The sequence below is a fragment of the Cryptomeria japonica genome, chromosome 7 (genome assembly GCF_030272615.1).
Source record: "Cryptomeria japonica chromosome 7, Sugi_1.0, whole genome shotgun sequence".
In the NCBI taxonomy this organism is placed as follows: domain Eukaryota; kingdom Viridiplantae; phylum Streptophyta; class Pinopsida; order Cupressales; family Cupressaceae; genus Cryptomeria; species Cryptomeria japonica.
Genome location: NC_081411.1, coordinates 350,159,505 through 350,231,593, shown reverse-complemented (window position 1 = coordinate 350,231,593; position 72,089 = coordinate 350,159,505). Strand labels below are relative to the sequence as shown.

The following is a 72,089-nucleotide window of genomic DNA, read 5'->3' as shown; positions in this document are numbered from 1 at the left end:
CTCTCAAGGGTGTGGATGATATGTAAGATTTTGAATTATGAATTGTATCTCATGGAATGTCTGAGGTCTAACTAAACTCACTGAGATGTATTCCAAATGCGATACTCAATATAAATTCACTGGCATTGATATATTTTTCCTTCAAGAGATTAAAATTGTAAACTTCATGTTTGTTGTTGCATGTCATATGATTTGGCTAGATGGCCTAGTTTTTGCTTCAATTCATGCTGCTAGTCAATGAGGTGTCATCATCATCATCATCTTGCCATGTTGGCATTCCTCTATTGTGGATCATAGGTTGTTCCTCCTCAATGGCTTGTGTGAGTCCTCATGTCAGTTGATAATCATTCTTTAGGGGTTATTAATTTTTATGCTTCTAATGATGCTATTGAAAGATCTCATATTTGGTTGTAGATAGTTGATTCTTGACCACCTGGCACTTGGGTTTTGTTTGTAAAGATTTTAATATGGTGGAGGTGGCCTATGATAAGTAAGGGTTATTACCTTTTCTATAGATAGATATCAAAATAGAGGCTTGGTTTTATATGCACAATAAATTGGGTCTTTTTGACCCCAATGCCAACTACCCTTGTCCTCAAGGTGTTCGACACACTTGGAGTGACTATAGGATTGGTTATGATAGATTTTTGTAATGGCTTGATCATGCCTTGATCTCATTTCAATCCTTCTTTTCTTTCGGGCAAAATCAAGATCTTCCTATTTTACCTCTTAGTGAGGTTACTTTGTCAGACCACTATCCCATTAAGTTTAGGATTTAATGGAAAGTGGGTTGGGTACAACAATAAAAAATGCAATTTTTTTGAAAACTTCTTTGTTGAATCACCCACCCATAGTGGCCCACATTTAGAGGGTTTGGAATCTTGAGGGATGGCTCACTTAGCTTTGTGTCTGGCTTACATGGTGGAATGATGTCATCGAATGTATGAATTGTTTCCTTCACATTTATGGCATACAACTATCAATGTACCATCAGCAATCCTATGGGGTGACCATCATAGATTTCTGTAATGCCACCGAGGCTCTGGTTGCCAACCCTTTCTACTCTAAGTTGGGGGTTTAGGTTTCATATCTCCATCAAAGGAAATAAATTATAAATAACTATGCTACACATGGAGCTCAAATTAAAGCCAAACTACACATGCTCAAAGTGGGCGATCATGTATCTATAGAGATATTCTTAGCTCTTAGGGAATGTGACTCCTCACCTATTATCAAACACATCAAGGATAGTCACATGATGCTCTCTGGGCCACCAAATATTATTCATTTTTTTGTGAGACATAAGGAGAAGATGCTCACAACACAAGGAAATTATCCTCAAAGAGACCAAGCCTTACAAGAATGTCTCTCTATTGTACCTTCATGACTTTCTAAATATCAAAGGTTTTTTATGATCAATTTATTACCATTGAGGACCTAAACGAGGCCATATTTTCCATGGTGTATGATAAAGTGATAGGTTGTCATGGCTTCCTTGCAAATTCTATAAGGCTCTATGGCCATGTGTTGGCCTCAACCTTTATCAATTTTACCTAGAATCTTTTCACTTAGGATCTCTTGGTTAGCTTATCAACAAGGGAAATATAAAATTCATGCCCAGGGAAGGAGATCGAAAGGATATTTACAACTTTCATCCCATTAATTTTCTCTATGTTTCTTACAAAATCATTTCTAAGGCCCTAGCTCTCATGATTCACTACCTCCTCTCACAAATTTTTCATCTTGAGAAAATTGGTTTTATTAAATCCAATTTTATCCTAGATAATATCATTTCTATTTGGGAAGGCATGGAGTGGCTGGCTTGTCGCACTAAGAAAAATGTCATTTTTGTTGAAATCAAATTTGCTAAGGTTTATGATCATATTTAATGGCCCTTTATCCTTGTGATGCTCAAGGCCCTAGGGTTTGGTCCCCATTTTATTCAATGTCTGCAAATGATTTATGGTGATAGTTCTACGTGCATCACCATCAAGGGGTGATAATATTCAACTTTTTGCCTATTTAGGTCCATATTCCAGGGTTACCTTTTGGCTCCCTTGTATGTTTTGGCTAGCTTCTCACTTTTTCCATTTCTACTAGGCACATTAGGGGAATTTACCTACTCGATTCATCTTCTCATATTTTCAATGGCCATTTCACCAATGAGTCTTCTAATCACCTTCATTGAAGATGAGAACAATGTTCAAGCGACCCTTCAATGCCTTGACACCAACTGTCTGGCTTCAAGTTTGGTGATTCAATGGCACAAGAGCCAATGTTATAGATAATCCTTTCTCCTAGCTCTTCCTTGGATTTTCTAATATGACTGGAAATGAATTCATCATGGAGAAATTTTTTATTTTCTAGGCAATCTTTTTTCTTTTTAGTGAGCATCAATGGAGCTCTATAATGTATTTTTTGACTATATTGAGAAGAATCTTTCATTTTGGATTACTAATCTAATTTGGTTGGTTGGTAAATTTCAGATTTTTATGAAAGTGTTGGCCACCACCCATGTCTATTATTCCTCTTGTTGGGCTCCTTCAAAGGCCTCATCCAACAAATTGGAAAAGCTCCTATGAGACCTTTTGTGGGCTTTTAGAGTTGATCACCATGATTTTCACCAGGTTGCCTAGGATTATTGTTGTCTTCCTAGGTAGTTCGAAGGTCTTGGTTTTATTTAAACCCACAAACAAGGTCTAGTCTTGTGAGCCAAATGGGATATTCATGTCATTTTGGACAACGAGGACTGTAAAATTCTAGTCAGACATTGTATTTCTTTAGGTTATCTAGCTCATAAGATAACTTGGAAGGGGATTCATTTTAAAACCCTTTTTGTTATGAAAGAAGCCATTCATATCCAAGGGAGCTTTATTTCTAAGAGGATTTGGCTAGCTTGAAAAGATGTTAAGCAGTGGCTCCACTGTGATGGGGTTGGTTTTAGAGATGGCCTCTCTTTCAACCAATATAATGTTTTAAGGTCACCTTTGATTCAGGGGCAAGGGCTCCCTCTCGCATGAGTTCCTAAAATTTGTGTCCTACATTTTCACAAGCATAGCATTTGCACTCTTTGGGATCTTTTTTTGTGAAGCAGTATGAATCTTCACTCCTAGGAATATTTACAATCCCAATTTCACCTTGGTCAAATAGATCAACAAACATTTGACATTGTCATGTCAACTCTCCCTTTGAATATGCTTCACAAGATTGGAATCCACTTAGTCAAGCTGTAGTGGAAGGATTGGTGTTGGTTTCCCAAAACCTCCTTTTGTAAATACAAACCTAGGTTGGTTTATAGTTGGCTTGTCCCTCATTTTCCTATGGTTACATTCTTGTATATTTGGTGGTATTTGCAATCTTTTCAATATGTGTGGAATCATAGATTTCATACTATTTGGTTAGTAATTGTTGATTTCAAGCTATCTCACTTTGCCTAGTGTATTATTTTGCATGGATTATCATTAGACTCTCACCTGTGGCATTTGGATGTTCCAAACCCTTTTTGCCCTTTTTGTGGGCATTTTGAGACTTTCTTCACATTTTTTTGGGTATTGTAGCAAAGGCCAATAGTTGTGGACATGGATTAATGATTTTTTATAGACCTTTCAACTTGAGCCTTCTTCTAGGCATATGATATTGTTTGTAGATTCTCCCCTTTCCCTTTTAATTCACATAAATATGACATTATTTTAGGGTTGGGATTATTTTCATGCTATAAAAAGATAGAAATGCTGCTATTTTTATCACAACTCTCTTAATATTTATGTTTCTATGTTGGCTAAAGCATGTATTTGTAATGATGTGTTGTTTTAGATCCAAATGCAAGCCAACAAGGTTATGTTTGAGGTGGGCCACTTATAGGATCTTCTGCATAATTGAGGAAACACTCCCTATATGGTTTCTCAAGTGTCATTAGACCCTTTTGTTTCCAATGCCTAGTCTTCATCCCATGATAGGTGGCATGCCTGGAGCTCCTCTATGCAACACTTTTACACTTTGTGTTCTCCGAGACCCCATCACAAGTCTAGTGGTGTTAGAAACGTTCAATGCAGGTGATTTGCCTCTCTACCACATGTTGGCTCTACTATTTGGTAGAAAATGAGAGTGGAACCATTGCCTAGTCGTGGCATAGGTTGGTCGGACACCAGCATTGATTCCAATTATTTGACACTCCTAATTTCGGTTGTCTAGAAACCAACATTGATGTTGTTGGTGAGGAAGGGTGGTCCCTTCTATATGAATCTCCTGACTTCGCTGATGTAGGGGGTTGTATAGATGATAATAACCCTTTGCCACCATCATAATCTATTTCCTTAGCTTCTTAGCAACTTTTTTTAAGTACTTCTATTTTTGAGTGTTGCCCATGGTTTTGTAATTAGCTAGTTATTATGGCTCTTCTTGAGTGACTCTCAAGGAGTGATCGTGTATCCTCATACCTTTTTTTGTGAATATTTTACCTTTAACTATATCAATAGAAGTTATAAATTGGAGGACATGTTCATTTTTTTTGTGTAGTGTTATAATTAAATTTTCCACTAATGGTTTGATTGGGAAGTGAATTCATGGTGTCCTAAGTTCTATGTTGTCAAATGGATTCATTTCCAGTTGATTGAGGTTGGGTATCCTATCTAGATCATAATTTTATGGTTCTAATATATACTTTGGTGATTGAGTTTCGATGTTGATATAACTCTCATTATGGTGTGTATAGATCCACATTTACTTTTGGGTAATGGAAGATGTTATTGGGTTGACTAGTTAGCATACTACATTGTTCATCTACTCATTTCATTTGATGTCAACTTTGGAGGATGTGTTATCATATGCATTTTATTGGAATCATTTGGAAAGGGCATGTTTTGATATTTCTGGGTCCCTTTTATCTCTTGGAGTGGATTACAATGGATGTTATAGGCCTAAGTGGATAAATTTATGTAATATTGTTTATATATTTATATGAATTATTCTATATAAATGAGTGTGAATTTATGAATGTAGCATCCTAAAATTGCGCCCTTTGCAATTTTGACTACATTTGGGGCCCTCACCTTAGTGTTCTTATCCTCATTCTTGATTGGGACCCATTTATGCACCTACCATGCAATGAACTTCATATTTTCACTTTGTTCCTTGCTAGGACTCCTTACCTTGGCCCAATTTGGGGTAGGACTAGGGTGTGGCACCTTGGTCCTTATTGGGAGCATGATGCTATGCTCTGGTCCTCGCTAATTGGGATCCAGTTAAAACCCTATGCCCTATCTCAAATATGAGTGGGGAAAACTTTCTCTATGTTGGCCTATGTTGAAAAATTAATATGTTTGATGACAAATAAGTAAATAAGGTGGTCTTCTCCTCTCATTTGAAATAAGGTGGATATACAAGAATAACATGGATAAGGAAAGGAGACTACATTCAAGCAATCAACTATTCAAGCATTGAAGAATTAATCATTGGGCATTTCTAGAGGTCTTAAATGTTTCATATTCTTCATCTATCCATTATGTAGTAACATTACATCATTCATTTTCAAGCATGTATGTGTGTTAGGGTTTTGTCATTTTCATGCAATTTCATATAACATATGTGATTACATTCAAGAAGCAAAGCATTATCATCATTCATTGCAGATATAAAGGTATACATTTCCATCATTTTATTTTAGGTATTTGTAATATTTCATTCAAGGTTGATTTATCAATCAGGGTTTGACTTAGGAAAACCCCTATTCCCTATTGGATATTGTTGCGGCTGGGATATGTTGTCATTAATGTCAATATATTCCTATATTCTAGTGTAGAAATGAGTTAGTATGGCTGGTTTATTTATTTGGTATGCAGAATCAACTAGAGATACTTCATTCAATGTTGGTTTCATGATGATACATGGTGATTTGATTGAGTTGTGGATTCCAGTATGAAGATTGGTTTTCAGTGTTCAGTGTTGCAGTATTCTGGTTTTTGATTTGTTGTGCTCAACAATGACTATACCTTGAGTTGTGGATTTGTAAGTGTTTTGGAAATTTGTGTGTATCTGCAATTTAAATGGTTCATGGTTTGGTGCTCCGTAAGTTATCTTTCTATTCCTAGTTGTTGTTGTTGAGTGTTCTTGAGTATCAGCTTGTTGATAGATGAAGATTTGATTAAGTGGTGTTGGTGCAAATATTGTAGATGATTCTAACATTCTTATTAGTGTTTCCTAATTGTGTCCTATTTGTTTTGGTGGTTTGCATTGATTATTGTGCGTGTTATTGAAGATCTTATGGGTTTGGTGATATTCTTCATGTTGTACGACATTTTCGATGGTGTAACATGTTGCAGTTGATTTTGGCAAGATTTCTAAAGGTGTTCTAGATTTGAGGAGTTGATTTGGGTCCATGATATGTTGTCATGATATTGTATTGGTCTGGTGGCCGCTTTATGTATGGTGATGTAATTTTGTAATTAGGCATTAAGGGTTGAGCCGACCTTGTAGTCAAGGTTGATGATTTGTAAAAATAGGTGTTATATTCATGTAATTTGTAGATAGTTGTTGTGTCTATATTATCAAAGAATGGTGTATGTGCAAACAACAAAATTTATCTTTTGGTGTGAATTATAGAGAAGAGTGCGTTGCGGGGAAGACAATTGTGCTTAACTAGAATCGTCATCAAGTATTACTAGATGCTAATCTTTCAGTTCATTTTAACTAAATTTTAGTTGAAATATTATTGTAAGGTAGTGAAACTTCCCTGAGGGTTGTAGCCTTTTGGGTCATAAACATGTCAAAGTTGCTAAGCTATAGAGTTTGAAAGGAAAGTATGAGATGCTAAAGATGGGAGATGATGAGAAGTTATCAAACTTTATGGCTAAGGTGAATGAACTTGTTATGAACATTAGATGTGCCGGTGGAACTCTTGAAAAAGATGAGATTGTTGCTAAAGTGTCAAGATCCTTGCCTCCTTCTTATAAATCTAAAGTTGCTTCTATTGATGAGATCCAGACTATGACTACTGTGACAAGAGATATGTTGGTTGGTAAACATATCAAAGTTGCTAAGTTGTAGAGATAAACATGAAGGAGACAAACATGTCAAATGTGATAAGCTGGAGAGTTTGAAAGGAAAGTATGAGATGCTGAAGATGGGAGATGATGAGAACATATCAACCTTTATGGATAAGGTGAATGAACTTGTTATGAACATCAGATGTGATGATGTAACTCTTAAAGAAGATGAGATTATTTCTAAAGTGTTGAGATCCTTTCCTCCTTATAAATCTATAGTTGTTGCTATTGATAGGATTCAGACTGTGAATATTGTGACAAGAGACATGTTGGTTGGTAAACTTGTTGAATTTGAGTTGAGTGAATATGGAGAATCACATGACAAATCTGAGACTGTATTTAAAGCCTCTATATTTGGGAAGTAGAAGTATGATTCAAGAGAGAGTTCATCTAGGGTTTGTAGATATGAAAGAGAAATGAGAGTTGGATGAGCTTGAAGCACTTATTGGTTTGAGATTACCTAAGGCAGCCAATAATTATGATGGAGAGTTACCTTTGAAATGTTTCTCTTGTAGTAAAATAGGATATTTTTCTTCTAGGTGTCCTGAAAGAATGTCATGGCATGATAAGCATGATAAATTTGATAAGAATGATAGATATGAGAGACATAATAAGTATGATAAGACCTATAAGCCTAAACAGAAGTACAAATATCAGAAGAAATGTTATTATGCTACTGATGAAGGTGTGACAGATGAAGAATTAGTGAATTTAGAAGATGAATTTGTATTTATTGCTATCAAGGAAGATGATCTCGTACCAGTGAATTTTGCAAGTTGCATTGTTGAGAAGAAAGCTTTGGCTGCTAAGATTGAAGAGAAAGATGAATGGGTAATTGAAAATGATTATTCACATCATATGAGAGTTGATAAAAGTAAATTTGTGAATATATAGAAGTATGATGGTGGTATAGTAAGATTTGGTGATGATAAAGCTTATGTGATTCGTGGTAAAAGTTCTATCTCTTTTTATGGTAAGCATAATACTGATGATGTAACTAAACCTTCCCACATGGTTAGAGAATTTCTCTCTAACTTAACCCTTAGCTAACCCAAGGGTCTCATCAATCACTCATAGCTTTGACCCTAGTTATCCTATTAACCCTTGCACAAGAGTTTATCCCTTGGGTAAAGGCTTTCTCCATTGGTTATCCACTAACCTAAACATAACCTTACTTCTAAGGTAACCTTCATGTCTCCTCGGGCATATAATGCCTCTTACATCTCCTGTCAATCCCTCTCAAGGTGACATTTGTCAACTTTAGATTGGACTGAATCCCTCACATGGATTGATAACTTTCAATCCTAGCCCTTGTTGATATTATTCAATATCAATCCCCTTGCCTCAGTGGCCGCTCCTCCTCATCATCATCAAAAGCAGGCAACAACTCTGCCAGATTAGATATGCAAGCCACTACATGTGCCACGAAGAAAGATGAGAACTCCTTCATCATCCCAACATTCACTACCCCAACCCCATAATCCTAGATTTGTCCTGCCAGAGTCATATACTCATCCATGACTACTTTGCTATCTAGGGTAGGCCCCCACTCCGACACATATTTTCATCGCCGAACATACAAAAAGGCTCCCTATGGCATCCCCTATTGTGTACCATACTTCAATGAACACGACTATGCAGGAATCTATCGATAATGAAGCGCATCCACCCAATGAGGTACTTAGACATATATACATAGGAAATCTCTAGCCCATCCTCCGCCCACACCTTGCAATCCATGTAGGGTCTCCAGATAACCGTATTGATGTCATCCAAAACCCTGGGCGAATGCTCTAGTTTTCTTAGCTTACACTAGACAAATACACCTATATAACCATATGCATGTAAATGACCAACTAGCCTATCTTAGTCTACAAGCGATCTTGACATTGGTATATGCTACTAGGCCCACACCTATAATAAAGTCACCCCAGTTGATAGACTAGTGTATCCCAGATATACTACCTGATGAGGCTCTTTGTATAGGTGGGACAACATACAAGATCCCCACACAAACTTGCATCCCTGCATCACCATCTCCTCTAGAACCAATCCCTTCAACCTACGGTCGAGACAAAGGAAACCACCGATGAAACCTTCTTATACTAATGACAACAAAGTGTAACCTAAATCCCAAAACTCTTGCCATGGGATCTCATAGCCTCTAATGTGATCATTCTGGAAAAAATCCCCAACCATGGAAATCCGCAAAATCTAATAAGAGTCCTCTGGTGTAACCGTCATATCACTAATCGCCAAATGAAAGGAGTTCATATCGCTCTGCTACCTCTCTACCATTGCTGTCAATAACCCCCAGTTAATGGTATACTAAGGCATGTCTAGTAAGGATGATAAACCACATCTCTCAATCAGCTTGTAAACCAACACATATTAATCATCAGTTCTTGATTCGATCAAATCTATCAAAAACAGATCAACTTAGAACATGAATCATATCAAAACCACATCAGAAACATATTAGCATAAATCAGTGAATCGTAATAGTACATCATATAAGGTTTCATTCCATCAATCAAAAAAACATATCAAACCAGCACATCATATCGACGAAATCAATGAGAGTACCATATCAAAGAAATCCATATCAGTGCATCGAAATCAAGATCATATCGCAATTAGGACCCATATCGAAATCAAGACCCATAATAAAAATCAGGAACCATATCAAAATCAAGACCCATAATGAAAATTAGGACCCATAACAAAAATTAGTACCCATATTGAAATCAAGACCCATAATGAAAATCAAGTCCCATATAAAAATCAGGACCCATATCGAAATCAGGACCCATATTGAAATCAAGACCCATAATGAAAAACATAACCCATATCGAAATCAAGACCCATAACAAATTCTGACCTAAAAAATGAAAAACGTGACAAAAATCAATGAAATTAATCAAAAACAAGAGGGATTTTGGCCACTTACTTTTGGGCCATATGCGGTGGGTCTTCAGTGTATCCTGATGCGCTCAAATCAGTGATAGGAGTATGGAATTGACATCGTAGTCAGAGCTACAAATGTCACAATCACAAGAAGAAAAGTGTGCAAATGTTTTTTCAAAATAACTTTTTACCTTTTAATAAGGTAAATCAAAGGGCTAATAAGTGGGGCATGTATTTTACTCCCAATTTTTCATTATTAACCTTATCCACATCATTTTTTGGGAGATGAATCAATAATGTGTATCCAACGTAGTCAATATTCTCATATCGCAATCAATTAAAAAACGATCATAAAATTGACCCTTGATTCCTTTCCCAATGGGGCATCATCAATATTGTTCATCAAATCTACATCTGGGGCATTATATTGAACATTTTGGCACACAACATCATATCAATAAAATTTTGGCAAGCATATCCAACGATTTTCTTTGAATCAACATGTGCACACACGTCACTTCAAAGAGGGGCAAAATGTAGACGTATAAATTTGACCACTTTCTTAAATAAATATTTAATATTTATTTTAACCCCATCCTCTTATTAATTAAATCTTACTTAATTAATTTCTTCATTTTCATTTATTTGATTAAATAAATTCTTCAGTTTAGTAAATTAAATTCACCTAAACCTTTTCTAGCCTTTAATTAAATAAATCACTTTACTAAATTAAATCCCCTTTCTTCCTTTTAATTAAATTTACATTTTATTAAATCCCCCACTTGTATTTATGCAAGTTGCATCTCTTTTGGTTAAAATTAGGCAATTTTATTTTAATTAAAATTCTAAATCCCCCCACTTGCATTTTCCTATATCTCCCACTTGCCTCCTAAACCTCTTCTAGAGCCTTCTAGATTCTTCTAATCCTATCTTAATTAGCCTAATTCATGTCTTAAACATTTGCACATTCCTTAAGAGAAGTCACTTCTCAAAAATGCCTCAAAGTATTTGAAATGCATTAAAGGCTTTATGTCCTCAAAAAGTTAACCTTCAAAGTCTTCCAAACCATTAATGGTTAACTCAACCTCAACCCATGCTTAGATACTTTCTCTCTAATTTAACCCTCATCTAACCCAAGGGTATCATCAAGTATTTATGACTTTGACCCTAGTTATCCTATTAACCCTTGCTCAAGTGTTTACCCCTTGGGTAAAAGCTTTATCCAATGGATAACCCTAACCTAACCTTAACCTTACCTCCTAAGGTAACCTTCATGTCTTCTCAGGCATTTAATGCCTCTTGTATCTCCTCTCAAGCAACCTCTTGTTGACAATTGTCACCATTTCATTGGTGAAAATTGTAAACATGGATTGGTAAATTTTCAATCCTATCCCTTGTTAAGATTATTCAATCTTAACCCTCCATTGCCCTATTTTCCCTATAAATAGAGCTCTCATTCTTCATTATAGAAAAAAAAAGATCCAAGTTTCATGCATCTACATTATAGTCTAATTTATTGAGCATTTTAGCCTCTCTTTGTTAAAATGTCATCATAAACATTTAGAAGCATTTCATTTCATATCATAGAATATTCATGCTAGCATATCATGTTAGCATACTTTGTTAATCTCTTTATCATATCATTATCTTCATCTTAGCTTAATTATCACAGCTTTTAACACATCATATAGATCTTAGAGTGCATTCATTCATATAGATCATAATGATGAGAAAAAAATACCCTAAATTGTACTGAGAGGGGGGTGAATCAGTACAGACAAAAAACTTTCTAAACAACTTATCAAGCTAAAACAACACTAACCAGTTGTCTTCATCACTGAACTTAACCATGGCAATACCGGTTAAACACAATAAGACTTCAGACAACATAGACCGGTAAGTCAGAACACTTCAAATACATTTAATACTTGATAACTACTTCACCCATAAACATGTGCATGTGTTATATCAGCAATACCATAACCATCAGCTCTACATGCATAATCATTGAAAAAAAGAATACTTAATCATCACTTGAAAAATGCACAACACATGACACACAAATTTTTCACATGGAAACCCAAATGGGAAAAACCAGGGTGGGGATGAATACCTAGAAGCCTATTTTGAACTCTTTTGAAGCTCGCTCTGTTAGGAGCCTAGTCCGGTTAAAGACTTTCCAATAAGGTTTTGCTAGGAATCGATCCTGTTAAAGATCACCCGGTTAAGGGATGGCTATATACCATGTTAAAGGTTGAAACCCTGTTAAAGGTTACCCCGCTGGAGGATTCAAAGAAGTCAATGATCTTGAGTCACTTGGTTAGAGGATTTAAAATAAGCCTGTTAAAGCAACCCGGTAAAGAGATTTTCCAACCGTTGAAATGGTTAGAAGACAACAGGTAAAACTCTGATATGATAACATAACTACATGCCAAGGCAGATCCTTTTCATTTCCTCTAATCTGCAATCACACTTTATAGTTTTCCTCTTACTGGTCTACCAAGTATCTTATCACTTGGATACACACACATAACATTTTCCAACACAAATAATAACAAACATCATCAACCTTATAGAACACAATTAGGTCGGTAGCATAAACCCTAAACCCTAATCATTTTCGGTTTACAATACAAGTTGTCCAATCTTGACCGTTCAAACACTTCGCATAGAGAAATACAATTTCAAATAGATCACAAGATAATCTGCATCGTCCAATCTTCACCACACATGGGATTACTAACCCATCATGCTCTCTTCTCATACCACTAAGAAGAATGATCATTCTTGAGGTAGACATTTAATGCAATCAATTTTCACATGCAAGATCCTCAAAGAAATCCTTCACATGTACAAAAATGATGTGGCATCTCAATCTCATCCTCATCTCTTAGCTAACTCATCACAGGATGTCATCGGTTGCATTGCACAAGCGAGATTGTCAAACCAGAAACCCTAGGGTTGAGACTACCAACCGGTAATCACACTTAGTAAAACCCCGACACCAGTTCACTACATATCTTCATACCAGTTCACTTGCACTTATTGACATCAATGACAACATACATTATCATCATATCAACATGTCATTTCATCATATGCCAACACTTAATATCACTCATTCTTGGAGTTGTCATTCCTAAGTCATTTGCTCAATGATTTTTGAGAAAAACATTGACTTTAGGGATCCTATAAGATAGAGAACAGTGGGACACCCCTTGGGAAGTTAAACTAGTTCAAATTAGTTTAAAAACTTGCATCTCATTGGCATGTAGGTCATCTGATCTTGAATTATTCATTTTGATCACCACCTTTTACAATCAAAACAAGATCCTCAAGTGAAAACCACACTATGGCACTTGTGGAAACAAAAAGAGTAAAAATAAACAACGTATCTAATGGGGAAAACCTCTTAGAGGTGCATGAGGATGGAAGGTTTGACATTCTCCCCTTTAGCAATAATCAAGAGAGATCGTCTATTCTCATAGAAGAAATAGAGGAAGTCAATCTGGGGGCACCAAAAAATCCACACATACTACATCTAGCAGAATCATTGACTTGAGCATAAGATCATGATTTTATAGAGTTCTTTTGCAAGAGACAAATCAATTTTGTGTGGTCCTATGCAAACATGTCAGGCCTTGATCTAGAACTTGTAATGCATCACTTAATAGTAGTAGAAGGAGTCAAACAAGTAAAACAAAATCTTAGAAAGATGCATCCTTATATCGCACTATTAGTAAAAGCTGAACTCAAAAATCTATTATATTTGGATTTCATAAGACCCATTGACTATGTAGAATGGATCTCCAACCTGTTACCAGTGGAAAAACCAACTATGGGCATTTGTATCTGTATAGATTTTAGAGATCTAAACAAAGCATTTCCTAAGGATGACTTCCCACTTCCAAATATTGATATGATTGTGGACCTCATAGTAGGACATGCAATGCTATCACTCATGGAAGGCTTTTTAGGATACAACCAGATAAATATTTCTCTAGAGGATCAACACAAAACAACTTTTGCATGCCCATGAGGTACATATTGTTGGAATGCAATGCCATTCAGTGTCAAGAATGTTGGCCTCACTTATCAAAGGGAAATAACTAGTATCTTTCACGATATGATGCATACACTGATGGAATACTATGTGGATGATTTACTAGCTAAATAATTAAACAGAGAGGGTCACCTCATTGTACTGGACAAAATCTTCAATAGACTGGAAAAATATAATGTACGCCCAAATCCAAACAAGTGTTGGGATCCAAGAACACTGAGAGGAGGGGTGAATTAGTGTTATACCGGTATGCATAGTTTTTATCCTTTTATACCATGAATATATAAACTGGTAAACAAATAAATATATAAGAAGAAGAAAATAAACCATCCACGTAAATGAACACCATAACACACAAAATTTATACATAGAAAACCTTAATGAGGAAAAACCATGGTGGCATTTGTGACCCACAATATCAGTTCACTGGCCATATGAAAAGATATTGCATATAATAGGGGGCTTGCACTTGAAAGAAGGCACACTGCCTAGAGCATACTACTCATCACTAAAGTGCGTCACTGACTACAAGCTATCTGCTAAAGTAAATTACTGAAAATGAACTCAAGAATACATCTGCTATGCCAAATAGTGTTTCAGTTTTGTCTCTGCTCTGTACCAGTTCATAAACTCTTAACTACCACCAGTATCTCTTCTCCTCCAAGAATTCTTTCCAAGCTATCTACAGATCATTGCATGATATAAAATTCGCATACAAAATGATCTTCATACATACATTTTGCATTATATAATTCTGTTATATTCTCCTATATCCACACATATCATCTATCACATCATATCAAAAATAACCTAGCAGACTGACCTATATACCTATTACAAATGATATACCTTATGTGATCTTACAATAAATTTATAAAGATATTCAATGTCGGCCTTGACAATATTTACAAAATGATTTATAAAGTAAATCCTCCTTGATGTCAACTTCCAAGGAAGTATTGATACCCGTGTCGGTGTCGGTGTAGCCCTGAATGCTCCAAAGTCAGTATCCATCAGTATATGCTTCCAAGTGTCGGTATATTACTTCCATATGATCTTATTGCCGTCAATGACAACAAAATGAATCTAATGAGTGTCAATTTCTAACAATATCCCCCTTTGGCATTGATGGCAACACTCGTGAAAAATGGATTCCCTGCCGGTATGCTCCCCCTAAGCAATACACTCTATCTGATCTCCTTCCCATGTGATTTATCTAGTATTCTCTGATATTTTTCACATATATGAATACTCCCCCTTTGAAATTAATTCCAAAGATCGGTGAAAGAATTGAAAGAATAAAAGAATACTATTAGTTTCACTAGAGCTTAGTCATCTTCAAGATTTTCGGGTATGCCTTTTGCAATAACTAAAGATATGTATCCCAGCCAGATTTGAAAGTATCACAAATAGATGCAAGTCCACTTAGTAAGTGGGCTGGTGTTTCCTTCTCTTGGATATCTGTCGGTGTGGGTTTATCTGTCATCGGTTACCCTTAATGTTAAGTTGTGCAACATTTAATAGACTATACTTTAGCCCTTCAACCCAGTAAACATATTCACAATTGGTTTTATCATTTAGGACAATAGATCCCTTACCTTTTACCACATAGGGAGCATCATTACCGAATCTCACCATTCCTCCATCATAGTCCTTCATGCTGAGGAATTTGTTCCTGTCACCAACCATGTGGTGAGTACAACCACTATCAATTACCTAGTCTCCACACCGGTTTGAACTAGAAATTAGTGTCATATCACTTTCCTCTGTGCTATATTCCTTTACCATTACAAATGCAATCCGTTCTCCATAAAATCCTGTTGATTCTTCATCAATAACTTCTTTTTCTGTAAGATAGCACTTCTTCTTGCTCTTCTCTTTGTATCTTCTAAAGTTATCATTCCTATCATTATCAAGACATTTGGATGCAATATGACCTATTTTATTGCATGAGAAACACTTCAGGGGTAGTTTTCCTCTATACTTCCCTTTTCCTCTTGGGAACCTTCTTGCTATTAGAGCTTCAAGCTCATCTTGTTCTTGTTCCTCATATAACAAGTTGTCATGTTCATGAGATTGACCGGTTCTTGTAGTAGAACTACTTTCGGTTTCTTTTCTTCTCATTGTTGGTGCAAGTGTCATGGAAGATTTGAAGGTAGCATCAATCTTTGGCATACTGTTATCGTAGTTTCTCTGTTCAAAGAAAGTAAACTTATCGATCAAGGAGTCAAGTGTAACATTAACTGTTCCCAAAGATATGAGATCCTGAGTTGTAGAAACCCTTATGACATATTATGGAAGAAAGTTTCTTAGGATTTTGTTGACCACATCATATTCCTCAAGTTTTCCTCCAGTATTTGTAATGAAATTTACCACATCCTTTATTATTTTGTCGTATTGTTCTATATTCTCTCCTTCTTTCATCCTCATATCATCAAATTTGCCTCTCCAACTCTCCACCTTAGCCTTTTGTACATGAGGATCTCCTCCATAAATGGTCTTCATCTTATTCCATATCTCATAGGTCATTTTTAGATCCTGAATCTCAACATACTTGTTATCAAATAGAGTACTAGCAATCACCTCCATAGTCATGATCTTATCTTGTTTCTCTTTGATCTGGTCTGCAGTGAGAACCCCTGTAGGTTCATTTTACTCTATGCTTACATGATTCTAGTATTGATCTCCTAGGTTTCTTAGGTAAAGCTTCATTCTACCACACCATAACGTGTAGTTATCCTTAGAGAACGTGGGGCCTTCCTTTCGTATCATCTTGGATCTTTCCTTAAGCTATTAAGCTCTTTTGAATCTATGAAACCAATTGTTAGTCCCAACTGGTGCTAAGAGGAGAGGGGTGAATTAGCACTATACCGGTTTTACAGGATTTAACCTTAATCAAAGTTTCTATTGAAACTTAACACTTATCAGTATAAGAAGCATTATTAAGAAACATGCACACACAAAAAGAACCACACATGACTACTGATATTTATCTCATGGAAACACTTATGGGAGAAAACCATGGTGTGAGTAAAAATTCACAAAATATGTACTCTTCTGGAGTTTGCCTAGTGAGCAGCCATCCCTAGTAGGAGATTACAAAGACACTGTTAGGTGCCACCCGATTAAGGGATTTTCTTTAAGGCCTGTTAAAACCTTTACCATGTTAGAGGTAGGCTTGTTAAAGGACTTAGGATCATCAATTAAGATGTCACCTGGTTAAGGGATTTTACAAAGGGACCTCTTAAAGTCCACCCGTTTAAGGGATTTTACTATTGTAGTTATTAGAAAACAATAGAGAGAATGATCTGCTATAATAGCTACTCTTCACTTAATCAGATCCAAATGAAGCTCTTCGGTTTGACCACCAGTTACACTTTCTCTGCACTCTACTGGTGCTTTGAATTCTTTATCTACTCTTCACACAATCTGAGCTCTACACACTCTATTGACCACTCTTCTATTCACTTAGCAGTTTTGCCCTCTTCTCACCTTGTTGGATCACCTCTCTTCAAAATTGCACTTTACAATTTTTATGATCAAACTAATTGGTTATCGCCAAAAACTTTAATAGATTTGAAATTCCAATCTTCCCGCACTTTCCCTATGTGCTCTCCATCATTCTTGCCAACAACTCATCCTTATCTGCACCCACAACTCATAATTTCACCAACCTCTAGGTCATGTTCTATCTTTTAATGTGAATCAGAAAATCCATACAAATCTCACCTTAACTAGTTGTTAACTGATGTAGACTTCACTAGCCATTTGTTTGAGGATATCTCACCATGACTGACTCACCTTTGGTCATTGCATCCAACTTACCGGTCACTAATCTAAAATTCTTGGTGGATAGCATTCTTCAACTTGTATCACCAGTTCATCAGTGTAACTCTTCATCTTTTGCCACTTGTCACTGATCACCTGTCTATCCAGAGTTTTCTGGTCATGCATAGACTACTAAACTGCAATCTGAGTCACCTCTTATGACCGCATTATTATTTCATCTGCCAGTTTTAAGAAACTGATCTCAACACCTATCGGGTGCTTGACTAACCAGTCAACTAATTTGTTTATCCTTCAACCGATTAGTCTTCTACCAACACACTGCTTAAGTGTGTCAATAATGCCTATTTGGGAAGCACTAAAATCTCCATACTATTTGCAGCCATGAGGAAACTATTGGGGTTTACCATACCTCCTTTCCTCTGAGCTTGGTCTTATTCACCAGTAAGTGTTTGCCATCAATGACAATACTAACTGATGAATCAGTTGTGTTGACACCATCAGTTATGCGAACAATTTCATCCCATGAAGAGATAGAACATGTTGGAAAATATGCAAACCAATCTCTTGCATCTTCTTTCAGAGATAGAACAAATCTCTTCATGAAAACATCTTCTCGACTTATCTCAAAATCTCCCATCAAGTCAGAAAACCCGTGCAGGTGTTGATGTGTTGATTCTAACTTTTTCCCATTGAAATTTGGTAAATGTTCCCTAACATTAATAGGAACAAGGTTTGGGAAACCTTGAATACCATTAAAATTTAATGGTTTATATCTTTCCATAGACACCATCCTGTTGTGACTCGACAAGGGTTACATACCTTGTGTATTCATATTTGATATCTCATAGGAATATGTAGGAAAATAATACATCTTCTTATAAATTTCCATCAACTCTACAATTGATCGTTCATTTTTGTATTTCTTGCTTTCATCACTATCTTAAAATATTACAATGCATAACTCAAACATACTTTGTTAAACTTAATATTCAATCTAATAAACTATATCTCATAAGTACGTAGATTAATTACTACCATTCCCTTTCTTAGTGCTTAATTCACTTAATAGGGAAACATTCTACAAATGAATTACATGAAAATACATCTGACCCATGAAAATAAAAATACTTGGAGGTATTGTAGTTGCTGAAAATCAGCTTCTTGGCTTGCATCAGTGATAGATCTGAAACTATCTTCACATCATCATTAGGTTTTTCTGGTAGAGTCGCCACCTCCTCATAGAGGACAAATATTTGAATGAATAGAATTTCTTCTCGAGTGAAATTTATTCAAAATCCAACAATGCTAATCTTCCTCTTTTGTCTCATGAATTCTTTCCTCAACTTATCAAGGTACTTTATCATAAGAGCTCCAACCTGGTTCATCCCTACTGCAACTTATATTGTTCTTATCATTTCTTCCTCAAACAATGCATATTGGTGCAGAGATCTCAGAGTCACCACTCACAACTTGTGCGGTATTATGAAATAATCATATAATATGGACAAATCTTGACATAAATTACATTGAAAGATGAATAACAATAGATTCTCAAGAAAAATTCATGAGAATTGACTCACATGACAAGGAGCTAGAATGTAATAATCTCATTACTCTTGTACCAGGTTCCCCAAAAGAGTCACCATTTTTGTTGGTTTCCTAGAATGGGGTTTATACTACAATAGGGCAGATACCAAATTGATCATTCCATTACCTATGCAGGAGCCAACTCGAATTATTGGTAATTTCCTAGGCTTGGACACACTAGCAAGGGTATATCAAACCCTTTAGTGCTTTGAGGTCTGGAAAACCCAGTAGGAGGAACCCCTTAACGCATTCACAGTCCCTGCATTATACTTGTGAATGACGTTAAAACAAAGCAGATAATCTCATTCAAAAGGAGCTCAACAAAGTGGGAGAATGCTACAGAATGGCTAGTTCTCAATGATCCTGAAGTGTCTTTGGAGCATGAGATATCTTTAGTAAATAGTGACATGCGCATAAATAAAAAATATTATGATATTTAGCAAATTAATACCAAGATGTCAGTGAATTTTGAGCACAAACATGACATAGAAGACATTTATTGGCCATGACTAGTGCCTTATCCATTGGGCAACTGAATTTATAAGTCATAACATGAAAATGTAATAGAGTTTTATCTAAATATGATGAGAACTAAGAAAATATTGCCTTGTAATATTTCTCATATGTATATTTAAACCCAAAATACTGACCTGAATCTTTGCATAAGCCATATCACTCTGTAATTCTACCCAAGAATTTTAATTGACCCCTTAGATCAAAGCATGAACAAAAAATACATACACCATAACAGTGTAATAAATGAGAAAACCCTTTATTCTACTCATTCAAAACATTCAACAAAACTACACTTGGAGAAAATGGATTTGAAACATATTTTCATTTATTTAATCTACTACTTTCTGTTACAAAATATTTTACATATAACTCCTCCAAGAACCTGCATAAAATATGACAACAAATTATTCTATTTTCTCTGTAAATGACTTTTACAACTTACTAATTTCACCTAGACTCACTATACAGGACCAAGGATTTGGAGCCAAAATTTGGACCAAATTTCTCGACAACATCTCATGGCCTTGGATTCCCTTTTATAGCAATAAAGGAGTAAAAAAGCTTTGTCCTAGAGGAGACACCTATCACAAGCCCACAAGACTACTTGAGATTCTATTACAAAAATATTCTTCACAATCTCCCAAAAGATTATCCACACTAGTGTTCACGATGAGGTAGAACCAAAATTTGTAACTGCGTTTTGGTAGAAACAATTTTTTTTGAGCCATAACACTATCACCCCTGACGCTTCTAGATGGACCATGAGATGGTCTTTTTGTTCTACAGAGCATTTCTCTCTAGGAAGGGAACTCAGATCCCGACAAGAAGTAAATTTGCTCCTAAACTAGAGGAGGAGCTTCAACCTTCATGCCCAGGATAAGAGAAAGCGGGAAAAGGGTTTCCTAGAGGAAAATAATAGGAGAAGAAGGGGTTGCAGCTTGAATGCCATTGCAGAGATGGCTAACTGCTACCTTCACCCCAATATTTTCCTACTCCTATCCCTTTCTGAAATGCTTCCTAAAACCTCCTACCAACTAGTAGTAGAGGAAAAATAGAGGATGTTTCGTGCAAGGCTTTTTCAGATGAAAAATGAATTTCAAGCCTTCACTGACTATCATCCCAACTTTCAAGGCTCCACTGACTATAAGCATACTCTCTCAAAAAAGAATTCCATCTTGTGCCATAGAGCTCACTATAACTCCTACCACAATACTACTCAAAAACCATCATTTTTGAAACCTTCTTAGAAGATAATGAGGTTTGTGCTATTTCTACCAACTGAAGACACCACCTAGCTATATTTATAGTCAAAACTACTTCACTAGGCAATGCTCATGCATGCAAAAAATTAGCATTTCAATGCTTTCTACTCATCCTACCATCAAATGGACTCAAGAATCATATCCATTGACAGATCCAAGACAATGTCAGATTGAAACTATCAATCTACTTACCCTTGACAAAGCTCACCTTACATGAATGATTTTATTCTGATCAAATTATTTTCTTGACTACAAAAATTCTACTTCAGAATCTCCTTTTTGGATATTGAGTCCTTATCTTTTGAAATTTTTTCGATACAGTTTGTTGCTTCGTACCTTACTATTAGAATCCCTAACAATACGTAACCTATAATGTTTTTGACAAGTCCTTGATCACTTCATCGCGAAGTCATAAATCATCCTTATCTCCTTATGCCTCTAAAAATCTTAACTTCTTGTTGTCGTGGAAATGAAACTTGCTGAGACGACTCCCTAAAAATTGCCAACATTTCTTGTCAATTCAATTCGACCCATAAAACAGCCTTTAGAACAAGTCTTGTGAAAATCAGTCGATATCCACGTGTCTGGACTTGTCTTCCTTTATCCCATGTCGACAAGCTCAATTTGCTTTCTGCCTTTGTTTTCCTGCCTGAGTGATGTGCAGGAAACCTTAATCCCTTTGTCGAAATATGTTCAGAGTTCATACCGTAGATCTTATCCAATGTGGCACATCATAAGATTATCATTGGTCAATCTGAAATAGACTTTCCACTGTGCCAAGTGGTTCCATCGAAAAACCTAACAAAACACGGCCAAATCACCTTCTAACTCCATTTTTTTAGCGGCCCCATTGTCAAAATTTCATAGCCTGCCTGGGACACATGGTATCATCTCATGATGTCATGATCCTTAACTTCCCTGCATCTTCCTTCACGAGACTATGAAGGTAGTGCAATCTATTCAATCTTTGAAAGCCCGCTATAACTACTGCTTAACATTGATCACTAACATTCGTGCATCTTTCTGCTTGGGTTAAAACTGTTTCGTCCACTTGATGCACATGCAAAATTATGGAGCTTTTAGTTTCTTGATAATTAATCACAAAGACATTGGCTGGGAGATCGAGGCTGGACTTAGGAAATTTTATCAATCCCCACTAAAATATTAAAGGGGGCCCATCCATAGGAAAAGGATGCAGAATTAGGAAAATTTAAATGGCTGACAAAAGATATGACACCTAGGAAAGAAAAGGAAGTCCCTTTGACAATGCAAAAGACCCTCACCTTTAAATTAAAAAAGTAAATGAAGAAACATAATATGTTGTGGGTTTTTAACAAAAAGATTTATGCGGAAACACATAGACCATAAACCCTAAACATTGAGGGTATGAATAGTGGACAACATTAATTTAAAATGACTAAAATTTTGATAGGGACATCAAAAGAAAATTTGCATAGTCATTTTTGGGACTATCAGTGGCTCTGGTTAGGGACGATCATTACTCAAGGATGATACGAGGATCCACAATCTCAAGTGGAGTAGACTAGCTATAGAGAAGACCAAAAGGAAATTTTCCTAGACAAGACAACTAAAAATAGAAAAGGAAACCTATTCTAATATGAACAAAGCCTAATATACTGCTCATTGAAAAGAAATACTTGAAAATAAGTAAACTTTTGAGAACTATCCATGAACAGGCAGTTCAAGGATTTTATCTATCATTGATTGAAGAAAGTATAAAATCTTCTCCCCACTTGCTTTGAATCAGATATGGGTCTATTAAAATTGCATGAAACCTACCATGCTTCCCTTTATCTTCCAATATATCCTTCCACATCAATACCAAATCCTTTGCTTGAAAAATCCTTATAGTTTTTCCTACTACAAGTTCATGACCTGTATTTGGGATTCAATATCTTTGTATCATCGTCATTTCTTGTTCTATTTCATTTCATCAAAGCTTCAAATCTCAATTGTATCTTAGATTCCATATTATCAACACAAGTTTGGACAACTTGTACATCTTCATTGGGTGGCAAAGTCAACCTCCTTTTCCCTGCACCCTACACCATGTTTTGGAAAATCAGACTATAACTGATGGCTCAAGGTCATCAAACTGAAATACCAGTAATTACCCTTATCAAAAATCTGATTCTCATCTACATATGTGATCAATGAATTTAAAATATTACTATATATATGTTGACCACATACAAAAACATTTGAAAACTATAATCTAACCCTATGCCTAACATTTTTCATGCCTCCTTTGATCAAACATTCACTCAACTGGCATAAAAATAAAAACTCTTGACTTCAAATTTTGCACATCACTATCAACAAAGACAAATAGAATTCCTTGATTAGCTTGGATAACTCTTTCCTAACCATATAAATCATGCTCACGGATGTCTGAAATGCCTTCAACATTACTATCATAATTAGTCATGTTAGAAAATTGATCTTTGTCAAACAATATCAAAAGAACAATCACATCTTGGTCAGCATTCAATATACCTGGATTCTCAATTGTGTCCTCATACAAATGATTAGAAATTAGATGAGATTATTTCTCAAAAAATATTATGGCAAATAACAGATTGATCCATATCTACATCCTCATCAAACAATTCATTAGAGGTTTCATTGAAACTACTGCCTATCTCAAGTTCACATTCATTCTCATTAGGCATAAAGGAATCACAATCTAAGCTAGAATAACTCTCAACATTATGAAAGAAAAGTTACTTCATAATCAATACCTTCTATCTGAGAGCTTCCCTTACATACCAATCTCTCTTTGTTTCTTACCACTTCACCAACTTAATTCATTTTATTATAGAACACCCATTTAGTGCCACTTACATTTTTGCCTTGAGGTCTCGGAACAAGCTCCTTAGTTTTATTGTTTTTAATCTGATTCAACTCTTCCTTTATATATTTTTATCTAATTATCATCCTTACATGCTTCAACAACATCTTTAGGTTCAATCTTAAAAATCACACATATCTCTTCAGTAGAAAGTCTTCTCCTAGTCATCACTCCCTTGTTCTTATCACCGATAATATAATTCTTAGAATAATTCAATTTCACATACCTCAAAGCCTTCATATTATTCTCATTCTCAGGCTCTTGAACTTGTTCACTAGAAGTAAGTATATCTAGATTAACTGTTCCTACCATCTTAATCTGCTTCAGGATGTCAGTCTGTGCAGGCTTAGAAACAATATCATATTCATCAATCTCATATCCACATGCTTTAATTTGCTTTCCAAAACATTCATAAACCTTCACATTTGCACTTTCTATTATTTTCTTCAACCTCTTATTGTAACACCGATAGGCCTTTCACTTAGTAGAATATCCCAAGAAGATTCCTTCATCACACCTTTCATCAAACTTTCCTATATCCTCATCTCTTTTGATTTAATATTTCGTTCCAAAAAATTTGAAATATATAACTATAGGAAAATGACCAAACCATATCTGATAAGAACTCTTACCGGAATCACCTTTTATATGCACCCAATTGAATGTGTAAACAGTAGTGCGAATAACTTCCTTCCAAAAGGTTTGCACAATATTTCCTTAAATCAACATCGTTCTACCAGCATCCAAGATTTTTCTAATCTTCCTTTCAACAACTCCATTTTGCTGAGTGGTTCTAGGTGCAGATAATTGTCTTCTAATTCCATTCCTCTCACAGAATGTATCAAACTCATCGGAAGTGAATTCTCCTCCTCTGTCAGATCTCAATCACTTCAGCTTCAACCCTGTCTCAACATCCACATTTGCTTTGAATATCTTTAATTTCTCCAATGCTTCTAATTTTTATCTTAGAAAAGTCACCCACATTAGTCTAGAGTAGTCATCTATCAACAACATGAAATACTTGTCACCTTGCATGCTTCTCACTCTTGTAGGACCATATAAGTCAACATGCACAAGATCTAACAGTCCATTAGATGTATACAACTTTCTTTAAATTAATGTTCTTGTTTTCTTTCCCATGTGACATTCTTTAAATACTAGATTAGAGAGCATCACAATCTTATGCAAATCTCTAACAACTTCAGTAGACCTTATCCTTATCATACAGTCAAAATTAAGATGACACGTCCTCCTATGCCACAACCAACTTTATTGTATCTGACCAATCAAACAACTTTTCTCATTGGTATTCAAGTGAAAGATATTACCTTTAATTTTATTCCCTAGTGCAATCTCTACACCGGAGGCATTCATAATCTTGTATTTACCATTCTTGAATTGAAAATCATATCCCTTGTCAACCATCTATCCAACAATCAAAAGATTATGCTTTAAAAATTCAATATATAAGAGATCATAAGTGTTATTCTTACCATCAAAATATATAGAACCTATACCATGAATCACACATCTCAAAATCTTACTATACCACCATCATACCTTTCTGTATTCATAAATTTACTTTTATCGCATGTCATATGATGTTAATGAACACTACCAATTACCCATTCATCTTTCTTCTTCAATATTAGAAGCCAAATATTTTTCCTCAACAATGCAGCTTGTAGGATTCACTAGTATTAGATCATCTTTAATAGCAATAAATACAAACTCATCTCCCAAATTCTTATTGTTAGATTCCTCATCTATCACACCTTCATCTATTGGCATTGCATGAAGACTGCATTGATGAAATATGATTTGATAATCACTAATGGATAGAAGGATATAGTTATCCCTTTTCCGAATAGAAGGAAACACATCCTTAAATCTACAGAAAACTCCATATTAAATTCTCGGGCACACCTTCATTTGTTGATATTCCATGAAGATTGCATTGATGAAGTATAGTATTGTCATTGATGTCAATAGTAACCGGTAATGGAATTGTATTGCAATCGGTAGTAAATCAGTGAAGGCAACCGGTATTGGTATTATTATTGAAGAAGAGTGATCAACCGGTAACCCTAACCAGTTGATAAGTCGAACCCTAACTGATGGAGCTTGGAGAATCGGTTGTGATGATCTGTGATCGAATGATGATCCAAGATAAATATTCCACGTAAGCATGATGCACGTGATGCATTTAAAAGTGGATTTGGCATGTGAAGATAACCGTTTATCCTGGGAATGATCAAATGCATAGCATGAAGTGGAAAACGTGTGATGAGCTATAGGATCCAATGTGCGGTGATCGAGGAGTGGTTGAAGTTGTCCAATGGTTATGATTGAATCGATATATTTATATTCTCTATGAGATTTGTAAGTTTTTTGTTGTGTTACTGACCTATTGTATTTGTTTTTAAGGTCGATGAGTTGTTTGTAATTGTGTTGGAAATTTGGTTAAGTATGGTAGTGAGACTGTTGTTGAACCAGAAGAAGTATCTGCAGAATGTTGTGAAGGAAGATAGGAATAGAAGAGGATCTGATTAAGCAAGGTAGTGCTATTACCAGATCAACAAAGAGCCTACTATTCTCTAACCATTACAACAGTTAAATCCCTTAACCAGGTAAGATTTAACAGGCTTGGTGTTGTTTAAATCCTCTAACCTAGTTGTGTGGGGGAAAAAAGCGAGACTAGGTTATCATGCCCTAATCCTACCTTTTGTCACACATTACGGAGTACGAAAGAGCCTAGAGGTATCACACAATTGGCTACTTCTTTTTGTGAAAGAGAGAGCCAAGGGCTACCTATTAGGATTTCTATTCCTTTGTTGTAATTGAAAGGTAAGATTATGCAAGTTCAATTCCTAACCCTAAAATGCAAGTATGAGCTAACAACAAGATTGCAGAATTGAACTTAAACAATGGAAAGCTGTAAACACAAAGATAAAACAAGAATGCAGATGCGTACCCGGAGTCAAAGTCTAAGTGGAAATGTTTGGGACAGGGGCGCGGGTGCCACTGTCCTGATTCTGTCCCGGAACTGCACTTGAAACTGCTATTTTACACTCTAGAAACTGTCGGAAATGCTATCTGTCAGGAGGACCAGGGTGCCCAGCACCTCTGTCCCAGGGACCAGGGTGCCCAGCGCCCCTGTCCTAGCAGGACCAGGGCACCCCACGCCCCTGTCCTGGTAGTCTGCTCTGCAATTTGATGTGGGGTGGTGTCTCGACCTGTTTTTTCTGGATCTGCAACCTGCGGCATCGTTGGAGTCTCGAAACCTGCACTTATATCTGAAAAAGGTGTTTGGGTAGCTATATAGGGTTTTGCCTTAGTCAAACCCCCACTTCGGTGATTTCCACCTCCACGAAATAGCCAAGTTGTATTGTAAAAGTAATGTGTGTGTAGACCTTGTGTGTGTGCAAGATCTAAAATGCAAGTAAGCAAACTAGAGCAACCTAGAAAGTAAAACCTAATTGCTTGTTAATGATAATGTAAATGCTCCAAATCAAGATGCAAAGTGATCTAAAGCATGAATAAATGAGATATTGAAGCTTATGCAAAGACATGAAAACAACATGAAATCATACCCAACCCCCAAGGGAGAGGTATAAGCCAATCTTCAGTCGGTAATCTCCTATTGTTCTTCAATGTCTTCCAAGCCCTAAATGAATGAATGGAATTGATAAATGCTTGATAGAGGGATGTTGAAATTTGTTGAAGTCTTCAAAGATCTGCTCTTTCATTGCATATGAGGTTCCTGAAAACCAAATTCCCATCCCTTCAAATGAAGAAAGAGAGCTCTTATGTATGAAACCCTAGGTCATAATTTCATCTTTTGGCCGACCTAGAGATTGAATATTCCGCCAATTTCTTGGGGTTAAGCTTTATTTTATGATTGGATCGCGCTCCTAAAATTTTGAGAAAAATGTCCAGGACCGTGTGCACTCCGGGCGCCACGGTCCCGACAACTTTTCACCAAATTTTCAGGGCCGTCAGATATGATGATTTTAGAGAGAATCCCAAAGTTACAGGTGATTTCGAGATGTTTTGACCTCGAAATCAAGCCCCCAAGCTCAGAATAGGGCCTAATTAGGGTTTTTGATTAAGTAGTGTATTGGAAGAATAAAATTAAAGGGGCATGCTTTAATGAAAGGGCCTGACTTTATGATGTGGAAAATGATGAAATAGAAACTTTAGACCTAATTAATTTGATTAATTAAGTGCTAAAGGGGAAATGCAATGCAAAATGCAACTGCGCCAAGGCGGGTGCTAAACTAGGTGTGAAATTGTACTGCTTTAGCAAGTGCGTACAATTTATGATGTTACATTTAGCCCCCACTTTAGCGGTCATATGAGTACTACGTGCATATGCAAGCGAAAGTACAGAAAGTAAACATCATTTGAAAAAGGATATATCCATAAGTTGTCGGATGAAGCCCCCAGCGGTATCTGCAGTACACAGTTAGGAACCGCACCCTATAAAACACATGTTAGATCACAAAATCACCTAATGCTTACTAAGGAAGGTGATGAAATTTGCGAGTAGCTATATGCCCCCCCCTGTTTCGACTTGCTTATTAGGGAGGTGAAACAGGGTAGCATGTTTACTTACGACAAATTGTGTAAGAGAGTATTGATGAGGGATGTTCACTGAAAAGGCTTCATCAGAGCACTTTTTGGAACATCTCGAGAGTAGGGGAGTGAAAATATGATTCCTACGCAACAAACGGTTCAAAAATCGCATCTCCCAAACTCAAGTTATGATGAAATGAGTGATAGAGGAAAATTAGGGTTTTGAAAGTAAAGGTAAAGGAATGAACGTATATACCTTGAAAGAGACATTTGCATTTGTCACTTTGTTGATTCTAAGTATTGTTCATTGCAGCGGAGCCCACATAGCCATCATCATGCCTTCACAATGACCGAAGCATCCCACGAGGATTGAGATCATGCGACAGGCCGTGATCGATGACGAGCCACTGGACGAGGTGAGTTGACTGAACGTTGACTTTTGATTTTCTGTATTTGAATTTTTGTGATCGTTTGCGGGCCCTGGAACCTGACCGTGGGTCCCACACAGGGCACCATGGTCCCTTTAGGGCGCCATGGTCCCCTCAGGGCACCATGGTCCCTGACAGGGCGCCATGGTCCCTGACAAGGCACCATGGCCCCAATCAGGACTTGGCGAGAGATGCCAGGGTTAGCATACGATGTTCGATAGTTTTGCATGAATGATTTTTGATGATTGAGTACTGATTATAGTTATGTTTTTGTGATGCAGGGTCTCCCGTACATGAGAGAGCACACGGCGGGGCAAATTCTTCATAGTTTGTGTGATCAGATTCCCTAACTTACTCAGGCAGAGAGAGACACATTGTCGATAGTAGGTTTGTGGTCTATGATTCTTATGCTGGCCATCCGATTTCATCCCACGATGCTGATGGCATTCATGGAGCGATGGGATCCTCACACATGCATGTTCCAGCTTCCAGTAGGGGAGATGACAGTGACACTTGAGGATGTGTACCGCATTCTTCGCCTACCGATCAGAGGAGCTACCATGATATATGCGACCGATCGGTCAGTAGAGGATCATTAGAGGGAGTAGGTATATTGCATAGGGAGAGTCATGCCGAGCGAGATGAGAGGTTGTATCATGGTCAGCTGGCTCTTACATCCTACAGGAGAGGTGCCCCTCATGAGACATCTTATGATAGCCATCATTGCACTAGCTGTCTGCCCTAATGGGCGAGGTACACACATGCATGGGGGTCTCACGTGGTGTATCAGGGCTATGAAGAGACACAGGAGAGTATATGCCTAGGGTTGGAGTATGCTTGCACATCTCTATCACGACCTCGAGGAGTATGTTTTCGGACAGGGTTGCAGCTTGATGACATGCACACTTCTGCAGGTGTGGATATTTGAGCACTTTACATGCACCAGGCCTGTCGGCTATCTGATGAGTACTGCTAGCAAGCGACCTAGGGTATTTGCTTATCCACTTACTAGCGAGTGGAGATTTGGAGATCTATTGTATTGGAGAGTGATAGTTGACAGATTGACAGCCGAGGTGACTGTGTGGAGACCATATCTGCGGATGCACAGATGGGATGGGATGGAGAGACAGTTAGCATGCCTACAGAGGAACCGCCTACTGAGAGGATGATATCCACACATCATAGTCCCATTCTACTTTGACCGAGTACAGAGGCAGTTTGGGCTAGAGCAGTGTGTCCCAGCCGATTTGCCCATCTACACTCGACACTCGCGAGTCCTTCCGAGACCCAGAGCAGTAGCGAGACCAATGATAGATGATATCAAGATCATAGATATAGAGGGGTCCGATCAGGATGTGGTCACTGATTATGCTGCAGACCCCGGGGCACAGCGCAGGTATCATTCCTGGTTTGTGAGATCATACCCAGGGCCTATCTTTCCACCAGATCACCCGACAAGCCATCCAGGCCCATGGAGGCATGGAGACCGAGATGAGGATTAGGGATCTAGGTTAGAGGAGCCAGAGGAGGGAGAGGGTCATGAGGAGGCAGTAGGTCCTAATCCGCCTAGTGCCGAGGAGGAGGAGGATGAGGATGATGATGAGGAGGAGAGAGATGATGATGAGGAGAACGAGGATGCAGATGAGGACGAGGATGAGGAGGAGGAGGAGGATGATGAGGAGGAGGAGGATAGAGATGATGAGGAGGAGTCAGATGCAGCTCCTTACCATTCAGGGGATGATACCGTAGCCTTAGATCCTCCCGTTATTCCCCAAAAGGGGGAACATGAGGTGCTACGAAGACCTGCACCTATCATGCACAGATCGCTCGAGCGTGGGGAGCCTATTAGTTCCCAGTCATAGATGCTACCATATCATGATCCCTACTGGCGTGAGGGAGATCTAGGTATAGTAGGTTTATATTGAATGATTGATGTTTTGATGATATAAAATGGTACTAACACAAAATCTATTCTACTGGTCCAGCAAGCTGTGACAGATATCTCTACGACAGCGCAGATCCTTAGTTCCTCACAGGTTGCTTATAGACCTCAAGGGAACGCGGGTCGGCATGATGATTTGTTTTCCCCATTTCGAGTACAGGTAGAGATATGGAGGGAGAGAGGGCGGGCTCTATCAGAGGACCTTCAGCAACCATAGTGTGATCTAGTAGCAGCTCCGGCCGAGGCTACCTCGTATCGCGCTATCCTTATGGATAGGGATCTTAGGAGTTCCTCTCGGAGGCATTCATGATCTATATCACGGTATATCACGGATAGGAGATGATTTTATGATGTAGGGTAGGTCACATTTTGGATGTGTAGTGACCTACCTTTGTATATTGATCCACATATATATATATATATATATATACATGCTTCTTTGTCTCAAACGTGTTATCTTTAATGCCTAAACAATGTGTATTGTGATTAAAGTTAATACATTTGGTAGATGTACATGTATGTTCTGAATTTAATTTCCATGTGATTGATTTCTCAATGCTCCATGATTAAATTGATACATGTGTGACTTAATTAAAATATTTAATCAAGTACTACATTGATGATAAGGAAGAAAGTATGTATTAAGCCTATGAATCATATAACCAATGTGGTTTAATTTGAATTTAAACACAACATGACATGATTCAACTTAACACATAAAAACATTGTATAATATGTCAACATAATGAAAATGTAAATCTTTTGTAATTTACATAAATGAATTCAAGACAAACCATAAAGTAAAGACACATGCTTGTCAGGAACGAAGCAATATAGATTAAACAAAACATCATTTAATTCTATTTGCTCTAATCAAAGATATGTTAACATGTTATTCAATTTTGAAGAAGTAAGAAAGGAAATAGATAAATGATAAGGAATGAGGCATTAAGCATAGTATCTTCGCAAGTGCATAGCGTTTATAGGGTCTTTAAGAGGCGTACCATCTACATCTGCTATTTTGTAAGCACCTGATCCATAATCTTCAATAACGATATATGGTCCAAGCCAATTAGGACTGAATTTTCCCTTTTCTTCAGGTAAGGCATTCACATTGCGTTGATTCTCATAGAGCACTAAATCACCCACTGAGAAGGAACATTGAATAACCTTATCATTATAGTTTTGTTGTAGAGTTTTGTGATACGCTTGAATATGCTCAAGAGCATTTATACGCTGTTCATCAAGCATCTCAAGCTGTTGAAGTCTTTGTTCTCTATAGGAGTCATCATCTATTATACCTTTGAGAGAAACTCTAAGTGATGGAATCTCTAATTCTAAAGGCATAATAGCACCAGCACCATAAACAAGATTATAAGGAGTAGTTCCCGTGGCAATTCGTACACTCGTTCGGTAGGCCCAAAGAGCATAGATTAGCTGAGTACTCCAATCCTTACCATGCTTATTCACGGTTTTGTGAAGAATTTGTTCGATTATTTTATTGGATGATTCGGCTTGACCATTTGACTGAGGATAGTATGGTGTAGAAAATCAATGTTTGATATGATATTTCTCGAGGAATTGCTTCACGTCTTTATTCTTAAATGATGTCCCATTATCAGAGATTATAGTGGAGGGTATCCCAAATCAAGAAATAATGTTTTCTAGAAGAAATCGACAAATCACTTCAGCTGTAGTGGAGCGAAGAGGAACAGCTTCTACCCACTTTGTAAAGTAATCTGTTGCGGTTATAATGAAGACATGTCCTTGAGATGAAGGAGGAGAGATTTTACCAATGAGATCCAACCCCCATGCAGAGAAAGGCCAAGAAGCTACCTGAGAATGGAGTTCTTGGGTAGGAGCATGAATCAAATTATTGTGTTGTTGGCATTGATGACATTTCTTAACAAATGAAAAAGAATCCTGCTGCATAGTTTGCTAATAATATCCCATTCGAAGTAATCTTTCAACCAAGGATTTACCTCCAAAATGCCCCCCACAGGCACCTGAATGCGCCTCTTCAAGAGCAATAGGGATTTCTGATTTGTTAAGACAGCGAAGGAGAAGACCGTTATAACCCCTTCGGTAAAGAACATTAGAAAGAATGATATACCTAGCAGACAACTTGCGAACTCTAGCCCTGGTGTTCCTATTGGCGGAATCAGGAAAGGTACCATCAGTCAAGTATCTTACGCTATGCGAGTACCATTCATCTGAGTCTATGAAGTCACAACATGTCATCAGGATGGAATCATCTACAATAGCTGGAGAAGTAAGGTTGTGAATAACAAATTTAAGATCAACCACAAGGTCCTCTAAAGATACAAGAGAAGCAACACATGCCATTGCATCCGCATGTCGATTATCTTTTCGAGGAACAGGTTCTATGGTGTAAGAATCAAATTTTTGTAACAAAGAGATAGCAAGGTCTTTATATTGTGATAACTTGTCTTGTTTTGCTTGATACAGTCCTGTTACTTGTCTTATAATCAGTTGAGAATCTCCAAAAATATGTATGTATTTTATATTCAGAGCCAAGGTTGCCTTTATTCCTGCTATAAGAGCCTCATACTCAGCAATGTTATTGGTGTAGTGTCCTAAAATTGTGACACTTGCAATTTCGACTGTATTTGGGTCTTCACGATGGCGATGCAACACAGAACCTGAATGGAGACCTTGAAACTTGCTCACGACACCAAAAACTGCATTTTTCAAGCACCCTGGCCTGATCCTCCTTGCACCCTACTGTCCCGAGAGGTGCGACCAGAGCGCCCAGTGCCCTGGTCCTTCAAGACTAGGGCGCCCAGCGCCCTGGTCCCCCAGGACCATGGCGCCCAGCGCCCTAGTCCCTGGCCCTATTTTGGGCCCGGTCTCCTATGGGACTTCGGGTCTTTTTGTTTGCAATTTGGAAAATAACATTTCCTGGTCGGCCTAAGGTCGGGAAAATCAGTCTTTTAACCCTAATTGGCAAGTATAAAAACTACATTTCCTCTCCCATTTGAGGAAGGAAGGACATATGTGTACAAGACGCGAAAACGATATTCAAACATTCAAGCATTCCTTCAAGCAATTGCTCATTCTAAGTCTCCATTCAAGGCTAGGTGTTGCATTCAAGACAAGGATTCAACCATTGAAGAGGAGATCACATGCTACAACATACAACATACAACAAACAACAACATCTATACCTTCACATATAAGGATACAAACATCCTTACAACAAGGTACTAGTACTTGTTTTACATTACAGTCATTTACATTTACAACATTTCTCATTTCTTGGTTAATTCCAAAACTGGGGTTTGACCTAAAGGCAAACCCCTCATCCCTAACCCCCCAATCATCTTCACTTTTCTGTGTGTAGGTTGCAGGTACGCGGCTGAAATTGAAGATCTGGAATCCTTGTGCAGAGACGAACAGATCCCCCTTTGTTTCGCGGATTTTTCGGAGGACCGTGTGCACGCCGGGCGCCATCATCTCGTCAACTTTCACTCAAATTTGCAGAACAGCACCGTCTCGACATTTTACTGCTAATTCCAGGTCCGCAGCTTCATATCATATTCCTATCTCTGTTTATAAGTGAATCTTTCTTGCTTCTACATGCATTCCTAGTTCAATCTTTCTATCTACATTCTTTACAAAAGAGGGTATCCTTGCCATCACAACCCTTGAAACTCATATAGAATCCAATCTTGCATTGCGTGGGATTGGATCTTGTGGGTTTCAACCCCTCTTTTGAATGTAAAGTCCCTCCTAAGTGAAAACCATCAACCCTAGTGACTGTCCCTTCTCTCTCCTTGGAGTTGGGGAGGGGAGAACGACTAGGGTTCGACTTTTCCGCTTTACATTTTGGTGAACCTGACGTGAACATCCTTTCTGATTATTCATAGTTAGATCTAAAAATTGGATTCCTTGATTACATTTCCATGTTTGATCTTTTGCAAAATTTTAGAGGTTAATTGCATAAAAACCCTAAATTTTCTTTTTAAGTAATTAAACTTGTGAAATGTTTAATTGTTAATGCTTGTTTCAGATCTGCCCTTCTATTACAAATTATCAATTCATATTTGTGCTTTAATTCTGAAAATTAAGTGGTTAAATGTCAAAACCCTAATTTTTAAAACCTTCTTGATTCAACCTTTGACTGATAATTTCACTGATCAAAACACTTCCAAATCGGCTGTAATTTTGGATTCCGCAATAAAATCACAATATCTTTCATCCCTGAAAATTTGGAAAAAAGTTGCGAGGACTGTGTGCACCCCGAGCGCCATCGTCCCCGACATTTTTTCTGAAATTTCGGGAGCTAGATCTTACTGTATTTTTCTGCTAAAATCCAGAATTTTGGCTGATTTTATCAATTTTAACACCTTCAAAATTACAATCAAAGTTGGTCTAGCGATTGCTTGGATTGAGGCTTCTAATCATTCAAAAATTGTTAAAATTGAAATTTGTGTCAAAATTGTGTTTCTTACAGTCCTAAATCTGAAAAGTGTGTTAGCATTCATTCGAAATTTCAGTGATTTATTCAAATTTTTGCAATTTGTGACTTTTGAAATTAAGTGCTTAATTACAACAACTTTGATTTCTGCTTTCAGAATTGAATTTTGCGTGAAATTGAGTCAAGTTTCAAGTTTCAAAACTTGCATTGCTTTTGGTATTCCCTCTAAAATCATAAAATTCAAAATTTCAGTTTCCCTCTCTTTTTCAAAATTCAAATTTTGCATTTTTCGACAATCTTGGTAGGGTTCAATTTTGAGATTGCAACTTTAATTTGGCCTATCTACAGATTGTAAAATCACTCAATTTTTTCAGGTTAGCTGTAAAATCATCATAACTTTCATCCCTGCAAATTTCAAAAAAAGTTGCGAGGACTGTGTGCACTCCGAGCGCCACGGTCCCGGACATTTTTTCCGAAATTTCGGGAGATTGTCCTGATTGTATTTAACAGCTTAAATCTAGAAGATTGGCTGGTTTTACTGAAATTTGCTACCTCTAAAATTCAAAATCTTCTATCTTTCTTTAGTGCATGAGTTTTACAACAATAAGCCCTACTTACACTATTCCCGTTAGACGAAGCCTTAGAATTAAGTCTTTCCAAGGTTTAATTACTAAGGAGATGGAACCTAATTTGAATGGTCTTTTTAACGAGGACATGGGTAATTCCTCTAATCCTCTTAATGATGAAGAGGCTCTCCATAAGGTTTCTGTAGAACAACTTTCAAAATTGGATAACCAATTTGACGATTTTCGACAATGGATGTCTCAAGAATACCCTGATAGTCAAGCTCTTCCTTTAATTGAGGGTCTAAAACGTATGCTTCAAAGTGATAAGAATGGAATTGATATTTTGCATGGTATTGCACACATTGTGGATTCGAATGTGATGCCTATGAAGAGTTGTGCCGAAACTTTGGGTTATACACAACCTCCTACTCAAGTTAATCATTCTATTCCTTTGACAACTCCTATTGCTAGTATACCTACTTTTACATCAAACATAATGACTACTTCAACACAGGACATTCCTCCTATGATCACTAGTCATGGGGGAAATCCTTCTTCTTCAATTAACCCTCTTCCTTCATTCAATCCGACCTCTTCATTCATTACTTCAATAAATGTTCCTATTATATCACCACAAATGAACATGACACAAGGGGGCAATTTGTTTTCCATTCCTCCTTGTAGTGTTCCTCCTATCCAATCATCTCCTATGACTAACTATCATAGTGTCCCACCACCTTACTCTCTACCTTCTTTCAATAACATAACACCTCCATCACAATCTAACACATCTAATATGAACTCTTCGACTGAAGCGACCATTAACAATCTTGCACAAACTGTCTCTTCTTTACAGCAACAAATTGCCTCTATGAATCAATCTAAGTTTAGTGTGCCCACATTTGATGTTGCGAGTCCACTCTCTATTGACATTGTTCGAGCTATTCCCCCTAAACATGTTGAAATTCCACATTTGGAGCTTTATAATGGTAAGGGTGATCCTCTAACACATGTTAAGACCTTTCAAACAATATGTATTGATTTTGCTTATGACCAAAGGTTGCTTGCAAAACTGTTTACTAGAACATTAAGAGACAAAGCCCTACAATGGTATTGCTCGTTGCCTTCCTATTCTATTACTTCTTTCGAACAACTTGCAAATGCTTTCATTCAACAATTTCAAAACAATATAAGTCCTAAAGTTACTTTGATTGATTTAATGCATTGTAAACAAGGTGTTAAAGAGAAAGTGACTGATTTCATTGGTAGATATAAGCATTTGTATGCTCAAATTTCCTTTCCAGTGCCTGACAATGATATTCAACGAATCTTTATTTCTAATTTACAAAAAGACATTAGAGAAAAACTCCTATTTTCTAAGTTTACTTCTTTCCAATAGTTGTGCGCGACTCTTCACAATTATCAACCGACTGTGAGTCAAATGGAACAATCACATCCTATGGCTCCGAGTGATAAGGGTGATAGTAGTCAACAACCATTTGGGAAGTTTAAACCGAACAGAGAGTCCATTAAATTCAATGAAAACATCATCAACAACAATGTGAATGCAGCATCAAGTGTGTCTCCTATTTCTAAGCTTTTCAAGAAAGAAAGAAAGTTTACTCCTTTGAATGAATCATTGCATAGTATTATGAATAAGTTATTGGAACAAAATGTGCTTACTCTTCCTCCTATAAGGCAAATTGATCCTACAAAGATTAATTCACCCTATTTTGATAACAAATCTTTTTGTCAATTTCATCGTCATCCTGGGCATGATACTGAAAAATGTTTTGCTTTAAAGGGGAAAATTCAAGATTTGATTGATAATAATACTATTTCTGTTTCTAGAGTGAATGATAAAGGCAATACATCTGTAGCTCCTCCTAACCAAAATCTTCAGATTTTTACTGATCCATTGCCTTCTCATACCTCTAATGTGATTGATACTACTGATTCCTCTGTCTCACCTGATGATCTTGTGTCCATGACTCCGAATGTGATTAACTTTGTGGAACAACAGAAAATCCCTAGAGAACCTTCCATCACCTTTGATTCTAGTGAAACTATCAGGGCACTTGATGGTCCTTTATATATAGTTGCAAAAGTCAAGAATACACCTTGCCGTGGAGTGCTTATTGATCCTTCTTGCATGGTTAATGTCATTACTGAAGAGTTTCTTTTTACTTTGTAATTGAATCAAGTAATCTATGATGAAACAAATGTGGTTGTGAAACTATTTGATGCATTTTCTTCTCCTACAATTGGTTCTATTACATTACCTATCGAGGTCCATAACAAATCCCTTGATGTGGACTTTGCTATTATTCCATCATCCGAACAATTTCGTGTGAAGCTAGGCTATCCTTGGCTATCTTCCATGAAAGCTATTGCTTCTCCTATCCACAAGTGCTTGAAATTTCCCCATAATGGTGAAGTTGTTACTGTCAATCATAGTCTCTTTAAACCAGCTGAAAGAACTTCTAGTGTTCCTATTGATTACTTTTGGCCTAAACAATTCCAATCTCTTCCTCCACGAAGTGATCATCTTTTCAAATCTTATCAAAAGTGGAAAAAAGATATGATCCTTTCTCTAAGTGAACCTAGAACACCCAAACTTGACATTCCTATCATTCTTGAGAAGGAAGTTCTTCCTTTGAAAGATAAAACTAATGTCTTTCCTCAAGAAGATTCCCAACCCATTCCTATGGATGTGACTATGCCTATATCTAATAAGCTTTCTAAAGGTAGACCTATACCTCCTCATCATGATGGACTTGGTCTCCTTCCTAAACCGAATATTCCTCCCTTATATGGAGCAGTTCCTCCTCCTTCCTTTTATAGAGAGAAGAGACCTTCCTCTTCTCCTATTGTTCAACCTAAGAGACCACAACCTAAACACCCAAGTGATAAGGATGAGAACATTCCTCCTCCTCAATCTTCGCAACTTCCTACTAAGACTAGACGAAATCATTCTGCACGTGAACGCCGATGAAAGCGTCATCTTAGAGCTCAGGCAGCTGCCTCTCAAATTTTGCAATCCCCAAAAACACCTTCAACAAGCATTATTCCATTTTCTCCTTAGCCGACGATTGAGCTGAAATCTCCTAAACATAAGATGCATGATGGTCTTGATCCTGTGCGAGTTAAAGATCCTATTTTTATAAATATTGATGATGATATAGATGAAAATGTTATTCATTATGAAAATGTTACTCCTGTTCATTCAGATAGTGAATATGAACTTGTTGATATTGATAACCATTTATATAATGAATTTTCTAAAGCACTTATCCTAGCTCCTAGACAAGAACACCGTGTCTTGAGGTATGAACATAGCCCTTGTTCGGATCTTGTGATAGCTCCATCTGCTGTGTTGGATGTTCCTCCTCTAGCGTGTTCCCTACCTTCCCGAAACATTGATCAGCAAGATCGGGGGGTAGATGACGTGCTAGACTAGTTTCATTAGCATAGCAGATTCTCTCCCCCTCTCTTTTGTTACTTCTTCTATGTGTTATTCTCATTCTTCTATTTGTTGTCCTTAGTGTTGTCTACTTGAGGACGATGCAAAACATTGAGATCTCTTTTGGTCTCTCTCATGTTGACTCAAAAGACACATGTGTTCCCTTCTTCTAGGTGACCTTCCTTGATTGGGGAATGAAGAACAATTATGCATACATACATATGATATACATGAATTATCATACAGCATACTGACCCCGAGGAAAGCGAAGTCACCTTGTGCTTTGTGTTTTGTGTCTATTATCCTTGGGCTTATCTCACACTTGGGGGCTAAATCCTTGTGATAACGTGCTCCTTTCTCATTTCTTATATGTATCACTACCTTAAAGCAATCACCCCCGGTGAGGCGTGTGCGATCACTTTACCATAGGGGGGCATACATCCCGTTCATATCTTTTCAAGATACTTGAAAATTTCTTGGCAAATTTAGCTTTGCCTTGAAAATTTTTGATATCTTTCTTGCATGACTCATAGTGAGGGAACCTTACTACTGACAGTCATGGTTCTCCCTCGTGATCTTCCCTTTTACTTTGTCAATCGAAGTCCTAAGATCCTTAGTCCACAGGGGGCTTGGTGTATCTTGCCTCCTTGACATGGTGAAAGTTTTTCAATATTGTTTCCTTGTACTTTACTGGAAGTATGAGCATACGCTTATACTCCCACTAAAGTGGGGGCTAAATGTAGCGTCCTAAAATTGTGACACTTGCAATTTTGACTGCATTTGGGTCTTCACGATGGCGATGCAACACGGAACCTGAATGGAGACCCCGAAACTTGCTCACGACACCAAAAACTGCATTTTTCAAGCACCCTGGCCTGATCCTCCTTGCACCCTGCTGTCCTGGGAGGTGGGACCAGAGCGCCCAGTGCCCTGGTCCCCCAGGACCATGGCGCCCAGCGCCCTGGTCCCCTAGGACCATGGCGCCCAGCGCCCTAGTCTCTGGCCCTATTTTGGGCCTGGTCTCCTATGGGACTTTGGGTCTTTTTGTTTGCAATTTGGAAAATAACATTTCTTGGTCGGCCTAAGGTCGGCAAAATCAGTCTTTTAACCCTAATTGGCAAGTATAAAAACTACATTTCCTCTCCCATTTGAGGGAGGAAGGACCTATGTGTACAAGACGCGAAAACAATATTCAAACATTCAAGCATTCCTTCAAGCAATTGCTCATTCTAAGTCTCCATTCAAGGCTAGGTGTTGCATTCAAGACAAGGATTCAACCATTGAAGAGGAGATCACATGCTACAACATACAACATACAACAAACAACAACATCTATACCTTCGCATATAAGGATACAAACATCCTTACAACAAGGTACTAGTACTTGTTTTACATTACAATCATTTACATTTACAACATTTCTCATTTCTTGGTTAATTCCAAAACCGGGGTTTGACCTAAAGGCAAACCCCTCATCCCTAACCCCCCAATTGTCTTCACTTTTCTATGTGTAGGTTGCAGGTACGCGGCTAAAATTGAAGATCTGGAATCCTTGTGCAGAGACGAACAAATCCCCCTTTGTTTTGCAGATTTTTCGGAGGACCGTGTGCACGTCGGGCGCCATCGTCCCGTCAACTTTCGCTCAAATTTGCAGAACAGCACCGTCTCGACATTTTACTGCTAATTCCAGGTCCGCAGCTTCATGTCATATTCCTATCTCTGTTTATAAGTGAATCTTTCTTGCTTCTACATGCATTCCTAGTTCAATCTTTCTATCTACATTCTTTACAAAAGAGGGTATCCTTGCTATCACAACCCTTGAAACTCATATAGAATCCAATCTTGCATTGCGTGGCATTGGATCTTGTGGGTTTCAACCCCTCTTTTGAATGTAAAGTCCCTCCTAAGTGAAAACCATCAACCCTAGTGACTCTCCCTTCTCTCTCCTTCAAGTTGGGGAGGGGAGAACGACTAGGGTTCGACTTTTCTGCTTTACAATTGGTACATAAGAAATTGAGACAATAAGATAAGGGAATAGACTTTTTTGTAGGAGAAATCAGAACAACACCTGCCCCCGATCTCGTACGACAGTTAGAGCCATCAAAGTATAACTCCCAAGTTTCATCTTTCTCTGTACAAAGGATGAAATTGTCGGGAAAAGACTTAGGGTTAGGGAAGGAGAAAGGTGAAGGGGCCTCGGCTAGGTGATCGGTCAATGCTTGCCCTTTAATTGCCCTTTGTGGAACAAATTTAAGGTCAAATTCAGTTAACATCATAACCCACTTAGCTAGGCGTCTTGATAAATCAGTTTTAGAGAAAAGATGCTTCAACGGATCAAATTTTACCATGGCGTGGACTTCTTAATTTAAGAGATAATGTCTCAATTTCTGAGTCGCAAACACCAAGACCAAGCATTGTCTTTCTCTCCCAGAATATCAGGTCTCATAATCGAGTAAGGTACGACTTATATAATAAACCGGACACTCCTTACCATCTTTATCATGTTGTGCCAATAATGCTGCAAGAGCATGAGAGGACGTAGCCGTATAAAGAAGAAAGGGTTTAGAAGGTTCAGCCGGTCGAAGGATAGGAGGATTAGCCAAATACATTTTAAATCTTCAAATGCTTGCTAACAATCCTCATTCCATTGAAAAGTGATATTCTTTTTGAGAAGTTGAGTGAAAGGAAAAGTACGATCCGCAAGTTGAGATACAAACCTACGAATAGCTTGAATTTTTCCTTGTAAGCTTTTGAGTTGAGACACATTTCTAGGAGGTGGCATGTTGACAATAGCATCTATTTTCTTAGTATCCACCTCAATCCCACGATGCGAAACTATGAATCCTAATAGTTTTCCACTATCCACACCAAAAACACATTTTCGGGGATTCAAGCGCATGTGATATTTACGAATCCTTTCAAAGATTTGACGAAGGATCTTAATATGATCTATGCGAAGAATGGATTTGGCTAAAACATCATCAACATTGTCTTCTAGAATCTTATGCATGTAATCGTGAAAGATAAGGGTAAGGGTCATTGCTCGTTGATAAGTTGCGTCGGCGTTTTTAAGTCCAAAAGGCATCATTATCCAACAAAACGTACCCCAAGGAGTGGTGAAAGCAGTTTTGAATTGATCTTGAGGGTTAATGAAAATTTGATTGTATCCTGAAAAACCATCCATGAAGGATAATAAGGCATGTCCTGCCGTAGAATCAACTATCATGTCAATGTTTGGAAGAGGGAAATCATCTTTTAAAGAAGCCTTATTTAAATCTCGGAAATCGGTACACATTCTTATTTTATTATCTGGTTTAGCCACAGCGATGATATTTGAAATCCATGGGGAATAATCAATAGGGCGGATAAATCCAGCCTCCAATAACTTTTCAATCTCAGCCTTAACAAGCAAAGCCACCTTAGGATTCATTTTTTGAATCTTTTGTTTCACGGGCTTAGCATCAGGGACTAAGACAATATTATGAGTAACAATCTTAGGATCTATACCAGGCATGTCAGAGTATGTCCAAGCAAATATCTCAAGGAATTCATGCAATAAATCTTCATATTGTTTTTGTTCCTCTTCATCCAAACATTTTCCAATTTTAATAACTTTTTCTTCATTGCAAGGATCCATCTTAACTTAGTGGTGTCACTTATGAGAAGATTACTTTGTTGAGGAGTATCCTTTAGCTGAGGGAATTCTTTCACAATCTCATCGTTATCCGTCTCTTTTCCAAAATAGGCTTCAGTGTTCAAACAATAAGGGAGTCCCCTATTGTGATGATAACGAGGAAGAGTATCATATGCTCCTAAAAATTCAGCTAAAGCATCATCGGTAGGGAAAACATCAAAAGCACAAGCACACGAAGGATCCTCATCAATGTACTCGAGGTGTTGCATTGATAGATAGGTAGAAATAGCATTAACACTAATACAGGGTCTTCTAGAAGCTTTAGTGCGCTTACAAGGATTATAGCCAAGTCCAAAGGCATGGTTGTGAAGATTATTCTCTAGAGGAACCTTTATTCCTTGTTCGTGAGTGCCACAACCATTTCCATGATACCCATGCTTAGCAAAAATGCGAAAACCATGACCATAACGATCAGCCATTTCAGACAGAGAAGGTGGTTTTTCATAAGACAAAGAATCAAACTCTTCAGAATTGGAAGTGTGAGGAGAAGAAGTTTGAGAAGCGGGCACAAAGTTATTACTCATAGGTTCAAGTAGTGTTGATTGATTTTTAGCTTCTTCCTTCTTTTCAACTTTAAGCTCTCTAGAAGGAACCTTATATTCACCTACAAAGGTAGGATTAAAATCAAGGGATCCCCAATCGTCGTCTGCGAGAATCTTTTCAAGATCAAAATCCGTTTGATGTGTAGTTTCACGTCGAGAAGAGTCTTCTTCAGGAGTTCCAGACTCATCCAAAGAATTTTGATCATCAGAGAGTGAGGATTCACCGATAGGTATCTTGTTTAAAGAGTCACCGCTAGACGAGGGTGGCTTAGAGGCACCCCCTTTGGAAGTAGATGTTTGCAAACAAGCTTGAAAATTGGTATCACCTATCAAGGTATATGTCTTATTGTTGTAGATAAACTTAACTTGTCTGTGCAATGTAGAGGGGACAACTTGCATACTGTGAATCCAAGGTCTCCCTAATAACAAGTTGTATGTTAGATTTCCTGACATAACATGGATAGGAGTAGGCAAAGTAACAGGCCCCACTGTGATGGGTAAGGTGATAGTACCTAATGAAGTTTTAGCCACATTATCAAAGCCTCGAATAGGATGAGAGTCCAACTCAATTAGAGATGTATCCACATTCATCTTATGCAAAAGATTAATGCTACACACATTAAGACTAGAGCCATTATCTACTAGTGTTCGTCTTATAGCAGTGTCTTTCATGATAACCACAATCATCAAGGGATCATATTGATGTTGGATTTCACTAGTAGGCAACTCATCATGGGTAAACATAATTTGAGCTTTAGGATTCATCACAGAGTTAACCAAGGATGCTATATTACTAGATGTATTCGGTGGAGGAACATTCAAATCTTTCAAGGCATCTTGTAACATTCCATGATGAGCGGAAGAAGTTTGAATCAAATCCCAAAGGGATATCTTAGCAGGGGTAGCTTTAAGTTGTTCTATGAGATCATATTCCTTACTAAGAACTTGTGAAATACGTGGAGCTTGCAGAAGAATTGGTTGAGGATTCGGAAGAGAAACTGGAATAACAGGAGGAGGACTAGGCTGCCTATTATTTCTGGTATGATAAGTATGGGCAACCGCATGATAACTCTCTCCAGTTATTTGCTTGGCATAACTATAAGGACTTATAGGTTTTCTTCCTTCCACAGTGATGATTGGTTTATTCAGAGTACGAAAGGAATCATGATCATACCCTCTTTGGACAGTAAGGAGAGGTGATTTAGGACCTTGGAAGGTGGGAGAAGGATAAGCACCTTGGACTTCAAAGAGAGGCTTTTTATGCTCATTCAAGTTTATCATGTTAACCAATTTGGAGGTTTTGTTTTTGTTTAGAGATTTCGATAAAGCCACAAAGTCATCAAGAGCATCATCCAACAAAGCATGATCATATCTATTAAAAGGTTTATCTTTTGATTCAAAAGGAGACATCTCCTCATAGAGGGGATTGTTGAAAACAACCATGTTACTAGATTTAGTGGAAGAGTTGATAGGAATGTACCCTTGAGAGGATTCATTCAACTTATCTTTCTCATCACAATGAAATGGCATAGTAACAAGGTTTATGAGTTTTTGGTAAAATGAAGGTTTGGCATCTTTAGGGTTCAAAAACTCATCTAAAGCTTCATCTAACTCATCTTGGCTATACTCATAATAATCATCATAAGCATGAACATTTTGCAAATAAAAGTCGGACATTTTGAAATAAAAATTGCATGAAATTTAAACACACAATGCAAAGAAACACACTCTTTTTTTTTTTTTCTTTTTAATAAAAATGAAATGAAAACACACTAGGTCTAGATCTAGATCTAACAAATGCAATGCAAGAAGAAGCAATGATAGATTCACGTCGGGTTCACCAAAATGTGTGGGGGAAAAAAGCGAGACTAGGTTATCATGCCCTAATCCTACCTTTTGTCACACATTATGGAATACGAAAGAGCCTAGAGGTATCACACAATTGGCTACTTCTTTTTGTGAAAGAGAGAGCCACGGGCTACCTATTAGGATTTCTATTCCTTTGTTGTAATTGAAAGGTAAGATTATGCAAGTTCAATTCCTAACCCTAAAATGCAAGTATGAGCTAACAACAAGATTGCAGAATTGAACTTAAACAATGGAAAGCTATAAACACAAGGATAAAACAAGAATGCAGATGCATACCCGGAGTCAAAGTCTGGGTGGAAATGTTCGGGACGGGGGCGTGGGCGCCATTGTCCTGATTCTGTCCCGGAACTGCACCTGAAACTGCTATTTTGCACTCTGGAAACTGTCAGAAATGCTGTCTGTCAAGAGGACCAGGGCGCCCAGCACCTCTGTCCCAAGGACCAGGGCACCTAGCGCCCCTGTCCTGGCAGGACCAGGATGCCCCACGCCCCTGTCCTGGTAGTCTGCTCTGTAATTTGATGTGGGGTGCTGTCTCGACCTGTTTTTTTTGGATCTGCAACCTGCGGCGTTGTCGGAGTCTCGAAACCTGCACTTATATCTGAAAAAGGTGTTTGGGCGGCTATATAGGGTTTTGCCTTAGTCAAACCCCCGCTTCGGTGATTTCCACCTCCATGAAATAGCCAAGTTGTATTGTAAAAGTAATGTGTGTGTAGACCTTGTGTGTGTGCAAGATCTAAAATGCAAGTAAGCAAACTAGAGCAACCTAGAAAGTAAACCCTAATTGCTTGTTAATGATAATGTAAATGCTCCAAATCAAGATGCAAAGTGATCTAAAGCATGAATAAATGAGATATTGAAGCTTATGTAAAGACATGAAAACAACATGAAATCATACCCAACCCCCAAGGGAGAGGTACAAGCCAATCTTCAGTCAGTAATCTCCTATTGTTCTTCAATGTCTTCCAAGCCCTAAATGAATGAATGGAATTGATAAATGCTTGATAGAGGGATGTTGAAAGTTGTTGAAGTCTTCAAAGATCTGCTCTTTTGCTGCATATGAGGTTTCTGAAAACCAAATTCCCATCCCTTCAAATGAAGAAAGAGAGCTCTTATGTATGAAACCCTAGGTCGTAATTTCATCTTTTGGCCGACCTAGAGATTGAATATCCCACCAATTTCTTGGGGTTAAGCTTTATTTTATGATTGGATCGCGCTCCTAAAATTTTGGGAAAAATGTCCGGGACCGTGTGCACTCCGGGCGCCACGGTCCCAACAACTTTTCACCAAATTTTCAGGGCCGTTAGATATGATGATTTTAGAGAGAATCCTGAAGTTACAGGTGATTTCGAGATGTTTTGACCCCGAAATCAAGCCCCTAAGCTCAGAATAGGGCCTAATTAGGGTTTTTGATTAAGTAGTGTATTGGAAGAATAAAATGAAAGGGGCACGCTTTAATGAAAGGGTCCGACTTTATGATGTGGAAAATGATGAAATAGAACCTTTAGACCTAATTAATTTGATTAATTAAGTGCTAAAGGGGAAATGCAATGCAAAATGCAACTGCGCCAAGGCGGGTGCTAAACTAGGTGTGAAATTATACTGCTTTAGTAAGTGCATACAATTTATGACGTTACACTAGTGATCAATTAGCTTGGATTTGAAATCGTTTACCGATGTTACCTTTAATAGGGTATTGTAGTCAATCCCTTAACCAGATGGTCCTTAACCGGGTCTGTTCTTAACATGACATTATTGTATAAGCTTCTAACAAGGCTTGGCTCCTAACAGTGAAAACTTTAGAAGAGTTCAAAATACTTCTGGGTTTTCATCACCACCGTGGTTTTTCCTATTTGGGTATCCACATGAAAAATCATTGTGTCAAGTGGTGAGTAATTTTGTGAATGTGTTCTGATATGGTTGATTTGAATGACTGGTAAATCCACTCAAATATGTTTAGATGACTAAAAGTGATCTGAAATGCACTATTACTGGTATTAGTGAACTGTTTTAATATTTTGGTTAAATGGTATGTGAGTTTCGGATCTGTTGCATTGTATCACTGATGTTTTGGTCAACCGGTAAAGTTTCGCAGTGCAGTTGCAGTTTTTGATACAGTGTCTAAACCGGTTAGTTTTGCAAGTTGTTTCTAAGTTGGAAATGATTTTGGTTAAAGTTTAGTTTATTTTCTATCTACTGATTCACCTGACCCTCTCAGTAGTTGACCGGATGCTTATAGTTTCATCATATTATCAATTGGTATTAGAGAATTTCAAGTCCTCTTGAGTTTAAGTCTAATAGCTTGCTAAGAGAACGTGATGAAGAAAGAAGGTCCGAAGTTCAATAGGGAAAATTAAAAATCTGGAGTGATAGGATGAAGATCTATATCAAGAGCTTAGGAAGTCAATATTGGGAACATGTTGTTACTAAATATAACTTGCCTAGTGGGATTCTGACAGATGATCAAAAGAAGTATCAATAGGAGAACAATAAAGCATTGGAGTCCATCATCAATTCCTTGTCTGATTTAGAGTATGTTGATGTTAATCGATCAGAGACTTCTTATGAAGTATTGACGAAACTGGAAGATATCTATAGCGGTGATGAGCATGTTAAGATTGTCAAATAAGAGAGTCATAGGGGGAAATTTGATGATATCCAGATGGCTGAAGCATAAAACATTCAATAGTATGGTCAGAGCATCAAGGAGATAGTCAAAGAGATCAAAAGTCTTCGAGGTACAGTGGAGGATACCATAGTGGTTAGCAAGGTGTTGAGAACCCTTCTACCGGTCTATGGTATCCGAGTTGTAGCCATTCGAGAACTCAAATCTATTTATAAGACAAAGGTAACTCTTGATTATATCATTGGTAAATTAATTGCTTTTGAATTAAATGGTTTTGATGGAAGTGTTCAGAGATCAGAATCTACATTTAGAGCCTCAGTTTCAACCCCAGCGGTAAAAAAAAGTAGATAAGTGAGCTACTATCATGAGTCTAGATCTAGCAAAGAGGTAGATGATGAAGATAGTCTTATTGAGCTTGAAGAATTGTTGGCCAAGCGTTACCTAGAGGTACTAGTAAGTACAAAGGTAAATTACCTTTGAAATGTTTTGCATGTAACCGAATTGGACATATTGCTACTAACTGTCCTAATGGAGATAATGAGGAAAAATGAGAGAAGTATAGGAAGTTCAAAGGCAAAGGTAAAAGTCTTTGCCTCATTATAGTGGATGGAGGAATTATAGATAAAGAATCTGAGGAAGATGGAAATGAGGACATTGTATTTGTTTCTATTAAAGAAGAGATATCGGATCAGAAGACATTGTTCTCTCGCATGGATAGTTCAAGTGACTAGATTATAGATAGTGGTTGTTCACACCACATGACGAGTGACCAGAGTAAGTTTCTTACTTTGAGAGAGTTTAATGGAGGTATTGTGAGATTTGGAAGTGACTCACCCTACATGGTGAAAGGAAAAGGATCCATCTCTTTGAATGGTAAAAGTAGTGCAGATGATGTCTACTAGGTTGAAGGACTGAAACACAATCTTTTGAGTGTTTCTCAACTCAATGACAAAGGTTACCCACTAGAATTCAAGAATGGAGTCTGCAAGATTTATGGAAGCAAAGGTGAACTAATTGCAACTGACCAACAGACCAGAGGTAACTTGTTTCCTTTAAGCTCTAAAGTCAACAATTATTTAATCGCAAAAGTAGAAGATAGTTGGCTTTGGTATCAAAGATTCTGTCATGTAAATTTTGATAACATTGTAAAAGTCAGTAAGTCCAAATCAGTATGAGGTTTTCCATAGTTGGACAAACTAGTGAATTCTTTATGCAAAGAGTGTCAGTTAGGGAAAATGACATCCTCAACCTTCAAGAGAAAATCTTTCTCATCTAAACATTTGCTAGATTTGGTTCATACCAATCTTTGTGGACCAATGAGGACTAGGAGTATTCAAGGTGATCAGTACTTCATGATATTTACTGATGATTGCTCAAGGATGACATGGGTCACATTGTTGAAAGACAAGATAGAAGAATTTAGAAATTTTAATGCATTTAGAGCCTTCATTGAAAAATGAAAGTGGAAGGAAGATAGAGTTCTTAAGAACTGATCAAGGTGGTGAGTTTATTTCAGAGGAATTCACTAGATATTCTGAAGACAATAGAATTAAGAGGCAAATTTCTGCCCCTATGACACCACAAGAGAATGGTATTGCAGAAAGGAACAACTGATCAGTAATTGAAAATATTAGGACTATGCTATTTCAAGGAGGTGTAGTTAAGGCATTCCATAGATAAGTTGTCTACACAGCTATTTATACAATGAACCAGATGCTGGTGAAAAGAGGTAAGGATAAAACACCCTATGAGTACTGGTATGGTAGATCAGCTAATGTCAGTTACTTTAAAATTTTTGGTAGAAGATGTTTTATCAAAAGAGGTGATTATGTTGGTAAGTGCGATGCCAAGGTTGATGAAGGCATATTTCTTGGTTACTCCACCAGGAGCAAAGCTTACAAGTGTTACAACAACTAGACTAAGAAGATCATTGAAAGTGTTAATCTTTGAGTTGATGAATTTCTTGAGAAATCAGGAGAAACCAATAAAGAGAAGGAAGAAGAAGAACCTTACACACTATTTTTTGAGCCGAAAATGGTGAAGCGTGAATTTGAAGAACAAAATAGAGAATCCCTAGTTCAAACAGAATAAGAAGGTCCAACAAAAGATGAAGAAAGTTGAAGAAGAAGAAGAACCTGGAAATCAAGATCATGTTATTCCAAGGTATGTTTGACTCAATCATAGCCCCAATCAGATTATTGGAGACATGAATGCAGATGTGCTAGCTAGAACAAGGCTTAGAGAGAACTCTTGTATGATTTCCACCATTGAGCCTAGAATTGTAAAAGAAGCATTTGAAGATGAAGACTGGATCAAGGCAATGGAAAAAGAACTTGACCAGATAGAGAAGAACAATACTTTGTCATTGGTATCCAGACCGGAGAACAAGAATGTAATAGGTATAAAATGTGTATTCAAAAACAAACTGAATGAAGATGGAGTAGTGGTTAGAAATAAATCTAAGTGAAGGAAAGTGATACTCTCCTCCCAATGCTACAGATGTTAATGTGGAGACCCTAGATAATTCTGCCCCTGAGATCAACATTGATTGCAGAAACTCCCCTTTAACCCTGCTGAATACCGCAAAGAATGGGACTATGGAGTTCTGCAAGGTTATTGATTGGATCTATTCAGAGATCAATAGTTTGAAGAATAAGTTGGAGGATTCATCCAGGAAAGTGAATACCCTAGAAGCTGTTGGAACAGGTAAGCTTAGTACCCTACCTAACTACCTAGATGAATTGACTAAAGTCATTAGCAATGCAAAGGCTATCACTGGAGCGTATGACTCTCAATTTAAGGCTGTGGAGGATAGATTCAATGATATGGAGAAGCGAGTTTTCAATCATGAGAATACCCTAAAGGAAATTGGAGAACAAAGCCAAAAATTTATGAAAGACTCTACCGATAGCTTCAGTATGATGATCAACAAACTAGAACAAGTCCAATAGGAAAAGAACACTATTGTTACTACTGAGGAAAAGGTGCCGACTCTTGAAGGGGGAACTACTGTTCATGGCAAAAGAACCTGTGCTAGTACTAGGAAAATGACCCAGCATGCCAAGGAGCTAGAGGATTTGAAGAGTGTTGCTGCCTCTATGGTCCTGTTGGAGCAAGAAGAATAAGAGCTTATCATAAACCTTTCTTAGTGTTTGTTGCTCGTGGTTGTCCTTTTGGTATCTTGCTATCTTTTTGTCTTTACCAGCTATTTCTTTTTTGTGTTTTGATCTTTCTAGCTAGTCTTTAATGCCATATATTTTGATTATCTTTCTGTAAAAGGGTTTCGGGGCCCCTTCAAAACCTTCTTTTCACTTAATAAAAAACATTATTCTCCATTAAATCCATTTTTCCATCCATTTCATAAAATCTCTTTCATATCTATTTCATCTCCTATTTATCATCTTCCACTCTTATCAATTATTCCACCTTGAGAACATCATAAATACCTTTCCCCTCTGTCTTTCAATCATCTAGCAAATCTCTTTATCATTTGCATATTTGTATTTTGAGTCTTTTCTCTTGCATTTCTAGTTTGCATATTTGATCGTTGAATTCATCTCATTAATTCTCACATTGATTTCATTTCATGACATTTTGATAATATTCATATCCATCCATCATAGCTTCTTGTGCACATGTTTTTCAGAGCATTTGTATTTCGAACACAAGATCTAGATCGGTAGGAGAACAATGGAGTGGATTTATGTTGCATGCATGTGTGTGTTTATTGCATGTAGTCCATTGATAAGCTATTGAATCATTTGGATCTTCTCCCATAAGATCTCTAATCAATTTTTCTCATCTTCACTTATAGTTTTCCCAAGTGTAGCCATTTTATTGATCGCATCTTTGACTCTGACATAATAATCATTGACATGTTTAGCTTCTTGCATTCTCAAAATCTTGAATTCACGCTTCAATATTTGTTACTTGACAACCTTGACTTGATCACTACTTTGGTAAGATTCTTTTAAAGTCTTCTAGGCATCTTTAGTTGCTTTTGCATATAAAATTCTTATAAATAAGCTCTTATCAAGAGCTATTTGAATGTGAAACAATGCTTGAGCATTCTTCTTCTTGGCCTCCTTTTTGGTTGTTTTTATCATTGATGAAGAAGGCATTCCAATCAGCTAGCTCCTGGTAACCTAATTCAACAATTTCCAACATACATTTTCTTATCGAAAAGGTCATCATTTTTATGCACCAATAATGATACTTATTTTTTGTCAAATTTTGAAATGGACAAGTGGTTATAATTTGACATGATAAACTTTGGCAAAATTTCAGCAGCAAAAACTTTAACTCAAAACAAAATACTTGCTCTGATATTAATTGTAGATTCAAAATCGAACCCCCTGTTTCTTAAAACCAGACTAAATTGAAAAATAGAGTACCTTATTATGTTTCAGGACTAAATAACAAGAATAGTTTTTTTATTGGAGCTTTCTAATCAAAACAAAATAAAGACGTTTCATTTATAATGTCTATAGCTTCAGATCATAGCAAAAGTAATGCATCAAACAACGGTTTCAAATTGACAGATTAATAAAAAACTAAGACTGCTATCTAATCAGCTAGATCATTGTCCAATGGCATGGACAAAAACCACTGACAAACATAGCATGCACATCATGCATTATTCGTAGGAATTATAGACCAAAGTTTCTAAAAACTTAACTAAAGTTAAAAACATTAAAACTGATGCTGCAATCTAAAAATAGCCTAACAGAAACTTCGCATGGCGGTAAATGGCAGATTTGTCCTCCACGCTCGAGCTGCATGATCGAGCAGCAGCATCAATTTTTAACAGGTAGTCTATAACAGCACTGGTTCGTACAGAGACTTTTTAATAGAATCTTCAAGGTCCTCCGTGGCATTTGAAAGGCTGTCTTCGTTCCTGTAAACCACGTTCATCACCCTAGCCGTGTTGAAAAGAAGAGTTCTAAAACTCTTGGGTATGTCTGCATGCATTAAAAAGTGGTAGTTCAATTGAGTAAGGGCATGTTCGTTCACTTTGTGCATATAATTGGAGGCCTCTTCTTCCGTGCATCCGGGGCGCTCATTTATGTAACATTGTAGGAATGAAGCCAATTCTCCAAGATCTCTTTCCCTCTGAATTACCACGCTAAAATACTTATTAGCTAATAACATACTAGGTGTTTAAAAAGATCAAAGTGAAGGGAGGCCAGGCCCACCTGGAACGTTCTAAGGTCGTTACAAGACGTCCAGTCAGATTGACGAGATTGAGAAAGTCAGCTCAAAAATCTACCTTCCCGACAATTTGATCAGAAAGAATCTCTCCCGTACAAAATATTGCAGTCAGGATAGTTACTCCCAGTGCTATCGACACTACTGCATTCTCCCTATACTCATCAAATGATGGCGAATAACCTCTTTCCATCCACTCTCTTTCTTTAGTGTAACTGAAGAACAGATGCAACCACTGAACCGCACAACAAACAAACTAATCTTGTTAGACTACGATTCCCCTCTTTCTCTACTTAAATCTAAATTGATTTCAAACATGTAAGTAGGAAGTAAAAAAGAGCCAATGAAAAATGAGTTCACAGTAAATGAATAGACATTGAGTCCAAAATTACATTTTGGCAGAGATGGAACAAATAAAAATTGCATGGATGTCTTGGCAAACATTTTACCTGTTGACGCAGGTAAGGAAGTGTTTCACGTCCTTGAACCTCCTGTGCTCGTTCAGATATATCGGTCAAAGTATTATAGAGGCCCATGAAAACTATTTTCATGTCCTCTGGTAGTTGGTCGATTACCAATGGATCCCATCTGCAGCATGATAGCCAACGGTTAATATGGGCAATTTGTTAAGATGAGACGGGGATTTAATGGGCTGACCTTTCCAAAGCTTCGTTGAAGAGCTTGGCTTGATGCAGAGTTGCATAGTTGTCATAGAGGTCGTCTGTGAGTACAGCCAAGATTCCGGCTTTTGCATAAGCTAGTCTACAATCGGTGTGTTGTGGTTCAAACATCACCGCTGAAGAGGTTCAGTAAATTGCCACTTCTCTGTGACGCGTAAAATCCAAGTGCGGGAAATTGCAATCCTCGTACCATCTTTAACAGCACAATAATCAAATGTTAATAGCATTCATCAAAGGTCGTGGCAAAAATAAATATTAAACTGATTTTCTTGCTGTTTGATTAGATTATCTTTATAACAGGGACTATTTCAAACTGTTTTTTTGTTAGCGCAACTTTGGAGTCTGTTATCTCCGTAATTCACGGAAAGACTCTTGCTCATGCATAAGCTAACAAAGGAGTTATAGATTTTTAACTTCTTCTGCCTACTTCAGTTCCATTTCATGCAGTTAATTGTTGATCTTTAGAAATTTCATGCATTTCATGCATAATTTCTGCTCCAATGATCTATATATCATTTGTAATCATAGAGATCTGTTATAATGAAAATGGTTGATGAGTAATCATAGAGATCTGTTATAATGAAAATGGTTGATGAGTTCTTTGTTCTGATTTTATCTGCATGTTTTGCTTTTATTTTCCAGCTAGATCTTTTCTCTATTTTGCAGGATTAGCTGCAAAATTTTACATGGTATCAGAGCCTGGAGCTAGAAGGAAGGAGCACAACAATTATTTGCTGTCAGATTTATGAAGATTACCATCACCATGGAAGTTGACGTAGACCTCTATTTTTAGATGCATGCATATTCTTCCCTTATTTTTTGCATGCTTTTTGTTTTTGTTTTTTTAAAAACAAGAATGAACTCCTTAGTGAGCTTTACATGCACAACAGACAGTGCATGCCTTTGCTTCTACCGTAAATTGTCCAATCATGCGGTGGATACTATTTATATTTTAATATGCATTTTTTGCATAATGTAATGGAGAACAATGGGTTAATACAATTCATTTCCTTTCTCGGCTGCTCTGATACCATATAAAATTTTGCAGCTAATCTTGCAAAATAGAGAAAAGATCTAGCTGGAAAATAAAAGCAAAACTTGCAGATAAAATCAGAACAAAGAACTTATCAACCATTTTCATTATAACAGATCTCTATGATTATAAATGATATATAGATCATTGGAGCAGAAATTATACATGAGATGCATGAAATTTCTGAAGATCAACAATTAACTGCATGAAATAATGGAATGGAACTGAAGTAGGCAAAAGAAGTTAAAAATCTATAACTCCTTTGTTAGCTTATGCATGGGCAAGAGTCTTTCCGTGAATTACGGAGATAACAGACTCCAAAGTTGCGCTAACATTTTTACCTCTTTATATGTTGTATTTCAGATCTGTGTGTAGCTTGAATGCGGTTGAAATCGAGTTTGGCCAATTCTAAATACTTGTCGTTGCTCGCATATGGCAGTCTGTGCATCACACTCAACCTGGATTATCGTTATGTGCACTAGAGACAATTTAAATATCATGGAATGTAATAAGACTCCAAGCATATAAAACAAACTGTATCTTACCGATATAATGTCTTCCCCAGCCATAGGTCATCGGGATTAACCGCCACCATGTGATTTCTAGCCATCAGCCTTGGCATATTTCTATTCCACCAAGCAGACAGAGCATATTCGATCTGGATAAAGATGAAAAAAATATTGGAAATCAGATTTTTCTTTTTTATTTAAGAAGTTATTCACAGAATAAAATTTCAGAGAAAGGGACTATTCGCAGTACCTCTTGGCGAAGGTTTTCCTTCACAGCCTTCGCCTGACAAAAGTTCTTGGTTTCCAGGGATCTGGCCAAGTAATCTTTTGCAAATGCACCGATTTCTCTCATTACATTTTTGCCCGGAAAGTTAAGCTGTGAACATCTATACAGGCTGAGTATGGCGATTATTCCTACGCAGTTTTCGTCACCGGACCGCTTAGAAAGCTCTTCAGCCTCCCTTTTGATGTTTTGCAGAGCGTCTGTCAATTGTAATTATTTAAGGTTAAGACAGATCTAATTATTCTGGAAATTAAAGACTCGATTAAGCTTTGAAAGAGTATTTATACGAATCATTTGCATACAAACACATGTATACCAGAAGATACAGTGTAGCCGAACGTTCTGAGAAGCCTGAAGGCAGTGGCTGTAATATCAATATCTGGAACCAGGCTCTGTCTTCCTAATCCAATGCCTCTTTCACTCCAGTAACTACCGTACGTTTCCAAAGCAAGGTGTCAAAATAAAATCAATAATCTGGACTTTTATATAAAAATCACAACAGAGGAGACACTATTACTCACTGCAACACATAATCCATGGCTTGTTTAATCTCCGTTTGGAAATGGTGTTCGATGCCAAGACTTTCAACACTATCCACGGCTCTCAAACGCTCTGTTATATCCACTGGATAAATGCTCGGTACTGTAATGCCAACATTTTAGTTTTAGAATTCGATATTCTTTCAATAATGCTTTTGAGTGTTGAGTACAACAATTACCATGATCTCCAAATTTTGCAACAAGGCTTGTCAAAAACTTTAGGCATTTGTTGTCTCCTGTGTGCATAAATACACAAGCTGTAGATGCTGGGGAGCTTGAGGAAGATCCATCCTGTGATTGCAGTTTCAGGATATTTTTCCAATCTACTACTTCTTGTATCCCTTCCAGACACTGCAACATTGTTGAGGGATGGCTGTGCAGCTCTTCAAAAGATAATCTAATTCACAATAATATTATTCAATCACTTCCATCTTCAGTTTATGCGTGTCTTAAAACATGACATATCACGAACAGATAATAGCAAAAGATTACTTTTTTAATTCGGAGTCCCGCTTTTCGTTGATTTGCTTTATGATAGGTACCTCATAAGGAAGATCCAAACCCAAAAGTTTGGCTTGATTTAACAGTGTAGGAAAGACTATCTCGAATACTTTCGATCGATGATGACCTAGTGCTTCTTTAATCATTCCTTCTGTATTACCCTTTAAGAACTCAATACCTGCTATGGCCCAAAAATTAAACTTTTCAAGGTAAATCTCATTTTTCAATCATGCCTCTTGTAAGGTAACTTGAAAATATCTGAATTAAACTATCCAATGTAAAAACAATAACTACTAAAACATAATTCCAAAATCTGGAAAAAAGGCGCATAGGTCTATGGATAAAGGTGTTTGGCCCGTTGGCGCAATGACAGCACAGATGGAAAGGCAAGGAAAAACGAAATATGTAATTACCTCTGTTCACTTGGTTATTTCCAACGCCCCAGAAGGCTAGAGTAACTATGCAGGAAAGAGTATTGAGTAATCTATCACAAGCTAAAAAATTACGATTCTCTCCCCAAGAACCGTCGGGTAACTGATTGTGAGGAATCCAGTCCACCATTTGAGGAAACTGGGGTTTAGCGGAGCCATCAATTGCAGAAATCCTCCCTACCCACGCAGTATCGTAGGGAGAGGGACTTATTTCGCCATCTTCCATCAAATTAAATATAGCTTTGATCTCTGCAACCAATTCCTCTATTATCTTATCCATCTCATCCGAGGGTGCCTGAAACAAGAACAGGAAATGAGATTTTCAGATTTTCTCTGATTGTGCATCTTTTATTTCCTCTTGGGTTTTACATATATCCGATAAAGTGATTAAGCGATCTTTACAGTTTATTGTATAAATTTTTAGTTCTTTCATTTCAATGATAGATCAGAACGTGTAATTCATAAAATTGATATAAACTAAAATCTGAATGACTACTGATAAATGTTATCCACAAGTTCTAAAAAAATGTGCTAATAAAAAGCTGATCTATCTACATTCAGTTCATACTTAATACCTCAAGTGTTGAAACAGATTGAACGTAATCTGGCTTCCTGTAATAAGCTGCAATAATGACAGCCTTAAATTATTTAACACTCAAATACTTCACTAGTTTAAACTCAAAACTCTATAAAATAAAGCAGATGGTGTGTATTTTCTGATTGCCATTACCCTGAAGAGTCTTCGCATCCTCTCCGACAACAACAGATGGGATGTTTCGCCAAGCTACAAATGATTCAGAAAAACAATAATAATTAAATATTATAGTCAATATATTTTTAAATCTATGCAAAATATATTGATAAATTTTAAAAATAATAAAAAAAATCTTTACCCAGACTCTTTGCACGCGAATAACTTCCAAAACGCAAACATCCATGGGCTTTCATTGAAATCCACCGTGGAGGTTTTGTGTTAACCGTCAAAACTGGAATGAGCGGTGTAAACAAAATTGAGGCCATCTTTAACAAATTAGATATTTCCTTTGTATTGACTTTTGTGTTGAACATGCACGAGGAGGGGATACCTTTATAGGGTTGCACTTGCCATGCCACAATAAATTGACTATAATTTTTTTTAAACACTTTCAACAACTCTGACACTGGAGCAAAGAGAGTGCAGACAAAATGCAGAATCATTTGAACAGCTAAACTTTTTTTAAACACTTATAACAACTCTGACAGTGGAGAAAAGAGAGTGCAGACAAAATGCACCTGAGATTGAGGTCGAACCTGCTTCATCCCTACTGCAACTTATTTTGTTCTTATCATTTCTTCCTCGAACAATGCATATTGGTGTCAGAGTCGCCACTCACAACTTGTGCGGTATTATGAAATAATCATATAATATGGACAAATCTTGACATAAATTACATTGAAATATGAATGACAATAGATTCTCAAGAAACATTCATGAGAATTGAGTCACTTGACAAAGAGCTAGAATGTAATAATCTCATTATTCTTGTATCAAGTTTCCCAAAAGAGTTGCCATTTTTGTTGGTTTCCTAGAATGGGGTTTACACTACAACAGGGCAGATATCAAATTGATCGTTCCATTACCTATGTAGAAGCCAACTCGAATTATTGGTAATTTCCTAGGCTTGGACACACTGGCAAGGGTATATCAAACCCTTTAGCGCTTTGAGCTCTGGAAAACCCAGCAGGGAGATCCCCTTAACGCATTCACAGTCTTTGCATTGTACCTGTGAATGACGTTAAAACAAAGCAGATAATCTCATTCAAAAGGAGCTCAACAAAGTGTGAGAATGCTACAAAATGGCTAGTTCTCAATGATCCTGAACCATCTTTGGAGCATGAGATATCTTCATTAAATAGTGATACGCACATAAATAAAAAATATTATGATATTTAGCATATTAATAGCAAGATGTCGGTGAATTTTGAGCACAAAAATGACATAGAAGACATTTACTGGCCATGACTAGTGCCTTATCCATTGGGCAAATGAATTTGTAAGACATAAAATGAAAATGTAACCAAGTTTTATCTAAATATGATGAGATCTAAGAAAATATTGCCTTGTAATATTTCTCATATGTATATCTAAACCCAAAATGCTTACCTGAATCTCTGCATAAGCCATATCATTCTATAATTCTACACAAGAATTTTAATTGACCCCGTAGATCAAAACATGAACAAAAAATACATACACCATAACAGTGCAATGAATGAGAAAATGGATTTGAAACATATTTTCATTTATTTAATGTACTGCTTTCTGTTACAAATTTTTTTACATATAACTCCTTCAAGAACCTGCATAAAATATGACAACAAACTCTTTTATTTGTTCTCTAAATGACTTTTACAGCTTATTCATTTCACCTAGACTCACTATACATCACCAAGGATTTGGAGCCAAAATTTAGACCAAATTTATCAACCCCATCTCATGGCCTTGAATTCCCTTTTATAGAAATAAGGGAGTAAAAAAGCTTCGGCCCAGAGGAGACACCTGTCACAAGCCCACAAGACTGATTGTGATTCTATTACAAAAATATTCTTCACAATCTCCCAAAAGATTATCCACACTAGTGTTCATGATGAGGTAGAACCAAAATTTGTAACTGCATTTTGGTAGAAACAAAACATTTTGAGCCATGAAACTATCACTCTTGATGCTTCCAGATGGACCGTGAGATGGTCTTTTTATTCTACAAAGCATTTCCCTCCAGGAAGGGAACTTAGATCCTGAAAAGAAGTAAATTCGCTCCTAAACTAGAAGAGGAGATTCAACCTTCATGCCCAGGATCAGAGAAAGTGGAAAAGGGGCTCCTAGAGGAAAATAATAGGAGAAGAGGGGGTTGCAGCTTGAATGCCATTGCAGAGATGGCAAATTGCTACCTTCACCCCAATCTTTTCCTACTCCTGTCCCCTTGTGAGCCCGTTCCTAAAACCTCCTGCCAACTAGTAGTAGAGGAAAAATAGAGGATGTGTCGTGCAGGGCTTTTTGAGATGAAAAATGAATTTCAAGTCTTCAATGACTATCCTCCCAACTTTCAAGGCTCCACTGACTATAAGCATACTCTCTCAAAAAAGAATTCCATCTTGTGACATAAAGCTCACTATAACTCCTACCACGATACTGCTCAAAAACCATCATTTTTGAAACCTTCTTAGAAGATAATGAGGTTTCTGCTATTTCTACCAACTGAAGACACCACCTAGCTATATTTATAATCAAAACTACTTCACTTGGCGGTGCTCATGCATGCAAAAAATCAACATTTCGATGCTTTCTTCTCATCCTACCAACAAATGGACTCAAGAATCATATCCATCAACAGATCGAAGACACCGTCAGATTGAAACTATCAATCTACTAACCCCTGACAAAGCTCACCTTACATGAATGATTTTATTTTGATCACATTATTTTCTTGACTACAAAAATTCTACTTCTGAATGTCCTTTTTGGATATTGAGTCCTTATCTTTTGAAATTTTCTCCGATACAGTTTCTTGTTTCTTACCTTACCGTGACAATCCCTAACAGTATGTAACCTATAATCTTGTTGACAAGTCCCTGATCACTTCATCGCCAAAGCATAAATCATCCTTATCTCCTTATGCCTTTGAAAATCTTAACTTCTTGTTGTCGTAGAAATGAAACTTCCTAAGACGACTCCCTAAAAATTGCCAGCATTTCTTGTCAATTCACTTCGACCCGTAAAACAGCCTTTAGAATGGGTCTTGTGAAAATCAGTTGGCATCCACGTGTCTGGATTTGTCTTCCATTATCCCATGTCGACAAGCTCAATTTTCCTTCTACCTTTATTTTCCTGCCTGAGTGATGTGCAGGAAGCCTTAATCCCTTTGTTGAAATATGTTCAGAGTTCACACCATAGATCTTATCTAGCTTGGCACATCAGAAGATTATCATTGGTCAATCTGAAATTGACTTTCCACTATGGCAAGTGGTTTCCTCGGAAAACCTGACAAAACATAGCCAAATCACCTTCTAACTCCATTTTTTCAGTGGCCCCGCTGTTAAAATTTATTAGCCTGCCTGGGACACGTGGTATCATCTCACGATGTCATGATCCTTAACTTCCCTGCATCTTCCTTCGCAGGACTATGAAGGTCATCCGATCTATTCAATCTTTGTAAGCCAACTATAACAACCGCTTAACATTGATTGCTAACCTTCGTGCATCTTTCTGCTTGGCTTAAAACCATTTCGTCCACTTGATGCACATGGAAAATTATGGATCTTTTAGTTGCTTGATAATTAATCACAAAGACATTGGCTTGGATATTGAGGCTGGACTTAGGAAATTTTATCAATCCCCACTAAAATATTAAAGGGGGCCCATCCATAGGAGAATGATGCAGACTTAGGAAAATTTAAATGGCTGACAAAAGATATAACGCCTAGGAAAGGAAATGAAGACTCTTTGACAATGAAAGAGACCCTCACCTTTAAATGAAAAAGGTAAATGAAGAAACATAATAGGCTGTGGGTTTTTAACAAAATATTTATGTGGAAACACATAGACCTTAAACCCTAAACATTGAGGGTATGAACAGAGGGCAACATTAATTTAAAATGACTAAAATTCTGATAGGGACATATAAAGAATATTTGCATAGTCATTTTCAAGACTATTAGTGGCTGTGGTTAGGGATGATCATCACTCGGGGATGATATGAGGATCGAGAATCTCAAGTGGAGTAGACCAGCTATAGAGAAGACCAAAAGGAAATTTTCCTAGACAAGACAACTAAAAATAGAAAAGGAAACCTATTCTAATATGAACAAAGCCTAATCTACTACTCATGGAAAATAAATACTTGAAAAGACGTAAACTTTTGAGAACTATCCATGAACAGGCAGTTCAAGGATTTCATCTATCATTCATTGAAGAAAGTATAAAATCTTCTCCCCACTTGCTTTGAATCAGATATGGCTCTAGTGAAATGGCATGAAACCAACCATGCTTCCCTTTATTTTCCAATATATCCTTCCATATCAATACCAAATCCTTTGCTTGAAAAATCCTTACAGTTTCTCCTACTACAAGTTCATGACCTGTATTTGGGATTCAATATCTTTGTATCATCTTCATTTCTTGTTCTATTTCATTTCATCAAAGCTTCAAATCTCAACTATATCTTAGATTCCATATTATCAGCACAAGTTTGGACAACTTGTACATCTTCATTGGGTGGCAAAGTCAACCTCCTTTTCCCTGCACCCTACACCGTGTTTTGGAAAATCAGACTATAAATGATGGCTCAAGGCCATCAAACTGAAATACTGGTAATTACCCTTATCAAAAATCTGATTCTCATCTACATATGTGATCAATGACTTTAAAATATTACCATATATATGCTGACTGCATACAAAAACATTTGAAAACTGTACGCTAACCCTATGCCTAACATTTTTAATGCCTCCTTTGATCAAACATTCACTCAACTGACATAAAACTAAAAACTCTTGACTTAAAATTTTGCACATCACTATCAACAAACACAAATAGAATTCCTTGATTACCTTGGATAATTCTTTCCTTACCATATAAATCATGCTCGCGGATGTCTGAAATGCCTTCAACATTACTATCATAACTAGTCATGGAAGAAAATTGATCTTCGTCAAACAATATCAAATCAACAATCACATCTTGGTCAGCATTCAATATATCTGGATTCTCAATTGTGTCCTCATACAAAGGATTAGATATTAGATGAGATCCTTTCTCAAAAAATATTATGGCAAATAATAGGTTGATCCATATCTACATCCTCATCAAACATTTCATTAGAGGTTTCATTGAAACTACTTCCTATCTCAAGTTCACATTCATTCTCGTTAGGTATAAAGGAATCACAATTTGAGCTAGAATAGCTCTCAACATTATGGAGAAAAAGTTACATTATAATCGATACCTTCTATCTGAGAGCTTCCCTTACATACCAATCTCTCTTTGTTTCTTACCACTTCACTGACTTCATTCATTTTATTCTAGAACACCCATTTATTGCCACTTACATTTTTTTCTTTAGATCTTGGAACAAGCTCCTAAGTGTTATTCTTTTTAATTTGATTGAACTCCTCCTTCATATCTTTTTATCTAATTATCTCTTCAACAACATCTTTAGGTTCAATCTTAAAAATCAGACATATCTCTTCAGTAGCAAGTCTTCTCCTAATCATCACACCACTGTTCTTATCACCAATAATATAATTCTCAGAATAATTCAATTTCACATACCTCAAAGCCTTCAGATTATTCTCATTCTCAGGCTCTTGAAGTTGTTCCCTAGAAGCAACTATATCTAGATTAACTGTTCCTACCATCTTAATCTGCTTCAGGATCTCAGTCTGTGCAAGCTTAGAAACAATATCATATTCATCAATCTCATATCCACATGGTTTAATCTGCTTTCCAAAACATTCATAAACCTTCACATTTGCACTTTCTATTATTTTCTTCAACCTCTTATTGTAACATCGATAGGCTTTCTCTTAGTAGAATATGCAAAGAAGATTCCTTCATCACATCTTTCATCAAACTTTCCTATATCCTCATCTTTTTTGATTTAATATTTCCTTCCAAAAACTTTGAAATATATAACTATAGGAGCATGACCAAATTATATCTGATAAGAACTCTTACCAGAATCACCTTTTATATGTACCCAATTGAATGGGTAAACAATAGTGCCAACAACTTCCTTCCAAAAGGTTTGCACAATATTTCCTTAAATCAACATCGTTCTACCAACATCCAAGATTGTTCTAATATTCCTTTCAACAACTCCATTTTGATGAGTGGTTCTAGGTGCGGATAATTGTCTTCTAACTCCATTCCTCTCAGAGAATGTATCAAACTCATCGGAAGTGAATTCTCCTCCTCTTTCAGATCTCAGTCCCTTCAGCTTCAACCCTGTCTCAACGTCCACCTTTTCTTTGAATATCTTGAATTTCTCCAATGCTTCTAATTTTTATCTTAGAAAAGTCACCCACATTAGTCTATACTAGTCATCTATCAACAACATGAAATACTTGTCACCCTACATGCTTCTCACTCTTGTAGGACCATACAAGTCAACATGCACAAGATCTAATAGTCCATTAGGTGTATACAACCTGCTTTTAATTGATGTTCTTTTTTTCATTCCCAAATAACATTCTTCAAATACTGGATTAGAGAGCATCACAATCTTAGGCGAATCTCTAACAACTTGAATAGAGCTTATCCTAATCATAGAGTCAAAATTAACATGACACATCCTCCTATGCCACAACCAAATTTCATCTATCTGAGCAATCAAACAACTTTTCTGATTGGTATTCAAGTGAAAGATATTACCTTTAATTTTATTCCCTGTTGCAATCTCTACACTAGAGGCATTCAAAATCTTGTATTTACCATTCTTGAATTGAAAATCATATCCCTTGTCAGCCATCTATCCAACAATCAAAAGATTATGCTTTAAAAATTCAATATATAAGAGATCATAACTGTTATTCTTACCATCAAAATATATAGAACCTATACAACGAATCACACAAGCTTTATCATCTCAAAATCTTTCTATACCACCATCATACCTTTCCATATTCACAAATTTACTTTTATCACCTATCATATGATGTGAATGAACACTACCAATTACCCATTCATCTTTCTTCTTCAATCTTAGAAGCCAAAGATTTTTCCTCAACAATGTAGCTTGTAGGAGTCACTAGTACTAGATCATCTTTAATAGCAATAAAGACAAACTCAGCTCCTGAATTCCCATTGTCAGATTCATCATCTATCACACCTTCATCTGTTGGCATTACATGAAGGGTACATTGATGAAATATGATTTGATAATCACTAATGGATAGAAGGATATGGTTATCTCTTTTCCGAATAGAGGGAAACACATCCTTAAATCTACAGAAAACTCCATATTTAATTCTCAGGCACACCTTCATCTATTGGCATTCCATGAAGATTGCATTGATTAAGTATAGTGTTTTCATTGATGTCAATAGTAATCGGTAATGGAATTGTATTGCAACTGGTAGTAAATCAGTGAAGGCAACTGGTATTGCTATTATTATTGAAGGAGAGCAATCAACCAGTAACCCTAACTAGTTGATAATCTGAACCCTAACTGATGGAGCTTGGAGAATTGATTGTGATGATCTATGATTGAATGATGATCCAAGATAAAAATTCCATGTAAGCATGATGCGCGTGATGCATTTCAAAGTGCATTTGGCATGTGAAGATAACCGTTTATCTTGGGAATGATCAAATGTATAGCATGAAGTGGATAACACGTGATGAGCTATAGGATCCAATGTGTGGTGATCCAAGAGCGGTTGAATTTGTCCAACAGTTATGATTGAACCGATATATTTGTATTCTCTATGAGATTTGTAGGTTTTGTGTTGTGTTACCGACCTATTGTATTTGTTTTTAAGGTCAATGAGTTTTTTGTAATTGTGTTGGAAATTTGGTTAAGTGTGGTAGTGAGACTGTTGCTGAACCAGAAGGAGTGTCTGCAAATTGTTGTGAAGGCAGATAGGAATAGAAGAGGATCTGATTAAGCAAGGTAGTCCTATTACCAGATCAACAAAGAACCTATTGTTCTCTAACCATTACAATAGTTAAATCCCTTCACAGGGTAAGCTTTAACAGGCTTGGTGTTGTTTAAATCCTCTAACCAGGTGATCCATTAGCTTGGATTTGAAATCATTTACTGAGGTTACCTTTAATAGGGTATTATCTTTAACAGGGTATTATAGTCAATCCCTTAACCGGATCTGTTCTTAATAGGACATTATTGTATAAGCTTCTAACAAGGCTTGGATCCTAACAAAGAAAACTTCAGAAGAGTTCAAATTACTTCTCGGTATTCATCCTCACCATGGTTTTTCCCATTTGGGTATCCAAAATCATTGTGTGAAGTAGTGAATAATTTTGTGAATGTGTTCTGATATGGTTGATTTGAATGACTAGTAATTCCACTTCGATATGTTTAGATGATTGAAAGTGATTTGAAATGAGCTATTACTGATATTAGTGAAGTGTTTTAATATATTGGTTAAATGGTATGTGAGTTTCGGATCTGCTGCATTGTATCATTGATGTTTTGGTCAACCGGTAAAGTTTGGCATTGGAGTTGTATTTTTTGATATAGTGTCTAAACCGGTTAGTTTTGCAAGTTGTTTCTAAGTTGGAATTAAGTTTGGTGAAAGTTTAGTTTATTTTCTATCTACTGATTCCCCTACCCCTCTCAGTAGTTGAGCAGATGCTTATAGTTTCATCATATTATCAATTGGTATTAGAGAATTTCAAGTCCTCTTGAGTTTATGTCTAATAGCTTGCTAAGAGAACATGATAAAGAAAGAAGGTCCGAAGTTCAATAGGGAAAACTAAAGATCTGGAGTGATAGGATGAAGATCTATATCAAGAGCTTAGGAAGTCAATAGAGGGAACATCTTGTTACTAAATATAACTTGGTTAGTGGGATTCTGATAGATGATCAAAATAAGGATCAATAGGAGAACAATAAAGAATTGGAGTCCATCATCAGTTCCTTGTCTGACTCAGAGTATGTTGATGTTCATGGATTGGAGACTGCTTATGAAGTATTGAAGAAACTGGAAGATATCTATAGCGGTGATGAGCATGTTAAGATTGCCAAATAAGAGAGTCATAGAGGGAAATTTGATGATATGCAGATGGCTGAAGTAGAAAAGATTCAATAGTATGGTGAGAGGATCAAGGAGATAGTCGGAGAGATCAAAAGTGTTGGAGGTATAGTGGAGGATACCATAGTGGTTAGCAAGATGTTGAGAACCCTTCTACTAGTCTACAGTATCCGAGTTGTAGCCATTAGAGAACTCAAATCTATTTATAAGACAAAGGTAACTCTTGATTATATCATTGGTAAATTAACTGCATTTGAATTAAATGGTTTTGATGGAAGTGTTCAAAGATTAGAATCTACATTTAGAGCCTCAGTTTCAACCCCAGTGGTAAGGAAACAAAGAGAAGTGAGCTACTGTCATGAGTCTAGATCCAGCAGAGAGATAGATGATGAAGATAGTCTTATTGAGCTTGAAGAATTGTTGGCCAAGCGTTACCTAGAGGAACTAGTAAGTACAAAGGTAAATTACCTTTGAAATGTTTTGCATGTAACCGGATTGGACATATTGCTGCTAACTCTCCTAATGGAGATAATGAGGAAAAATGAGAGAAGTATAGGAAGTTCAAAGGAAAAGGTAAAAGTGATTGTGTCATTGTAGTGGATGGAGGAATTATAGATAAAGAATATGAGGAAGATGCAAATGTGGACATTGTATTTGTTGCTATTAAAGAATAGATATCTGATTAGAAGGCATTGGTCTTTAACTTGGATAGTTCAAGTGAATGGATTATAGATAGTGGTTGTTCACACCACATGACCGGTGATCGGAGTAAGTTTCTTACTTTGAGAGAGTTTAATGGAGGTATTGTGAGATTTGGAAGTGACTCACCCTACATGGTGAAAGGAAAAGGATCCATCTCTTTGAAAGGTAAAAGCAGTGCAACTGATGTCTACTAGGTTGAAGGACTGAAACACAATCTTTTGAGTGTTGCTCAACTCAATGACAAAGGTTACCCATTGGAATTCAAGAATGGAGTCTGCAAGTTTTATGGAAGCAAAGGTGAATTGATCGCAACTGACAAACAAACCAGAGGTAGCTTGTTTCATTTAAGCTCTAAAGTCAATAGTTGTTTAATTGCAAAAGTAGAAGATAGTTGGCTTTGGCATCAAAGATAATGTCATGTAAATTTTTCTAACATTGTAAAAGTCAATAAGTCCAAATTAATAAGAAGTTTTCCATAGTTGGACAAATTGGTGAATTCTTTGTGCAGAGAATGTCAGTTAGGGAAAATGACATCCTCAACCTTCAAGAGAAAATCTTTCTCAGTTGAACATTTGCTAGATTTGGTTTATACCAACCTTTGTCGACTAATAAGGACTAGGAGTATCCAAGGTGATCAGTACTTCATGATATTTACCGATGATTGCTCAAGGATGACGTGGGTCACATTCTTGAAAGACAAGATAGAAGAATTTGGAAGGTTTAATGCATTTAGAGCCTTAGTTGAAAATGAAAGAGGAAAGAAGATAAAGTGCTTAAGAACTGATCAAGGTGGTGAATTTACTTCAGAGGAATTCAATAGATACTCTGAAGACAATAGAATTAAGAGGTATATTTCTGCCCGTACGAAACCATAGGAGAATGGTATTGTAGAAAGGAACAATTGATCAGTAGTTGAAAATGCTAGGACTATGCTAATTCAAGGAGGTGTAGCTAAGACATTCTGGAGATAATTTTTCTGCACAACTGTTTATACAACGAACTTGATACTGGTTAAAAGAGGTAAGGATAAAACACCCTATGAGTACTGGTATGGTAGATCACCTAATGTCGGTTACTTTAAAAATTTTGGTAGCAGATGTTTTATCAAAAGAGGTGATTATGTTGGTAAGTTTGATGCCAAGAGTGATGAAGGCATATTTCTTGGTTACTCCACCAAGAGCAAAGCTTACAAGTGTTACAGAAACCGGACTAAGAAGATCATTGAAAGTGTTAATGTCTAAATTGATTAATTTCTTGAGAAATCAGGAGAAACTAGTAAAGAGAAGGAAGAAGAAGAACCTTACACACTATTTTTTAAACCAAAAATGATGAATCCTGAAGTTGTAGAACAAAATAGAGAATCCCTAGTTCAATGAGAATAGGAAGGTCCAGTAGAAGATGAAGAAAGTGAAGAAGAAGAAGAACCTGGAAATCAAGATAATATTATTCCAAGGTATGCTTGACTCAATCATAGCCCTGACCAGATTATTGGAGACATGAATGCAGATGTGCTAGCTAGAACAAGGCTTAGAGGAAACTCTTGTATGATTTCCACCATTGAGACTAGAACTGTAAAAAAAGCATTTGAAGATGAAGAGTGGATTAAGGCAATGGAAGGAGAACTTGACCAGATAGAGAAGAACAATACTTGGTCACTGGTATCCAGACTGGAGAACAAGAATGTAATAGTACAAAATGGGTATTCAAAAAATAACTGAATGAAGATGGAGTAGTGGTCAGAAATAAAGCCAAAGTAGTATGCAAAGGTTATGCACAAGAAGAGGGTGAAGACTATGGTGAGACATTTGTACCAGTTGCAAGATTGGAAAGAGTAAGGACTCTACTAGAATTTGCAGCATATAGAGGATTCAAAGTATATTGAATGGATGTGAAGTCAACATTATTAAATGGAATATTCGAAGAGGAAGTCTACATTGAATAGCCAGATGGTTATGCTTTAACTATAGAAAAGGACATGGTGTGCAAATTACACAAGGCATTATATAGATTGAAGCGAGCACCAAGAGCATGGTATGAAGGATTGCACTCTCACTTGGTGAAGATATGTTTTCAAAGAACCAGTGAAGACAGTAACATATATCTCAAGGTAGAAGGAGATAAGATACTGGTAAGTGAGGTATTTGTGGATGATATCATTTTTGGAGGAAATGATGATATGTGTCAAGATTTTGCTAATGCAATGAAGAGTGAGTTTGAGATGTCACTGGTAGGTGAGATTAAAAATTTCATAGGTTTGTAAATCCAACAAATGAAGGAAGGCATTTTAATCACACAATCCAAATATGTGAAAGAAGTGTTGAAGTCTTTTGGAATCGGAGACTGTAAACTAGTTGGAACAACAATCGTTACAAGTTGTAAATTGTGTAAGGAAGATGATTCTGCATCAGCGGATGAAAAAGAGTACAGGTCCATGATAGGTAAACTACATTATGTTGTCCATAGTGGAGCATACATTGCTCATGCAGTAGGATTGGTTGTGAGATTTCATAAAAGCCCGAAGGAGACACACATGGTTGCAACCAAAAGAATTTTTTAGATATCTGAAAGGCACAAATGATTATGGATTATGGTATCCATATGTAGGAGACTTTGATTTAAAAGTCTATATAGATGTAGACTGGGCAGACAATGTTGATGACAGGAAGAGTACAACTGGAGGAGCATTTTTTCTTGGAGGAAGACTAGTGTCTTAGAGCAGTAAGAAATAGAGTTGTATCTCTCAATCAGCCGCAGAAGCTGAATATGTTGCAGCATATATGAATTTTACCTAGCCAATTTGGATGAAAGACATTTTGGAAGGTTTCATGTTGAAGCTATCAGAACTGGTAAGGATTTTTTGTCATAACACAAGTGCTATAAACATTTAAAAGAACCTAGTGTTGCATGCTAGAACAAAGCATATTGAGATGAAGTATCCTTTCTTGAGAGAGAAAGGGCAAAGTAAAGATGTGTGACTTGAGCATGTATCTACTAAAGAACAACTAGCAAATATCTTTACTAAACCTCTACCTAAAACTACATTTGAGTATCTTAGAGGTAAGCTAGGGGTTGTACCCCTACATGAAGTCAATGAATCAGATGTGGAAGACATTAGTCCTAGAGCTTATTGAAAATATTGAAGCAGGATTGGTGTGGAGTGGAGCTAATCCACAAGGGGAGCAACTTGTTGCAGATTGGTGAAGCATGGAATGATTTACCTTCACTTTGGCATTGTTGTCAAAGGGGGAGAAGAACTATATATGATTGAATAGCCAGTTACCATGTAAAGACATGAAGATACATTTGAAGGAGAGTATATGGAAAAATCTAAACCAAGATTCCCATACCTATGTATATGCTTTACTCTCAATATCAATATCAATGGGTATTGATATTTGTATTGTCATCAATGCCAAAGGGGGAGATTATTGGCATTCCATAAAGATTGCATTGATGAAGTATAGTATTGTCATGATGTCAATAGTAACCGGTAATGGAGTTGTATCGCAACTAGTAGTAAAGTAGTGAAGGCAAACGATATTGGTATTATTATTGAAGCAGAGTGATCAGTCGGTAAACCTAACCAATTAATAATTTGAACCCTAACTGATGGAGCTTGGAGAATTGGTTGTGATGATCTATGATTGAATGGTGATCGGAGATGAAGATGCCCCGTAAGCATGATGTGCGTGATGAGTTTCAAAGTGGATTTGGTGCATGAAGTTAACCGTTAATCTTGGGAATGATCAAACACATAGCATGACGTGGAAAACATGTGATTATCTACATGATCTAATGTGCGGTAATTCAGGAGAGATTGAAGTTGTCTAGAACAATGTGTAGTTGATTGCTATGTAATCCAATGGTTATGATTGAATCGATATGTTTGTAATCTCTATGAGATTTCTAGGTTTTGTGTTGGTTACCGACCTATTGTATTTGTTTTTAAGGTCGATGAGTTGTTTGTAATTGTGTTGGCAATTTGTTTAAGTGTGGTAGTGAGACTACTGCTGAACCAGAATGAGTGTCTACAGAAAATTATGAAGGAAAATAGGAGCCCAAAAGGATCTGATTAAGCAAGGTAGTGCTATTACCAGATCAACAAAGAACTGGTTGTTCTCTAACCATTACAATAGTTAAATCCCTTAACCAAATAAGATTTAACAGGCTTGGTGTTGTTTAAATCCTCTAACGAGGTGATCCATCAGCTTGGATTTGAAATCCTCTTTTGAGATTACCTTTAACGGGGTATTTTAGTCAATCCCTAAACC

The 72,089-nt window shown here is 37.0% G+C and overlaps 1 pseudogene; it reads right to left on the bottom strand.

Annotated features, from left to right (window-relative positions):
- Positions 1-52,715: 52,715 nt before the first annotated feature.
- Positions 52,716-58,386, bottom strand: LOC131078760 (bifunctional isopimaradiene synthase, chloroplastic-like; annotated as a pseudogene).
- Between the last annotated feature and the right edge of the window lie 13,703 nt (positions 58,387-72,089).